Below are 72089 nucleotides of genomic sequence, written 5' to 3'. Positions count from 1 at the left end.
TTATAAATTAGTTTGTCTTTTTGTTGTTTAGTTGTAGAAACTTTTCAAATATTGGATATAAAACCTTTATATATATGATTTTCAAAATAATTTTCTTTGATGCTATTTTAGTTGGGGTTTTCTGAAAAACAGAATATATATCTATATCTATCTATCTATCTATATATATCTTTTGATACAATAAGTATAAATTACTATGCATATTCAAGTAATAGGTACATGGATTATGTAACAGCAATGTATTTTTAAAGATTGAAAAAATTAGTGAGATAAGACTTATTTTTTCTTCCTTCTTTCTCTGTTTTTAGTGAGATATGAAATGCTGAATTTACAAATATAAAACTAGTACAATTGATCTATATTCATAGGGTTATAATCAGATGCATGTCTTCTTTTCAATTACAGTTTACATTTAACACTATTTGGTATTAGTTTTATGTGTAGAACTAATAGTGGTTAGAACCATTAGATAGTCATACACTTTACAAAGTGTTCCCTCAATATTTCCAATAACCACCTGATACAATACATAACTATTACATATCCAGTTATTACTGACTATATTTCCCTATGCTGCACTTTATATCCCTGTGACATTTTTGTAATTATCAAGCTCTTCACTTTTTTCACCCAGTTCTACCACACCTCTCTGGCAACCATCAGTCTGTTCTCTATATCTCCAAGTCTATTTCTGCTTTGTTTGTTTATATTGTTCTTTAGAATCTATATATAAACAAAATCAAATAGCATTTGTCTTTCTTTGACTGACTTATTTTCCTAAACATAAGACTCCTTCTGTCTCTCCATGCTGACACAAATGGTATGATTTCATTTTTTATGACTATGTAATATTCCATTATATATATGTACTATCACATTTTTAAAAATCTACTCAGCTATTGATGGAAACTTGGGTTGCTTCAATAGTTTAATATCAACAATGCAGTAATTAACATAAGGGTGCATATATTCTTTTGAATTAGTGTTTGGGTTTTTTTCAGTTATATACCCAGAAATGAAAACACTGGGCCATGAGACAGTTCCATTTTTAATTTTTTGAGGAACCACCATACTGTTATCCATAGGGGTTGTACCAATTTGCATTCCCACCAGCAGTGCTTAAAGGTTCCCTTTTCTCCACATCCTCACCAACACTAGTTGTTTGTTCAGTGTACTTTATTTTCTAGTTAAGCTTACTTTATTTTCTAGTTGAAGTGGACAATTAGTTTTCCTTCAGATTTAAAAAAGTACAAATGACAAAAATAAGAGTTATATATTTTTGTCAGATTTCTATTTGCATGAATTTACATTGACAGATTTGGGAATATATCTTATATTCTGTGGTGTGAAAGTAAATCAAGATTTAAGAAAATCAATATTATCCAGAGCCAAATTACTAAATATCATACCATATAAAATTGATTTCCAACTATGTGACACTGGATGATGTGGAATAATGCGTGTTTCTTGGTTCCAAGTTTTATCAAATATAAGGAGTAAAATATTAAGAAACTGCAAAAGTGTTTCACATAGCTTTAACCGCATCACAATTCTTTTGAAGGATAACTTAGAAAAGTGTAATGATCAAAGTTTTAGAAATAAGACTTATAGGAAAAGAAGATATACATAATTTGCAGTAATGACAGCAATGATTTCTTATTATAGTTATGTATTTATGCATAGCTTAGTTTCCCTGATTTTCTTCCTCCATCAATGTAAATTTTTATTCTTTGTTTTTATGCTTCATAAATCCAGTTTTCATTTACAAAGAGTGATTGGTTTGTTTCATACATTATATATATATATGCCAATTTATTTACTTCCCTGATTTTGTCATTATTTTTAATGATGCTACAAATTTTCCATATTTTAATTTAGCTATTTACCTGTGGTTCAATGATTTAAAATATAAACACAATGACAAATGGTGAAATAAGGAATTAGATCAAGTTATTTACAAATAAATTATTCTAAATGGTTCCATATTTCTTCCACATAAACTACAAAGAAAAATGTAATAGTTTAGAAGTCTCCACAGGAGCAGGAGGAAAAAAAAACACATGAATAAATTGAATAACAACAGCAGGATTTAAATGGGAGGAGAGCAGGGAAAAAGAAGTGGTTATTTTTGTTTTACTGTCTATAGATTTCCAGAGAACAGTTTCACCTTAAGCAGAAATAACCAAAAATGTCACTGATAAAAATTTATTTTCCCAAATGACTGATGGATTTGAAAACTGCTTTTATTTTTTTCCTGTTTACAAATTAGCTTAAATTGTAGGCTTGTTATCATCACAATTGAAGCCTGTCAGATAAGCAACTGAAAGGCTTTTTTTAGTTTCAGTTCACGGATTCTAATCTATGTGGAATCTGATACAAAGACAAATATAAAGTATGTTTAAAAAAATGTTTTCTAAAATATTAGTCTTTGGATTTTTTATAGTGTAGAGGATAAAGTGTATCTTCTATATTTTATTTAGAAAAATGACTCCTATTAATATTTTGTGGAAGTAATGGAATAACTAAATGTTCATTAAGCTATTTGAGAGCTCTACTGAACATATTGCCTAAGATTATTCTCAGTTTTTAATTTGATTTATCAGTGATAAAGAGAAGTTTACAGCAGCAAGACTTTATTTTTATCTTTGTTATCCATTTTTATCTCTGTTATACAAAGAGAATGCTGGAAACTAATCAGTAAAAATGCACTTGCATCATTCTATACCACTGTTTTTAAAAACGTAATGAAATTGGAGCCACTAAAATGAATGAATCCGAGGAGCCAACACAGAGATCAGAGCTATTATGTTGGTAAATATTAATATCAAAATGTATTTCAATATATAACTTGGTCACAGTCATTTTAATTATAAAAGACAATGTTCTTGTCATACAGATTTTATGTTCTAAAAATCAATATAATATTTCATCATAGATCAGAGTTAGGAAAAAAATTGAATTCAGATTTAAAATATGAGAACTCTACTATAACGAAACATTAATAGTAAGCACTGCCTTACCTTTCTTGGAGTTTTTGATTTATTTATCTTGTTCAAATTTACCTGAAAATAACTCAAAATCATAAAATATTGAGAACTGAAAATGTCATGCACCATACTTGGTTCTGTAGATATTAAGGTTATTATGTCAAACATGCTTAAAACCTTCACTGAGTTATAGTATAAAGATATAAAAGTGTCAGGTGCTATAAAATTGTGAACAGAGGCTCTTAGTTGAGATTATAGCATAGGGGGAAAAGGAGGAAATGGGATAGGCAAAAATGACAAAATAAAATCCTTTCTGAAGAAGTAACTACAATTCACAGACTGGAAGTTGAGACATAAGTTTGCTAACTGAAGTCATAGGGTTAAGAATACTACAGTTAAAAGAAGTGAGGGATAGTAAACAACAAAACACAAATAAAATTTTTTTAAAACCTTAATTTTCTAGTAGCGATGGCCAGAAGATGTTTTAAAGTTACTATATCAGAAAAGAAATGTTGATTAGACAAGGTGATGGAGATTTGGGGCATATGGACTGTGACTGAAGCCATGGAAATGGTGGAGATTTTTGTAGGTGAATATGGCAAGATATAAGCTCTAAGATTTCTGACCTTAAGCATCCTATAGAGAAGGTGGGACATTCACAAGAGACCCACAGCAGTGTCTACAGGATTTGGAAGAGGTCCAAGAAAATGCGATCCATTGAGGCCAAATAAAGAGGTGTCATCCACAACATTAAATATTTATGAGAGTTTGATTAATACAAAGACCAAACAATACCATTAGTCATTAACTCATAGGGAATCATACTTATCTTCCAAATGCATATAAAATACTGGCCAGAGATACATAAATATGATAAAAAATTTTAATTCTTAAGTACTGAGAATCTGGGTGATATTTGTTCTTCTTTTTAGCTTTCTGTATTTAAATTTTCTCTATCGATCATATGATAAATCTAAAATTAATGTTTTCCAGACTATTTAGTGATTCCAATTTGCTTTTTCCTGTGAAGCAAAGATATTTTGAAGGAGTGTACATTAGTATGTCTACTAAAATAAACCCCCCAAAAATGCTTAGGGTCTTTAGGCAGTTACCAAGGAATTGTTCATTTTAAGTAAGTTTTAAGCAAATAAATGAATATTAAAAAATGGAATCAGCATAGTTGAATATTTAGAAGTAGTTATTAAATGAGAACCAAAAAAGTAATATTCATTATTTTTAAAAAGAAATAAAATATTTAGATATTAAGAAAGTGATTAAGTAAAATTCAAGAGAGTAGAGAGAAGGGAGAAAATGGTTTTAGAACTGCATTCCTGAGATTTTAATGTGTCTCACAAATCCTGCTGGGTTTTGCTGTCTTCTACCTTAGGGGGAAGTGCAAGCTCTAATGTGTTTTGGAACAAAGATAAAGGAATCCCTTGGTACACTTGGATATTTTTTCCTTTGATAGACCATGCTGACTACAATGAGAAATGCTACTCAATGTGCTTAATGTTTTATCACATTAAAGTTTTAGTGGTAACTAGGAACATATAAGTAAAAATTTTAATAGTTTAGTACCAAAATAATTTTAGATACATAACAGTCATAAATCCAACATTATTCAAATTACCAATAAATAAGCATAGAAAAGAAAGGAATTATCAATCTTCAATCTTATTAAATTACAAAATAACACTGAGATATATGGATTGTAAAAGGAAACATATTATTATTTAGGTAGGTTAAAAGATGCAATCTAATTCCAATTAGGAATGTTTTTATAAACTTTTACCAAGATGGGTTGTTTTTCCAATTGCCATCCAATGTAAAAAGTTTAGATTTGTGTCACAATATACTACCTTTTAATTTTAATTCTGTCTTTGGAATGCTGGAATGAAATTTAGTATAAAGCAAATGAGTATGAACCATAATAAAAAGGTTTTGTTACTAAACACCAATGAGATCTTGAAAGTAAGTCTTTGTTACACTGCAATCTGACACTTAGATTGCAATCTTAATGGACAGTCATTCCGATGAATGGTTAAGAACATGTGCAATACCAATCAAAGAAATTATAGAACATCTCCAAAGTGAAATGAATCCTTTAGGTTTCTAATAGAAGTTTCTTTTATGTTACAAAAGTTTCTTTTTTGGTAGTAGAACACATATTAAACAGATTTTGAGCATTATTTTCACATATCCCTCAGATAATAAAATGTGCTATGATAGAAACCATTACCAATTCTCTGGATATTTATTGTGTTTTGTTAAAATATTGAGAAAAAAAAATGTTTACCAGACACTCTTGCTGTTGACATTCTAGAACAAGATTCACTGTGTTTGCTTCTTTATGGGTTGACCAGTAAAGAATGAGAATTTATGTTTTCCAGATGAGTCTTAAATAACATAGCAGCACAGAGTTTTCTATATGTGTCTCATTTCTACCAATCAAGATATTACAATTTTATTTTCTACATTTATAAATCCACTAGAGGCCCGGTGTACAAAAATTAGTGCACTCGGGGGCGGGGGGGGGGGGGCGGGGGTCAGGATTCCCTCAGCCCAGCCTGTGCCCTCTCACAGTCTGGGACCCCTCTGGGGATGACCACCTGCTGATTTAGGCCTGCTCCCCGGGGGATTGGGCCTAAGATGGCAATCAGACATCCCTCTCACAGCCCGGCAGCCCTCGGGGGATGTCCACTTGCCAGTGGGGAGTAGAGCTAAGCTGCAGTCAGACATCCTTAGCACTGCTGAGGAGGCAGGAGAGGCTCCCACCACCACGCTGTACTGGCAGCCATCATCCTGGCTTGTGGCTGAGCAGAGCTCCCCCATGTGGGAGCTCACTGACCACCAGAGAGCAGCTCTTGCATTGAGTGTCTGCCCCCTGGTGGTCAGTGTTTGTCATAGTGACCAGTCATTCCCAGTCTTTCTGCTGTTAGGGTCAGTTTGCATATTACCCTGTTACTATATAGGATAGAGGTCTGGTGCCCGGGGGGGTCGGGGGGAGTTGGTTTGCCTTGAAGGGTGTCCTGGATCAGGGTGGGGGCCCCTCTTGGGTGCCTGACCAGCCTGGATGAGGGGCTGATGGCTGTCTGCAGCTGGTCACACCCCCTTCAGGGTGGGGGTCCCCACTGGGGTGCCTGGCCACCCTGGATGAGGGGCTGATGGCTGTTTTCAGGCTGGCGGGTGACTGAAGCTCCCAGTCTCTCCTTTTTTTCTTTTTTTTTTATTCTGGGATTTATTTACCTTCTATAATTGAAACCCTGTTGCTGTCACTGGAACTCCCAGCTCTGAGGCCACGGCTGGCTGAAAGCAGGTATCTGGGGTTTGTTTAGCTTCTATGATTGAAACATTGTTGCTTTCAGCCTCAGAGCCGGACTGCGGCTTGCGTGGAACATTGGCTTTCTCCATCACTGGAGCAAGCAAGCCTCCTGCTCGCTTCAGCTCCGCGGCTGCCGGCCGCCATCTTTGTTGGCAGTTAATTTGCATATCGCCCTGATTAGCCAATGGGAAGCCTAACGGAGGTATGGTTAATTACCCTTTTTTTCTTTTATTAGATAGGATGATTTAGACCTTAGAAAGGCCTTCAATCAAAGTGACAGTTGACCTGGAAAAATCCTGGTAGTTTATCTGTATTTAGTTTGGAACCTATGACAGTTTAGTTAATTTAAAGGTACACATGTGTACTAGATGTTCCTTATGTGAAAAAATCAAACAGATGTGCTTGGAAACAAGAGGACCTATTAACAAGCTCTCTGGATTTATAGAGCTGCTATCACTGTCATGGAGGCCTAAGACTTCACATTGTTAGTGAGCTGGTTTTTATTAACTGTGGATTGGCAGAACATCAAAAGAAATATGCCTGATAAACTATTAGCAGATAACTTTCACTATATAAGGTCAGTGAAGGCACTGCAAGGCTGTCTCTTACTTGGAAACCACTAAACCAATTAGGAATATAAAACTTTATTATCAACATAAGACTGAATTAAGTATTCTTTTAGCTAAGACCCAGCCTTGAGTGGAGTTGTAGAAAGTCAATATTTAGTATAATATTCTTGCATAATTTCTTTTTTGAGTCATCACCGAAATAATCTATGAATTTCTATAATCTTAAAAAATAAATTCTCAAAGAATAGATTAATTTTCAATTTATCAGGAGTAATTTTGTAAATATTGAGAGTCTATGGAATCTGTTACAGTTGAGATAATAATCTCATTTTGACTAGAATAAACAGATAAAATTATAAACCGAGAACACGATTTTCTAGTTTTCACAATAATCTTTGAATGTAGGTACTGCTTCTCAAATCAGAGATATTTGGACAATGGGGAAAAAAAGGAGTCTTGATGAGCAAACTTTTCTCATCATGTTATTCAAATTTCATTGCTGTCTCATTTTCTGTTCTCTGTTTGTCATTATTACTTAGTTATGTTGATGTTTAATTAAACATAGTTCACTTGAACTCTTTTTCTTTATTTGGGTTTCATTAATATATACAAGTTTCCATTACAATTTGCAACCTTATAGGATCTGTTTTAGATTTTGCAAGTTGTGGATTAGAAACTTGAATTAAATCTGAACAAGTTGTTCACATGTAAATATGTGAAAAAGTTTTAAATGTACTATATTTTAACTTTGCCTTGTAAACTAGGGATAGTTGTATTATATAATTTCTAAGATTCTTTTAAAAAATATATTTTATTGATTTTTTACAGAGAGGAAGGGAGAGGGATAGAAAGTTAGAAACATTGATGAGAGAGAAACATTGATCAGCTGCCTCCTGCATACTCCCTACACAGGATGTGCCCGCAACCAAGGTACATGCCCTTGACCGGAATCAAACCTGGGACCCTTCAGTCCACAAGCTAACTGATGCTCTATCCACTGAGCCAAACCAGTTAGGGCTAATTTCTAAGATTCTTATAGTTTTAAAATTTCTGATTATATGTTTTAAGTCAGAGTTGTATATGAGCAGTAATAAAAATAGATTTGGACTATAAGAAAAATTAAATGTTGTTTACACATAAAATTTTATTATTAGAGAAACAAATGTTATTTCTTCATATATATGTCACATATAAAAAATAATTACCATATTTATTGTAGGACTCCTGAGAATAAATTCTTACTGATGTCTCCAACTATAGTCCATTACCACATAAATCATTGTAGTTGGATACATTGGTATGAACTCATTGTTTAACTTAATTTATATACAGATTGAGATATTTTTATGTGTATATAGTTATTCTCCAATGCAAGGAGTCAGTGCTATTTGATAAATGACTAATTCTAAGACTGGGGCAGAAAATATACAAGATGATCTGGGAGCATATTCTCATGCCAAAAAGTAAGGAAATGTTAGAAAAGACACACACACACACACACACACACACACACACACACACACACACACACTGTCATCCCAGGTATGGTGTAAGGTCACAGATAATAGGTCCCTTCGCCAAGCACTCTCGTCACTATGGGGATGAGATACAGTGTCTGCTGATATCTAATTAATGGGCTTTAGTTACTTGTTAGCCATATCTTCTTGTGGTACCTAGGGATCACCTCACTCTCTTGTAAATTTAAACCGGCCTCCCATAGTCTCTGCTTGTTCACTCTGCTCCCAAGTAAAACTTCTAAGTGGTCTTAGACCACTACCCATACCACTATATGTCTTCTACCCAGGCTGTGAGTATATGTGACTAAGAAACTACTTCCCTCTCATCTCAGGTATTGTGTTCAGACATCTCCATAACCCTAAGGTGGGAATCCCTTCCTCACCAACAAGGTAAAGAAGAGTTAATCAAAACACACACACACAAAAGTCTCCAAAACTTTAGAACCTAAACTATCTCATTACATCTGCCTTGCATTTTCAATTTCTCAACCTTCCTAGCTGTGCTTTTCTACTTATCCCCACCTTTTCCTGACTCTCACTTGGTTTCTAATTCTTTAAGCTGTTTGTGTGTGTGTGTGTGTGGTGTGGTTTTTATAAAGGCTAAAATCCTAAAGACTTTATGGAAACTGAGTAATATCTTTACCATCACATGTAATCACTCTGCAATATTCCTTAATATATTTTCTCTTCGAGGACATTCTTTCAATTAGTCATTTGAAGCCTTATGGTTTATGGCTTAGACACATTTGGTGAAAACATTTTTAGTCTGTTTTTATGAGTTACATAGTTCTTATTCTTTTTATGATTACATAGTGGAATCAAAAACTTCTTTTTAAGACATTATACCAGTTCTTACTGCAGGTTAATTTGTCATATTTAGATTTAGTCAAGTAAGAATTAACTTTTTAAAACCTGATTTTCTAATCCACTCATGCAAATTAACTGAAGATTTCTGACAACGCAAGTTGTTTCATGATTTAAATTCATATATATGAAGAAAATAATTCAGTAAAGTTCTTTTGATAAAATTTTGTGAAATTTTATCTAAAAATATGTATGCTCTTTAGAAAATAGCAAAGGTTGATAGACTGGAGTAAAATCTATGATTACAGATACTTATATTGCATACAAATGATATTTGGCAGTGGCTTTTTAAAAATAATCAGTCTACTTATGCATATTCCATGTACTAATGGCCCATGCATTTATTTATATTGAATGACATAATTTCTGTGCACTTCTGTGTTAATGACTGGAGTTAACTTTTTCTATGAAGTAATTGAATTAAAATGGTTCCCACCCAACAATGATAAAGCTCAGACTAAGTTCAGCTCTCCATAGGTAAATATAGTTGAAGCATATGTACATGTGTGTACCTACACATGTGTGCACACACACATGTGCACATACAATCTGTCATTTTAAATTCAGTATCACTAATATCAACTAAAATTTTAGTCATTATCATACTCTTCTACATTTTCCTACAATCCCAGTGCTTCCAACCCTTTGCTAATCAAGATAATTTAGGTTATTCTATGCTAATAAGCACTTCCTAAACTTCTATGTAAACATACAAACAACGGCTTGCTTATCACTCACTCAAAATATGAAGCAAGATGGGAAAGCTTTCATAGACAGCTGTTGTCTAAACGATGGTCCAGTATTCACCTTTTTTAAAGTCTCACACCAGGCTGATAACACTGTATACTCTTGAGTTCACCAACCTACCTTGAAATGATGCAGAAAATCAGTTTTTAAAACCAGAGGTTAAGGGAAATTATTCTTTTGAATCATCCACATATCTCTCTCCTTATTATAATTAATATTTTAGGAAAGTAGTATTCCAAATTTCAAGTGTTTCACTGTTTGCCAGGACTAGATAAGCAGTTTAGGACAACATTGACTGGGGTCTAGCCTAGGGACAGCAGGGAACTCCAAGGGTTATTTTGTCGTTGAGTATACCTCCAAACACTATAGCTCAGTATTGTGTATATACTACAAATAAGTTAATTTCTTTGTGAAAGAATGGAAAACAATGAAACATATCTAAATAAAAATATATTTATCAATACCTGTCTTAGAAAACCAATTCTTTAGGTCTTTTACCATTCTGGTAATTGAACAAAACAATAGCTTCCAAATAATTTCTTTGTATCCAAATTTGACATAAAAATAGGAAAATAACATATCTAATAAATTATTCAAGCTTACCTGTATTTCATGTGTCTAATACAAAATCTGGGTGCCCTATTTTCCTTTCCAATCCTAAACAATCCATTATTTAGGTCATGCTACTAAAGAAAGACAGAAAAAATATATTTTAAAAAAATTTTAAATGTTCTTATTTTTTTTATGACAGAATATAGAAATATGCAGCAAAGTGAAATGGAATTTTTGGACTGGAACCCAGATTCTTTGTCCACTGGAATCAAAGAATAAATCTATGGACAGAAAGTGGTATAGCAAAAGTGGAGATTTATTGAAGTGAGGAGGCTAAAAGGCTAATTCCAGTGTAACCCTGATATTTGGGGGGGAACTAGCAATCTGAATACATGCCAGCAAGCCCAGTGTACATTCCTGATAACCTATAATTAAGTCACTACCTCTTTCCTAGAAACTGGTCTTGCAGAACCTGTTACAGAGGCCATAAAACTGTGAACAGTGCACTGCCCCAGAGGGAGGGTTATTAATGCTGGCGCCAGGCCAGACTATCAGATACGGCCTGGAGACCCCCAACACCTGGGGGCCTTCTTGCAAGGGCTGTGAAAAGGACCAGAAGCATAATCCGTATTTGTGGGACAAAGACCCCAGAAAGATATAAAATAGAAGCCCCCTGCATGCTACTTTACTCAGATTTGGAAAGTTATTCCCTGAGTACGCCTGCGTAAATAAAAAGTGTCACTCCTTTTCTCTAAAGCGTTGCGTGGTTTTTCTGTGGTCTTCTGCAACAGAAGAACAAGTACAGACTCCCACATGGGGAGACATTAAGATTCCTACAGAATGGATTCCCATGTAGGGAGGGGGAAAGGGTCCCACAGAAGTCTTTTTCCTTATGGCTTATAAAGGCTGTAGATCCTGGTGCATGGATATCCCCACTGATTAGTCACTGTTCCCTTAGACTGGTTACTATAGTAACTGCTGGGCTCAAAAGGTCAAAACTCACATGGGACATGTGAGGTTCTTCCCCCACCCCAGCCCAAACCTCATTGTTCTTTTCTTTCTAGCTTTCTTCCTTCTTTATTTTGTAAATATAGACCTTTTTGGCTACTTCCAGTTCCCCTGTCTTATGTAAATACAACTGTTGCTGCTCCCTGCACCTGGCTCCCTTGTGTTATGGAGATGTACCTGTTGCTGCTTCCTTGTGTTATGGAGATATAACTGCACCTGGCTTCCTTGTGTTATGGAGATGTACCTACTCCCAATCTGTAGCCCTGTGTTTTTCCATGGATCCCAATTCTAAAAATTCCCTAAGCCTGCCTATAATTCCCCTAAAATTCCTGTTTCAAAAGTAATACTTTGGAGTCAAATCAAGCCCACATTTTACTGTCACAAAAAAACAAACAAACAAAAGCCTGCCATCTGCATGAATAAGTGTTACAAAATATTTTAATTATCCCACTTCAGGCATGCTCTGAATTCATATACAATTCAATTTCACATAAATTTGTTACCTGGAAAAAAACATGTCTAAAGAAAAAGAATTGCTATCTCATGGAACTCAATATATTTGAGGATAAATCTGAGAAGGGATTATTACAATGTGGTTATTTATAGTGAAAAAAAAATCACAGATGAAAAAATTTTCATAGTAGTATTATTTAACTCCTTTTCAATACAAAATTCTGAGTGATTTACAAATCAGTAAGAATTCTATCACTAATGATTATTTTCACACAGGAAAATTCCTTCTTGAATAAAAAATTCCTTTTTGACTTCTACATATAGCTATAAGGGAAAGTATCTATCATCATAGACTATATATAAAATATTTATTTTCTCAAAGGTATACCAGGAAGCTTATATGACAAATAAAGAGAATAGATAATAGAAATACCTATGAAATAAACATTTTTCTTAGGATCCTTTTATCATTTTATGTTTTTAGGAAACAAAATCTATCAAGCAAGTGACTGTATTGTCTACAGTAATCTAAATATCTAATTTTACCCTCTAACACGTTATGAGATGAAGGAATGAAACTAAAATTAGTATCTTTGACTCTTAAGCCTATCCTCTTTCTGTCCACCAAAACTCCTATTAGTAAAATGAATTTAAATTGAATTATTAGAAAAAAAATTTAATATATGAAAGGCATGAATGTGCTTATATACATAAAATTTGTTTTCAAGATTCATGAATTTAAATTAAGATCATCAGGGGTGCTCTCTTTTTCTGCTGATTTGAGCCTTCTCCAATACAGATACATGCACATTACACACACACACACACACACACACACACACACACACAGAGTTTGTTACTGCATGGGTACATATATCATTGCTCATCTAGAAAATCAATAATCTAAACTGTTCCTTTGAATAGAGTACTTGGCATTAATAGGAATATGGCACAATGCAACTTGAGTTACTTATTTTATTTTTTAATTATATATTTTATAGAAATTTTTATTTCAAATAAATCAGTTATATTAAAAGATCTCCAAAGAGAATCCTTTGCAATAATAAAACTAGTTAAAGCATACTTGGGTAGTGCCATGCATATAATCAATTAGATCATAAATATCATATGAGCAAAGTTATATATACTTTAATGCATTTTAAGTGTATGTAAAATGATATGGCATGAAAAATTTAAGCATGTAGATTAGCTTAATTCCTATGCTTATATCTGTTTTTATCAAACTGAAAGTATCTGGTGTATTTACTAATGCATAGAATGAATTAAAATGTATGCTATAAAAATATTCAGCCATGTCTAATTAAAAATTGAGAATATTTACTGAGCCTCTGTGTCAGGAAGGAAATAGATAGGGGGAAAAATTATCTCTCTTCAAAATTGATGTTTAGAGAAGCAGAGCAACTTGCTGGCCTCACCACTAGTAAATGTTAAAATTACAATCAAAAAGCTCAATTAGTTCAAAGTTTAATATATCAATGTTACATTATCTATATAGTTTTAAAATTATTGCATTTAAAATATGAATATTAAGTATCATTTGAGAAAAATAAATGATAAATTTAAGACACTATATGTCCATCCTAAATAATAAAAGAGAAACATGGTAATTGGCATACGACCGCTACCCTTCCCATTGGCTAATCAGGGCGATATGAAAATTAACTGCCAACCAAGATGGCAGCCAGCAGACAGGCAGCTTGAAACTAACATGAGGCTTGCTTGCTTCAGTGACGGAGGACTCCAATGTTCCCCGCCTGCCGCTGCAGGCCTCTGAGCTGCAACTCTAAGCAACTATGTAACAAATATAGAAGCTAAACAGAAGCCTGCTTTAGTCCACCAGGTTTCAGCCAGCAGGATCGCAACATTGTAAGCAAAGGCCAGAAACCTACTTTCTAGCAGCAGAGGCCTAAGAGCTGGAGCCAAGCCTCAAAGCTAAAGCTGGCCCAGAATAAAAAAAGAAAAAAAGGAGCGGTTGGGAGCTTCCATCACACCCAGCCTGAAAACAGCCCTCAGCCCTCACCCAGACTGGCCAGGCACCCCAGTGGGGACCCCCACCCTGAAGGGTGTGTGACCAGCTGCAAACAGCCATCATCCCCTCACCCAGGCTGGCCAGGCACCCCAGTGGGGACCCCCACCCTGATCCAGGACACCCTTCAGGGCAAACCAGCCGGCACCCACCTGTGCACCAGGCCTCTATCCTATATAGTAAAAGGGTAATATGCCTCCCAGCACTGGGATGAGCGGAGCCGCGAGGCTTCCCGGCACCGGGATCAGTGTGACAGGGGGCAGCGCCCAAACCCCCTGATCGCCCTGCGGCTCTGTGTGTGACAGGGGGTGGGGCCACAACCTCCCTATCCGCCCTGCTCTGTTCGTGACAGGGTGCGGTGCCCCAACCCCCTGATCGGCCCTGCTCTGTGTGTGACAGGGTGCGGTGCCCCAACCCCCCCACCCCCCTCCCACGGGCCCTGCTCTGTGTGTGACGGGGTTGAGCCATAACCTCCCCATTGGCCCTGCCCTGAGTGTGAGAGTGGCAGCACCCCAACCCCCTGATTGGCCCTGCTCTGTGGGTGATAGAGGGCGGCGCCCCAACCTCCTAATGGGCCCTGCTCTGTGCGTGACAGGGGGCAGCGCCCCAACCCCCTGATGGGCCCTGCTCTGTGCGTGACAGGATACAGAGCCCCAACCCCCCTGATGGGCCCTGTCCTGTGAGTGACAGGGGGCAGTGCCCCAACCCCCTGATTGGCCCTGCTCTGTGCATGACAGGGGGTGGCGCCGCAACCTCCCCATCGACCCTGCCTTGAGTGTGACAGGGGACGGTGCCCCAACCCCCCAATTGGCCCTACCCTGAGCGTGAATGAGGGTGGCATTACAACCTCCCGATCGCCCTGCTCTGTGCATGACAGGGGGCGGCGCCCCAACTCCCCAATCGGCCCTGCTCTGAGCCTGACCAGGGGCTGCACCTAGGGATTGGGCCTGCCCTCTGCCACCCGGGAGCAGGCCTAAGCCCGCAATTCGTTATCTCCGGAGGGTTCCCAGACTGTGAGAGGGCACAGGCCGGGCTGAGGGACCTCCCGCCCACCCCCCCCCCCCAGTGCACAAATTTTTGTGCACCGGGCCTCTAGTATATTAATAAAAATGTATAATCATATTATGTATACACATGCCAATATGAAGTTCCATCATTTTTATTTGTAAAGCAAGGTATTAGCTTAATTTGCTTGGTATTTAATGTATCTAAGTACAGTTTTAGATTAAAAAGTTTCTAAATAACTTAAAGTAACAGTCTTCATACCTAAAAATTAAAAAATAGAAATATGAATATTTTCTATTCATATGCTATTTAATAGAAAATAAATATGTATGTATTAAAAATTCAAGCCAATAATAATATATTCAGATTATTTAATGTTAAACTATTGACTATTTTAATTAACTTGGCAGTTTTTTAATCATTGAAAGAATATTTTTAAAATTATAATTCCAAAAGGTCTCCTGACCTACTTCCCAATTCTGTTCCATAAAGGCAACCACTTATATTGTTTTTATAGATGTCTTCTAGTATCTAAACTAAATAGCATGTATAGTCTCTTATTACTAGATAGCTCAATTTTAGAAATTACCAATTTATTTTCTATTAATTAGATGGGCATTTAGTCATATTAAACTTCTAATGTCTTACTTCCATTAAAAGAATCTTGAGAATTTAAATATATGTAATTAAAAATGTGTGTTCTAAACTGAGATTACATTTTAACATGCTTCTTCATCTATCTTGAAAATATTTTTAGAGTTATAGCTATTTTATATAAGTTATAGTAAATATAAGATGCAATACAACTATTTCATAAGATTTTCAAAGACTTCTGAGACCTGCTTTTCTACTAATCATTTAGTTTAATTACAAAATTCCTCTTTAAAGCAACTAGCCTGATAGAATTTCTTTAAAAACTTTTTGCAAGAGAAAAGCTTCAGGCAAAGTGATTTTACTGACATAAACTCTGACAGGGCATTGACTCATACATAGACTTAAAATCTTCTCTCAGAGTCATTGTAACCTGCACAGTGAGATTGCTAATCCTTTCATCATTCCTGTGTGTTCTTAAACTGTAATTTAAATCTATTTTTGTGAATCCTAGAAATTTTATTTTAACCTTGCATAATTCATTGCTGACAAAAATACCATTTAGCATACTTAATATGACCCTGGCAAGAAGAAAGATTTGAAGTTTTCATGGCACTCAATTTGAATATTAGGTCAAGATGCTTTCCACTAAAGCAGTATTTAAATATTTGATTCAACATTTGATTAATGTCTTTCATTATGCTCAAGCACTGACTTTAATAGAGTGACTTAATTTAAATAAAAGTGACTACTCAAAATGAGTAGTGTTTAAAAATGCAGGTGATAATGAAAATGAACACTGAAATTTGTAGGATATTATAAAAGCAATGTTCAGAGGGAAATCTATAGCTTTGAATGCTTATATTAGAAATAAAGAAAATGATAGTCATTTTTCTAAGCTTAAACATTAAGAAGCTACTCAGAAACCCTTAAGAAGCCTTCTTGGAATACCCGAACACATCTCGCATTATATTTCATTAAGCAGGAAATAGTCTCATAACCAAGCCTACCTGCAAGAAGGCTAAGAAATAAAACTTCTAGCTCAACACTTGTCTACTGTAAATACAACTGAGATCCCTGTGAAAGGAGAAGGGTAGAATAAATACTGGTTTGCGATTTGCAGTCTCTGCCATATAGCTAATGCAGAGATCACACCTAAGCGTCCCCCTAGGAGTATCCCATGAAGTGATCCTCCCCACATACATCTACATTTTCCTAGAAAAAAATACTAAAAAAACCTGAAATTTATAGCATTCTTTGAGGAATGATTTAAGGCAATCCACAGCAGAATAGGATAATACTGTCTACTTTGCCTTGGTTAAAATTAATTTATTTAATCCACAAATATACAGAACACACATCATGTTAGCATTGTAATTAACTAGGTATCCTATATAATAAGGGGTCATATGCAAATAGACTGAACGGCAGAACAATCGAAAAACTAATCAAAGCGTAATCTATACTAATAAAAGGGTAATACACTAATTAGACCGGGTCGACTAGACATCTTCCGGATGTCCAACTTCCTTCCAGACAAAGCCACAGTGGCCGGGGCCCAGACAGAGATGGTTAGGGGTGAGCAGGCCAGCAGGGGAGCAAGCAGTTAGGGAGCGATCAGGCAGGCAGGGGAGGGCAGTTGGGGGCGATCAGGCAGGTAGGCAGAGGCAGTTAGGGACAATCAGGCAGGCAGGCAGAGGCAGTTAGGGGCAATCAGGCAGGCAAGCAGGCGAGCGGTTAGGAGCCAGTGGTCCTGGATTGTGAGAAAGGTGTCTGACTGCTGGTTTAGGCCTGATCCTTTAGGCCCGATCCCATGGGATTGGGCCTAAACCAGCAGTCGGACATCCCCCAAGGGGGCCAGATTGGAGAGGGTGCAGACTAGGCTGAGGGACACCCCACTCCCTGTGCATAAATTTTGTGCACTGGGCCTCTAGTATGCTAATGATATGCTAAGGCTGCTCATCTGCTCACTATGACATGCACTGACCATCAGGGGGCAGACAGTCAACCAGTCAACTATGTGCACTGACCACCAGGGTCAGATGCTTCTACCATTAGGTTAGGTTGCTGCTGGGGTCCGGCCAATTGGGTCTGAGTGAGATGGGCCGGACATACCCTGGAGCCCTTCCCAAGTCCCTCCCTGGCTCAATCTTGCACTGGTGGGGTCCCTCAGCCTGGCCTGTGTGCTCTTGCAATCTAGGACCCCTCAGGGGATATCAGAGAGCTGGTTTCAGCCTGATGCCACAGGCCACTCCCCTCCCTTGGGAGGGAATCAGATGCAGGGCACATGGCTGGTGAGTGCTGCTGTGGAAGCGTAAGCCCCTCCCAAACAGGACTAATTGGGCATGAGTCCATGGCAGGCACACTGGGGCCAGGATGAGCGGTATTGGCAGGTAGGAGTTGCAGGTGGCATTGGACTGTGGGTTTCAGCCCAATTCTTGCAGGTCACCCAGAGGGACCCCACCTATGCATGAATTTGTGCACTGGGCCTCTAGTCTATAATAATAAAAGCATAATATGCAAATAGACCTAATGGGAAAACAGCAAAACGACCATCTGGACAACCTTCCGGATGACTTTCCAGATGAAACCGGGGCTGTGAGGGCCAGCCAAGGCAGCTGGTGCTGCGAAGGCCTACTCTTGCATGAATTTAATGCTTTGGGCCTCTAGTTAATAATAGAAAGAAAGCAAAAGGGAGGCTAGACATTATAAGCATGGTCATCTGGGCAACTTCACCAGGGAGCTGCAACTTCATACTCCCCAGGGAACCACAAATCCATTCTCTTGAAAATCACTGGGGGAAGAGGTCCAACAACGGGGAGATGGACACATGTTCGGTGAAGTTGCAGTGACATAGGGAAGGTATTTGTCAGTCTAGCCTGGAAACAAAGATAACTGGCTAGAGGTGATGGAGGCCCTGCAAATCTACAAAAAGTTGGGGACACACTATTCCAAGATAAAGGCATTATCACTCACTTGTTCCTTTCTTATTCCTCTGGCTTTGTTCCTGCTTCCTGGTTCTTACCGATGTTTCCTCCATAGCCACATGGCAATGAACTATAGCTGGGAACACAAGCTAAGCTAGCCTGATGCTGGACTGGACTATATAAATTTTAAATGGAAACTCTGGGCAACAGCTTTAATTCTAGCCTTATTGAAAGGCTACACAGCTAGACCGCAGCTAGATTTCTTAAAAAAATATCTCTATCTCTCTCTTTATCTCTATAGCTATATATATTTATATCTCCTCTATAATAAAATCCTAATATGCAAATCAACTGAACAGTGGAACAACCAGTTGCTATAACATGCACTGACCACCGGGGGCAGATGCTCAATGTAGGAGTTGCCCCCTGGTTGTCAGTGTGCTCTGACAGGGGAGCACCGCTCAGCCAGAAGCCAGGCTCACAGCTGGTGAGTGCAGCAGGTGGCAGGAGCCTCTCTTGCCTCTGCTGCAGGCAGGCGGTAAGGAGCATGGGGTCCTAGATGGCGAGAGCCTCTGACTGTGAGAGGGATGTCTGACTTCCGGCTTAGGCCTGATCCTGCCAGGGTTCTGGACATCCCCCGAGGGGTCCTGGACTGTGAGAGGGCGCAGCCCGGGCTGAGGGACCCCTCTTGAGTGCACAAATATTATGCACCGGGCCTCTAGTGTTTGCATATATATATTCAATTTTAAAGACAGAAAGGGAACCATCTGTAATACTTTCAACAAAAAAGATAATTTTTTAAAAAAAGCAATTGTTTGGTTTTATACAAGAGCTAGTCCCTGATGTCTATACAGACTCAGTCAAAAAATGCTTTCTTCTTTCTCAGAGGCTATAATAATGTTTGCAATGATCAGAAAAGATTTCATGTTGAGGGTAGAATGCCTATCCCATGTAATAAAAGAGAAACAGGCAAATTAACTGTCCCTCCGCTATGCTCAAGCCACACCCACAAGCCAATCAGTATGCAAATTAACCCAACTAAAATGGCGGTGGCCACCGAGCTGGAGTGAGCAGGAGGCTTGGGTTGCCCCCGGCAATGGAGGAAGTCAAGCTTCCTGCCTGCCCTCGCAGGCCATGGGCTCCATTCAAGGCTACAAAGTTTCAATTATAGAAGATAAATAAATCCCAGGAAAAAAAAAAAGAAAAAAAGGAGAGGCTGGGACCTTGGATGCTGGGGTCCAACCCCAGCAGGTCCAGGGGTCCCCAAAGGCGTGGACGGAGATGGCAAAGAAGGAATGACACGGAGATAGCGTTCAGTTGATCAGCAGCCTAGCCAGGATCTCTAGCCAGGATCTCCTGCCAAGTTCTGGTCTGGATCTCCAGCGAAGTTCTGGTTAGGATCTCCAGCCAGGTTCTGTGTCCATGTTCTCTTGCTAGGCTCTCCAGGTTCTCCAGCCAGGTTCTGTAGCCATGTTCCCTCGCTAGGTTCTCCAGCCAGGTTCTGTACTAGGTTCTCCAGCCAGGTTCAGTCACCAGGTTCTAGTCAGGTTCTCTTGCCAATTTCTGTAGTCAGGTTCAGTCCAGGATCTTTTGCCATGCTCTCTCCAGCGAAGTTCTTCTGTCTCTAGAGAACGTTCTGTGTAGGTTCTGTGCCTAGGTTCTGTCTCCTAAGTTCTGTGTCCTAAGTTCTGTCTCCTGAGTTCTGTCTCTTGCTGTCTTGTTGCATCTGTATTTATACCAGTTGATTTTAATCCTGTCAATTTCTATTACAAAGGTTAGGGCGTTTCTTATCTCCATTCCAGGGAGTAAAGATTATGTAGCTTAAGCATGATTGTTTGTAGTTAAGTTGATTACCTACCCGCCTGGCACTTAGTTAAGGAGTTTCATCCCCTCCCTAACTTCAGGGAAAAATCCCTACCTGGGGAAACAACCTTTCTCAGAGAGGTGACCTTGGTTAAAACACACAGTGCTAAGGGGAGCAAACATATTAAGAACAGTATGCTATATATGCCAGGTCCCTTGAAACAGCAAGGATGGACCGGCTCCCGGAAGCTGGGGGGTGTGGCCAGCCTGAGAACGGCCATCAGCCCCTCACAGAGGCTGGCCAGGCACCCCAACAGGACCCCCCTACCCTGAAGGGGCTGTCAGCCCCTCACCCAGGCTGGCCACACCCCATGGGGTTAGGGTTCCCACTGGGGGGCTTGGCCAGCCTGAAAACAGCCATCAGACCCTCACCCAGGCTGGCCAGGCACCCCAGTGGGGACCTGCACCATGAAGGGGGTATGGCCAGCCTATAAACAGCCCTGAGCCCCTCACCCTGGCTGCCACACACCCATGGGTGGAGGGTTCCTGCTGGGGGGTTTGGCCAGCCTGCAAACAGCCATCAGCCCCTCACCCAGGCTGGCCAGGTACCCCAGCAGGACCCCCACTTTGATCTGGTACACCTTTCAGGGAAAACCTGCCGGCCCCCACCCATGCAACAGGCCTCTATCCTATATAATAAAAGGGTGATATGCAAATTGACCCTAACAGCAAAATGACTGGTCACTATGAAACACACTGACCACCAGGGGGCAGATGCTCAATGCAGGAGCTGCCCCCTGGTGGTCAGTGCGCTCCCACAGGGGGAGCTTTGCTCAGCCACAAGCCAGGCTGACGGCTGCCAGTACAGCGGTGGTGGGGGGAGCCTCTCCTGCCTCCTCAGCAGTGCTAAGGATGTCCGACTTCAGCTTAGGTCTGCTCCCTGCTGGTAAGTACACATCCCCCTAAGGCTCCCGGGCTGCCAGACAGATGTCTGACTGCCAGATTAGGCCCGTTCTCCTGGGGAGCGGGCCTAAGCCAGCAGATGGACATCCCTCAAGGGGTCCCAGACTGCAAGAGGGCACAGGTCGGGTTGAGGGACCCTCCCGAGTGCACAAATTTTTGTGCACTGGGCCTCTAGTTGAATAATAAAAGTGTAATTAAGTATCAAAATCCCACCTCTTATTTTTCTTATATTTTATTGGCATAAGTATTAGACTTTTACCAAAACACTTTAATTTCAAGCATTAGAATCATAGCTTATTTTCCCTCCTTTGATAATGCCTATACAAACAACCACTTTACAAGTAATAATTTATTTTACTATAGTCCAAAACTTCTGTGTAGGAGATTGTTTATTTGTGATTAGGATAAATGACATAGATGCAATTATTAGTCATTTATAATGCTTTTGTACCTTTGTAGGCACTCTCAGATGGACAATTCTTTCCCAATGATATTTTACAAGTTTTGCCATTTTTATTGATGTTTTATGTTACTTAATTATAGGATAATTATAGAAAAAGTAGCTAATGAGTTGCATTTATCTTCATGTTGAACATGCCAAAACAGTGTCATTTCAGAAAGATAACAATTAGCTCAGTTTTTTTTAATAATTAGCTATGAAATATAAATATTAGCTCAAGGAGAAAAAGTTAGAGAACTTTAAAAGTCCAGTATTCACCAGTTAAAAACAGTAAAGAGAAAGCATTCACAGAAAGCAAATGTAGGGTGAAATCCTAATTTAATTTTCAGCTTCAGAATATTATTTTCTCACTAGGGGCCCGGTGCACGAAATTCGTGCACTGGGTGTGTGTGGGGGGGAGTGTCCCTCAGCCCAGCCTGCCCCCTCTCACATACTGGGAGCCCTCAGGCGTTGACCCCCATCACCCTCCAATCGCAGGATCGGCCCCTTGCCCAGGCCTGACGCCTCTGACAGAGGTGTCAGGCTTGGACAGGGGACCCCCATATCCCCCCAATCCCCGGCTCCGCCTCCCACCCAGGCCTGATGCCTCGGCCAGAGGAGTTGACCCTCATCACCCTCCGATCACCAATCACCGGATCGGCCCCTTGACCAGGCCTGAGGCCTCTGGCTGAGGCGTCCGGCCCGGGCAGCGGGGACCCGCAGCTGCAGCGGCCCCGCGATCGTGGGCTCCGCTTTAGGCCCAGGCAAGGCACCCCTAGCTCCTGGGACTGCCAGCTTCGACCGTGCCCAGCTCCCATCGCTGGCTCCACCCCTACTTCCTGCTATCACTGGCCAGGGCGGCAAAGGCGCCTGATTCTCCGATCATGGCTGGGGGGCAGGGCAAAGGCGGCCCCAGGGCCGCCTTTGCCCTGCCCCCCAGCTCTTAGCTCCCCCCTGGGTTTCCGATCACTGTCAGTGGCAGGGGGCTTCTTCCTGCTTTCCCTTTCGCCTCCCTGCATTGTGCCTACATATGCAAATTAACCGCCATCTTGTTGGCAGTTAACTGCCAATCTTAGTTGGCAGTTAACTGTCAATCATAGTTGGCAGTTAACTGCCAATCATAGTTGGCAGTTAACTGCCACTCATAGTTGGCAGTTAATTTGCATATAGCTCTGATTAGCCAATGAAAAGGGTATCGTCGTACGCCAATTACCATTTTTCTCTTTTATTAGATAGGATGACTTTTTCTTCTAAGGTATTTTTTTCTATATAACCAAAAAAAATACAAATAGTAAAATCTATTGACACAAGAAATAAGTCTAGAATTCTATAGCATTTACTTTTCTCTTTCATCATATTAAGTTGCTAATAATTTCTACATGAAAGATGGACTTATTTATATATATAAAAGCCAAGCACCTGGAATGACTGGTCATTATAAGTGGCCTGATCTGGGACCTGATTGGCCCACCAAACCTCCCTTGGCCTCCCCCCCGCCCACCGGCCAGCCCCCGATTGCCTCCCCCCACCCCAACTGGGGGCAGGGCCGGCTGGCCAACCACCTGCCGCCCCTTGGCCCTGCCTGCCAAGCCTCGATCAGCCCCCATTGGGGCGGGCTGGCCAGACCCCACCCATGCTTGAATTCGTGCACCAGGCCTCTAGTTTTAGATAAACTAGTAACATAATCTAACTTAATTCACTATTATTCTAAAATTTATAGTTTATCATTCTTTCCTTTCACCTTCCTCCTCTTTTAATTCCAACTTTCCCTATCTCCCTTCCTCCTTTTCCTCCTTTCTTTTTTGACTTGTTCTCAATAAAGTCACCTCAAACACTTAAAAAAAATGGAAAAAAAATCCCATTGGCTAAAAAGAAAGGAAAAAAGGTTAAATTGACTACTTTTACTTCTTCCTTCTGATTCATTCTCATGGAGTCTCTGGACATTATTTTTAAAGAGATATATGAGTGGCTTTAGATGCAGTGATACTTACCCTGTTTGGAATATGATTTAGACATATTAAGACTACTGCTTGAATTTTTGTTATAAAGGAATCCATAAATTTCAGTTTATTCACAAACCCCAGTATAAAAAGGCATTGTGTACCTTCCATCTACAACTCTATGTCTTTAAATTCATCTCAGTATTTTTATAATGTTCTTCATCCACTCTTGACCATGAGAGCAAAGTCAGCTTCTCCTGGACACTTTTTCAAGGATGCTTCATTAAATGCTTTAGTTTTTCCTTTAGTTTTTTTGTAAGACTCAGCAGAGTGTTAGTGGGGGGGCAAAGGGGGGAGCGGAGATGTTGTAGAGGGTTGACCAGAACTCAATTACTTTATCTGACTTATAGAGATAAGTATGAGTATGAATTGGAGTATTTGGCCAGGTTGCACAAAGGAATACAGATAATTGATTCATAATATATTTGAAACCAAAACATATTAATTGCTTATACCCTGATCAATAGTATTCTTAGCAATTTTGCATTATAAGAAAAAGTAACTACCAGCATATTCTAAAAAGAAAAATGTCTCAATACATAGTCAAATATCTATTTCATCTTTCTCATTCCAACTCATGTTATATATCTTGTAATCAGACTAAGAAATTCTCTACAAAGAATTAATCTGCATTGCTAATTAAAAACTCACAGTTTGAGTGACTATTTTGTGGTAGGTCCATAAAGATTAAACTAACAAATAATAAATAAAATAAAAATAAATAAGCTCATGTACCCCTACGAGGAGATTTAAATGTGAAGAAATTGCAATGAGGCACAGTTCATTAGCACTGTTAAGCAAATTGAGTGACAGTCAAAACAGAATAAAGAAATGGAGGCATAAAATGCAAAACAAATAAGCAAACAAAACAACCACGAGCTTTTGTTGCAATTAGAAAAATACTGCAACTGAAATCTGGAAGGCGTGCTTGCTGCCAGATAATGAAATACTGAATGCAATGTAAAGGAGTTTGGATTACAAAAGGTCTAAAGTTTTGGTAAGGGAGTGATATGACCAAATATTGTTTTTTGGAAGGCAAGCTGGCTGGCTTGTGGAAGTGAGTAGAAACTGAAATAATACAGATCTTCAAGATCAGGTGAGAGCCAATTAAAACCGATATAGTGCAGTAGCATAATTTTACAATAAAATGGTAAAATGCAGCACTGGGAAAAATGACAGGAGAGGAAAAGGGAGAGTTTATGAAGAAGAATATGGGGGGGGATAAATGGGGTTTATTTATACAAGCTGGAGAATCTAAGGAAATTCAGAGGTCAGCATGACTACCAGAATAGAAGAGAAATAAAAAGAGAATAAATAATTACAATTCAAAACTCCCAGTCAATAAATTATTTGGGGCCATAAATGTTTTTTAGAAAACAAATACTCCCAATTGTTTGCCATATGGGATAATTTTAGCCTGAAAATTCAATTAAAATGTGATGTTTTAGGGACCATAGTGTGCAACAGTTTCCAGAACCTTAAAATCTAACAACTAAATTGCTTTCCTGGATTTGGGCCTTCTTTCTGACCTTACCCATCAAGCACTACTGTAAAACTGGTTTTATTAACCCAAGGCTTTTAGTAAGCACTTTTACTTTTTAAAGGGTGACTGTCATAGATCCTTACTCCCTAAGTAATTGGGATATCACTATAGCCTTGATTTTATTCATGGAGATTTACATTCAATTTCTATTAACCTTAATAGGAAGCTATTACTTAACTGGCAGTAATGATTGGTAATTCAGAATAAATCAAGATAGAGTCACTTAATTTGATACTTTCTGTTACAAATGTCAATAATTTCCACTTAAAACTAAGTATGCATTATGTTATCGACTCAGGTAATTCTCTATACAGGCATCTGTATTCACTTTATAGGATATTTTAATATTAAAAAACATTGAATTATTTAAGGATATCTTTAAAAAAATCTATTTTAATACTCAGTTCTTATAATTATTTTAATAAGTGTTTATTTAATAACCTGAGAAATTATCTAAGGAAATTTTCTTCTTGATATCTGAATATGGACTCAAACATCAAAAATAAACATTATCAGCATGTGTCAAGTGTAAAATTAAATACAAAGCCTTGCTGTTAATATTAAGAATTTTAAATGTACTTATAAATTTGTATAATTTGGGCAACTGAATAATGTGAATTTAAATCTGTAAGATTGGGAAGCAGTAATAAATGAATTTGCACTCAATTTATAGGAGAAATATTAAATTATGTGAATTCATAAGAGTGTAAGTCCATATTCATCTATAATTAAGATAGCTATAAAAAATTAAACTAACACAAGAATCACTAAGATAATATCACCATTAAATTTTACCTGTATGTTTAAATTTGTACTATTTAGCCAACATTTATAATTATGTGTTTTTCATGTTTTGGGGCAGAATGAATTATTATAGATTAATTATGAGAAGTATAGAACCACCTTCCACTTGACACAAATTTCATATAGCAAAATTAGGATAAGCAAAAAACCTTTTTCCTAGAAAGTTATCAGACCTTTATATAATAAATACCAAAATATAACTATTTTACTGTAAGTACTGGTCAAATTTCCAAAATTTAAAGCTGTTTTAATGTTATAATAGAAATACATTAAATTGCTCAGGCTATTGTTTTGTTTACTAAGGTCAACTTTATGAAAAATCAATGAATGAACCTAATATTTAGTAGTGTTTATAGTAGAAGTAATCCTGACTCTGATAGTCTTTTCACTGTACATATCAGAATCCACGACTCAGGCAAGAGGTAGGAAAAAAAGATATAAAAATGATTGAAATAGAAAGGATTAAAACCTTCTGGGTAAATATTTTTCAAAAAGTATTGAGTGAATTGGAGATTTTGTGTAAGTGCGTATCTAATTCAGTAGGTCTGGGGAGGAGGATCTAAGACTATCTTTCTATAAACCTCCTAGGTAATGTCAGTATTGCTGGTCTAAGGATCATACTTCGAGTAGAAAATCCATTTCTCCTAATTTTCCAAATAAGTAAGTAAGTTCAGGGAACCTTTGGGTTCCCAAAGTCATAAAACTAATCACAGGGAGAACCTGAACTATATTGTTATTGTTATTCTTTAATGACTTGTGAGATATATATTTTTTTTATTTTTCTAAATATTAGTTATATTATTCGCCTTGTAACAGAAATTTATATTTTAGTTTAATTGATTTAATTCAGAACAAACTAAATCACTGTTAGTGATTTTTCTCCAACTAGTATAGAAAGAATAGTTAATGAGGCAAAGCACTGACAACCCTGGGGAGAAATGAGGGATTAAATCTAAACCCGTGTTGGGAGAAATAGTGGCCTACAATAAGACTATGATACCTTATTTGTGTCTGTGCCATGGCTGCTTTAATATGGAAATACTGAATTGTGTCTCAGTGTTGGTATGATGATTCAATTCAATTAGCACAAAAAAATCATTTGAAACTAATCTTTAAACCTTTGTACATATTTTCTCGTGTGAGTTTAGTCAACCATGCCAAATCATTGCAGAAGAGTCCCCTACTGGTATACAGATTTTCTTTAGCATGTATAATGAAGTTCATTGTGAACTGGAATAAGTTACTGCTAGGTCTAACAGGATGCTTTAAGCTAGAATGAGAAGGCATAGTTGGTTTGTATTGATGCAATCTCTGATTTGATTATGCTCCAATCTTGCCAATAGCTTTTCAAATGTGTTGTAAAATGAAGTTGGGTGTTTAACAATTGTCTTCTACTAATAACAGGTACAAATTCAGCCCATTTTAAAAGCCTGCATGCAAGTGTCAGTTTACAGAGTGATATTGATATTATCTCTAGTAATGCACTGCAAGGAGAAAACAAATAGTAAGATAAATGGAAATACAACTACCTTTTGAACGGACTAAGATTTTCTTGGGGAAAATTTCCACTCATGTTTCATGGTTCCGAAAGAAAAAAAAGTAACCTAGCAGGCAACAATAATTGATTGTCTGTAGTAGTTGAGACTGTTTGTCAAGTAGGTTCACCCAGACACTGACAAGTCTCTAAGTGATGATAATTACCCTGAGGGGGAGGACCTAGGTCATGGCATCTCCTAAATCATCCATTTTCTCATTGGGCATGAGAGACAGAGACACCAGCTGACAGTAAGTAAGAGTGAAAAAAAAAAAGTATTTTAAAGGCCACTTTTATTTCCCATTTTTGACTACTTTGGGTCCTGTAATTGGTTCAGTTCTCCCAATAATACCCAAGCTCTGGGCTTTTCTAATTCTTTTTCCTCATCCAAAATAAGAACGATCATTTGTCTCCCATCTATTCAAATTGATCTGTTAGAGTAACTGGTTTCAGTGCATTGGCGAATCACAATTGAACTTCTTTTTATCAATGACTCAGATAAAATTATGGAATACATAGTTTTGATAATGACACAAAGTACTGGATTTAGAGACTATGATTCATTACTATTATATATTCACTAGAGGCCCGAGGCATGAAATTTGTGCAAGAGTAGGCCTTCCTTTCCCCGGCTGCTGGCACTGGCTTCCCTCCAGCAGCCAGGACCCGGACTTCCCTTGCAGCCCAGGCTTTGTCCGGAAGGTTGTCCAGAAGGATGTCTGGTCTAATTAGCATATTATGCTTTTATTATTATATTTTCATTCAACATATTTATATTGTGTACTTAATATACTTAACACACTGTGCTTTGTAGGACAAACATAGAGCCACACACACACAGAGTCACACAAAACTATGCACACATATGCTGATAGTTGTTTTTCCCCCACACACATCACAATGGGAAAAATTGTAAAAACATGTTGGAGCTAGAGTAAAAAAACCATATAGATAACTTAGTGGTAGATAAGAAACTATCTAAAAGCACAATTTGGCTCCTAAAGCCAGTGGCCACATTTCTAAGCATCTAATAATTACATACTTGAACCTCTCTCTAGGGTTCAATGTGAAGTTAAAGCTCCCCTCAGGGGTTACTGAAACTTAAGCATAGTCAAATCTTAACGTTTCCTGCATGCCTCGAAGGAATACTAATTTACTGAACTCTATAATCTGACATCTCAGCTACAACTTTCTTTATATTTGTTTGTGTCACTAAGAGCAAAGTTTATTTGTGCCTATTACTGCTCCACTTATATACAGAACTATAAAATCATATTATTACATTTGTATTTGTTTACTTTTAAGTTATATCACAAGCTTTTCTCAAAAAGAATATATATACCTATATATCATATAATTGTATTTTCCAAACCCTTTCAATCCAGTAGTTAACTGAAAAGTCTCTCTGAAGATAGATTATCACTATTTTGATTAATATTTCTTGGCATAACAGCTTTTCATTTAGCTGCAAAATTGTATTCTAATTAAATTCTTTCCAAGAAGCTATGCAAATTATTAGCAGACTTAATGCTCCCAGCATGTGTCTTTTCTCACATTGCAAGATTTTAGGAGTTCAATGCACAATTAATTTACAGCTACAATATCTTTGTTTGTGATTCATAATACTATATTGTTTGGAGATATTTTCTTCCTTTAAAAGAAAATCTAAGGGATAAAGATATTTTATGGTTTTCAGTTTTTCCATGACTATGAATTAACTTCATTTGGGAGGCTAAATTGAACTTTTGGGAAACCTTACTTCTGCAGAATGTTTTCCGTGATGACTTTGTATCAAAGCGCATATTTCAAGTAGGCACAGACATTCCTTTCATTCTTCTCTTTGTCTCATGGTTGTGTGTATCAGTAATCAGCAAAAATTCCTATTTGCCTAATTCTACTTTATACCACATATTATTTATTTATTTATTTATTTTTTTGAATCCAGTTATGCTGTTCTTCTTGTTTGGTTTCCTCCAATTGCCTATTATTCAATTTTAGTTTATTTCTGGCTAGCCAGAAGTGAACTAGAATACAATTTAATTAATTTTTATGAACTCTTAAAAACTAAAAGTAATTGGGACAAATGCTCTTAATAAGCACTTGTTGAATGAACTCCAGTTTTGACATGAGACAGCATCTCCACATCAATTTTTCTAACAGATGGACCCACTGAAACGTATTGCCAATATGACAATGAAGTTAAAATGCATTGGTCAAATTTTTTAAATATTTTTTTATTGATTTCAGAGAGGAAGGGAGAGGGAGAGAGAGATAGAAACATCAATGATGAGAGGGAATCATTGATTGGCTGCCTCCTGCATGCCCCCTACTGGGGATTGAGCCCACAACCCAGGCATGTGCCCTTGACCAGAATCAAACCATGACCTCCTGGTTCATAGGTCAATGCTCAACCACTGAGCCACGCTGGCTGGGCCTGGTCAAAATTTTTAATGTCTCTGTGGCTCAACCTCTTTGCTGTAATATTAGGATAAAAGTAAAACTTGTTTTATATAACAAGCTCGATTATTACATGATATATATATATATTAGTATATGCGTGTGTGTGTGTGTGTGTGTGTGTGTATGGTTGGATCAGTATCTAGCAGATACCATCCCATATAATAAAAGGCTAATATGCAAATTTTCCCCTAGACTTGGAGTTCGACCGGAGTTCAACTGGGAGGTCGACCGCGGGGTGGGGCCGGATGGCCAACTGCCAGGGGCCCCTCCCGCTGGAAGGTCCCGCCCCCTATCGGCCCCCCAACCCCTATCGGGGATGGGGTTGGCCGGCCAGCTCCCTCTGGCTGGCCTAGCCCCCAATCAGCCCCGATCAGGGCAGGCCAATCAGTCCCCACCCATGCAAGTATTCATGCACCGGGCTTCTAGTTCATAATATTCACCTTAATAAACTAATAGAATTTTTTGTACATATGTCACCCTCAGTTTTTTGACAGATAGTTCAAAGATAGATGGGAGCAAGCATGTGGCATTGATTAAGTCAAGTTCAGGAACTGAGTGTAGAAAATGCAAAGATCAGAAATATTATTAACACTCTGACAAGTTGAATAGAAACATGGGGTTATAGGCAGGATCTCAATTTCAGTGATGTAGAGTTGATAATAAAATGAAAAAGGAGAGTGGAAATCATAAAGGTGATGGGAATCACTTTTTGACCAGCAACATAGAACGCAGTAGGGTGAGAATGAAAGAACCATTTTAAACAGCCCTCAAAACAAATATGCATTAACTTAAGGAATACCCACAATATCTTTCACCAAAAGATACCAGTTTTTTACAGACTGATCAAGTTTTTAGTATGATTCAGATGAAGGGAAGCAATATAGCACATTATAATTTCCCTTTTGTAATAACAGTTTGCTCTGTTTCTCACATTTTTCTATCTCATTTTAATCTTTATATATATTATTTACATTTTTATGAGTTTGTATTTCTTATATTTGGAGTGAAGTTTTCATATGATATTTACCAAATTCATAATTTCCCATCTCAGAATTTTTCAACTTATCCCATTATATTAAAGGAGAATAATAACAACTATGCATGTTAAATACTTATTATGTACCAGTAGATATTTTAAACTTGTACTCATCTCTTTAATTATCACTACACTCCAATCAAATACTAATGGTGGTGAGCACAAAGCTAACTTGGCTCTGGAGCTCGTACTCTGCATCAGTCTGCCAGTCTGTAGAAATGAAATGGGAGCACCTTGATGAACTGACAACTAATTAACAGAAAGCTGCTTTTATTCTTTGTTACTTCTCTTACATGAGTTCACTCTATTAAGGACATTTTATACAATCAGGGAAATGAACCAAAAGAGGCAAATATGTCTGGGTATTTTGCAATGTGAATTGCCCCCTGAGTCTCCATTCTCCCACTTCTAGTTCAAGGTAGCACACTTGCCCACACAAACACACTTCCCCTTGGGAAGGACATGGTTGAAAATGGACTTAAAGTCAATCTGTCCAGATAGACCACAGCTTAGGTAGATGACATCAGCTCTAGGGAGAGCAAGAAGAGCTTGCTGCATTTCAGTGTATTCTTCTAAGAGAATAAAATGTAACACACCTTGTATGGGAAGGAATACCAGTCTGTAACCAGGCCACACAGTTGTGATAATGTTCCCTTTCTTCCAATTCTTCAGTTACTTTACTCTTCAATGCGAATATATCAGAAGGGAGAATTATTTCCCAATGGTCACTTTCCTCCTGAGATTAAGTGAGAGAAGTAATGAAATAATAAATATTATATCAATTATGTTATCTTAAGAAGGAAAGCTCAATATATCAAAATAATGCTTTGTCTTTCTGAGATATGTTAGTCAATGGACTAAAATTTAAGCATAATCATATGCCAGGACTGACCAGCAGACCCCGAGTGACAGATGAATTACTCTGACACGTTTTTTGTGAAAGAGAGGGCTAAGGGACTGCTTGGCTTGAGAAACCAAACAGCCCCATTTGCCAGCCTCCTTAGGCTTTAACTGTAACAAGAGCTTGAACTAAAATTAACTTCTAGATACTATCAGCAGGGTAAGTATCCTTGAGAAGACACATGCGTCTGCAGTGTCCTTTAAGCAAGAGCGTCTAAAGACTAAACATAGAAATTCCAGTAAAGCACCCGAGTGCTCAGACTTGTTTGGAAAAGTCAAGGCAGGGGCAGTCGCCTTTGGCCAGCTCTCTCTGGAGGCCCCCAACCTTTCAGAGATTCCAACCAAGTCCTGTACTTCCACACAAACATAGAATGTGCCTTTTGTGACCAAAGAGGAGATAATAATTATATTTTATAATAAAATGCCCACATTAAACCTGACATTCACTTAACCCTTTGCATCTGAATATCAAGATAAAATAATGGCAAACACAATTTTAAGGTATTTTCTGTTGAAATGTGATACATTTAGACAATGGAATACTACTTGGCTGTAAAAAAAGAAGAGAATTATGCTAAGTTAAATTAGCCAGCCAGAGAAAGACAAGTACCATATAATTTCCCTTATGTTTGGAATCTAATGAAAAAGTAAACTAACAAACAAAATAGAAACAGACTTATAGCTATAGAAAACTGACTGACAGCTGTCAGAGGGGAGGAGCTATTGGGGGGCTGGGTGAAAAAGGTGAAGGGATTAAGCAAAAAACCCCCCACAAAACTCATAGACACAGATGACAGTATGGTGATTACCAGAGGGAAAAGGGGTTAGAGGGAGGTAGAAGAGAGTAAAGAGAGGATAAATGGTGATAGAAGGAGACTTGACTTTGAATAGTGAGCACACAGTATAATATACAGATGATGTATTATAGAATTGTACACTTGAAACCTATATAATTTTATTTACCAATCTCACCCCAATAAATTCAATAACAATTTAACAAATAAATAAGAATTAAATTATATTAAAATATTTAAATTCTAAAGTATATTATTTAAAGTATTGTCTTTATATTTGTAGTGGTGTCCATTTAATATTTTGATAGTTTAAGATTATTTGCTCCTGCCCACCCTGGCCAGTGAGCTCATTGGTAAGAGCATCAGCCCACATACTCAAGGGTCACAGGTTTGATTCCTGATCAAGGCCACACACCTGATTTACAAGGTCAATCCCTGGCTCCATCAGGGTACCTGTGGGAGGCAATTAATTGGTGTCTCTCTCTTTCTCACTCTCTCCTTCCCTCCCTTCTACTCTCTCTAAAAATTAATGGAAAAATATCCTTGGGTGAAGATTAAAAAAAAAGATTGTTTCCCACTTAAGTCTCTTGTTCACCTTTATTTTCTAAAATAAATTGAAACCAAAGGAGTATTGTTTCATAGGGACATGTGCAAGGAGATTAAACACTATGTAGGAGGAAAAAAAGTTTCACAATAAATTCGTCCCCTAATGTTTAATATTTATATTAAACAAATATATTTTCCTGGACCAATGCCAGTAACATCAAAAACAGAAAACCATGATAAAATCAAAAAAAAATATGAATATTATATAAATAACAAAAGGAGATTATGAATGAGAAATTGATTTCTACATCCTCAAATGCTGAAAAATATATTTTTTCTTATTTGTGATATTTTTAGTTTATAAAGCTGCCAAACTCTTCTATCAATAATGACAAAGGAATTTCCACAACTTATGGAGAATAATTTAGAGCTAAATGACATAATTATAGGCATCCAAGAAGTAGACCTCTATTGAACTCCAGGAAGTAGTATAGATAGTAAAATTAATCTTTGGTGAACTGGCAGCCAGAATGGAAATACTAAAGTGAGTTATTTTGTTGGTTTGTTTTGTTTTTGTCGATTGCTGAGCAGCTGTGTTCCTATGTAAATGAAATTGGTATAGAAGGATTTCAGAAAGCTGGGCAAATAAAAGTGTTCAGGGAATGAAATGATGAATCAAATATTTTCACATTTAAAACAAAAAACTTGCTCTTACGTTCTACCATTAAAGTCTACTCACACAGAATAAAAATTTTCACATTTTAAATATTGCTTTCTCATTAGGAAGCCATTGATATTTCCTATGACAAGGTTAGTTGACTAATTGAAGAAAATATGACAGTTACCATTAAGAAAACAAATGACATCTGTTATAAATTTTTATAGTAGCTTTAACTAAAGTCAATGTAGATGCATTCATATATTTTTATATGTCAGCAAAACACAATGCATCAATGTTACCCTCAAACAACAGAGAAAACTGAGCATCCTAAGTATAACAAAAGAGTAGGTAAAATGCAAAGAGCACACACCAACAAGCATTTACTAATCATATAAGAGCTGCCATAAAAAATCAATGAGAGAAAAAAAAAAACCCAAACACAATCAGTGAGGACAATAGCCACTGAAATTTTCACTGCAATCAGAAAGATGCAATTATCAACAGTCATTTAGAGCTGCACTTAATGCAGGGGAGTATAAATTGAGTGATTATTTTACATTGATGGCACCAGTATATTACAGTATAATTCCCATTACAAATAATCATCCAAGGTGTTTTCTCAAAATGTATCCATTAGTCCGATTTAATATAAACATTTATATTTTAGTGTATTCCATTATGACTGTCAAAATTTTGGATTATCCAGGTTGTGCTTTCTGGCTAAATATTTTTTATACATTTTTACTGGACTAACACCAAAATGCAAGACCAGTTACATTTATGTTCATAATGCGTAGAAAGTACCCTCAAAATATAATACTTTTCTTTCCTATTTGTTTAATCCTTACCCAAATATATATTTTTAAATGGATTTTGAGAGAGAGAGAGAGAGAGAGAGAGAGAGAGAGAGAGAGAGAGAGAAACATCAATGATGAGAGAGAATCATTGATCGGCTGCATCCTGCACACCCCCTATATGGGATCGAGCCTGCAACTTGGGCATGTGCTCTGACCGGGAATCAAACCGTGATATCCTGGTCATTGGGATGCTGTTTTGTAGAGACAAACATTAATCATTATTTTCATATGTTAGACATATGCATTTTCTGGAAAAGGAATAATGAAAAAATAACCTTGGACAGAATACAAACAATCCTTTAAAACATGCACCAAAGACTTTAACAGATACCTCATCAAAGAAGATATAGAGGTGGCAAATAAGCGTAAGCATATGAAAAGATATTCCCTTTATGTCACAGGAAAACGCAAGTTAACAATGAGATACCACTACATATCTAATGCAGTGGCCAACATCCAGAACACTGACAACAAAAAATCTTCAAAAGGTAGAGCAACAAGATTTCTCCTTCTGCCCAGCCAGTGTGGCTCAGTGGTTGAGAGTCAACCTATGAGCCAGGTGGTCAATGTTTGATTTCAGGTCAGGGCACATGCCAGGCTGTAGTTTCAGTTCCCACCAAGAGTGGCGGGGGGCATGCAGGAGGCAGCTGATCAATGATTCTCATCATTTATATTTCTATATCTCCCTCTCCCTTCTCTTAAATTAATAAAAATATATTAAAAAAAGAATTCTCCTTGGATTGCTGTTGCAAAATGGTACAGCCATTTTGGAAGACAATTTGGTGTTTAACAAAACTAAAAATATACTCTTACCATATCATGTAGCAATCATGCTTCTTGGTAATTACCCATTAGGGTGAAAACTTATGTCCACACAAAAACTTACATACATATACAGAAGTTTCATTAATAATTTCCAAAATTTGGAAGCAACCAAAGTGCAACAAAATGGTGAATGGATAAACTGTGGCACATCCAGACAATAGAATATAATGCAGTGTTAAAAAGGAACAAACTATCTAGACATACAAAGACATGGTGAAAACTTAAATGCATATTGTTAAGTAAAAGCAGCTAATATGGAAAACACTACATAACGTATGATTTTAACTATATGACACTCTGAAAAAAGCAAAACTATTGAGACAGTAAAACAATCAGTGGTTGCCAGGTATTAGGAAAGGGAGAGATGGATCAACAGGTCAGAGAGGATTTAAGAGGGGAGTGAAACTACACTGTAATATATATAACAATGGATACATAGCATTATATATTTGTTAAAAACTACAGAATGTACAAAACCAAGAGTGGCCCTGGCTGGGTGGCTCAGTTGGTTGGTGTGTTGGCCTGTACATCAAAAGGTTGTGGCTTTGAACCGCATTCGGGGTGTATACAGGAGGCACCTGATCGGTATTTTTCTCCTCTTTCTAAAAGCAATGAAATCATATCTTAGTGTGAGGATTAAATACAAAATACCAAGAGTGAACCCTAATGTAAATAGTGGACTTAGATATTTGTCTGGGTTCACTGATTCTAGCAAATGTACCACTGTGGTGTGGGATGCTGGTAGTGGTGAAGGCTGTACAAATGTGGGCCAGGGAGTATACAGAAAATTTCTGTAACTTCTGCTCATTACTGCTGTGAACCTAAAGCTACTCTTTAAAAGGATATCTATTTTTTTAAAAGAACATTTATGCTAAGCCATGTTGTGTAACAATAGAAACTGAACTATGGAACAACACTCTCAAAAGATGTGTTCTGTTCAGTTCAATGCCTTCCTGATTATAGGACAAAATGTTTTCATGCCATTTTTATTCAAAACTGACACATTTTTCTTTATCTTGTCAACTCTAGCAAGTATCTATAGTTAACATTTCCCTTTAGAATTGCACATTAGCCTAGTGCAGTGATGGCTAACCTATGACACGCGTGTCAGAGGTGACACGAGAACTCATTTTTTTGGTTGATTTTTCTTTAAGTGGCATTTAAATATATAACATAAATATCAAAAATATAAATCTTTGTTTTATTATGGTTGCAAATATCAAAAAATTTCTATATGTGACACGGCACAAGAGTTAAGGTTTTGCAAAATGCTGACACGCCGAGCTCAAAAGTTTCGCCATCACTGGCCTAGTGACTTAAAAATACTTCAATATAACTACTAAATTTATCATAATAATGAAATCTAAGAGATTATAGGATTACATTCTACTTTCATATATAGATAGAAATATCATTGACTTACAAAATAAAAACAAGAATAAAATTTAGCCAAATAAGAGAGCAGTAGATAAAGTATATAAAGAAGAATAGAGGGAAAACATGTCGTTTTGCAATTTGCTTCCAGCGGGACAGTCAAATCGTGTTGTGTTTCTTCTGAGTTGATACTGACATATCAATAGGATAGGATATATTACAAGTGAAGATTTCTTCAGATTAATGAGATAAACTCCCAGTTTATTCCAGTTCTTTAATCTGCTAGTAAATAGTTCTGTTAGATGAGGTTTATATCAATCCTAAAATCTTGGGCTTTAAATTCTATTAAGTAATCAATTGCTGTCTGATTTTTCTAAAGTCTGCTTCTTCCAGAGAGCACATGTATAAAGACGTTAAAGTTTCCAAAAGCAGGATTCTATGAAATTCAAAGCCACTAATTCACCTGTAACACATGTGAAAAATAATTATTTGAAATACAGCATAAAAGACTGTGTTAATAAAAAAAGTAAAAAAGACTGTATTAATAACAAGAAAACATATGAAACATAAATTCTTATTTAGGTGACATTTCTTTATGGAGTAATTGCTTCTAAATCTTACCAAACTTTCTACTTATTTTTCAACTGGGGTACATGGATCAATGCATTTCTTAATTGAATGAGATAGACATATAACTCATTATTAAGATAGGTGAGATTAGACATCTATCATTTTCCCTTCTTTTAAAAGGTACTATTCATAAAATAATAACACATTCTGAGGAAGAAGTAAACAAGCAAGAATAGGTTAGCAGCTGTAAGATTTGTGTCTACTCCTCATTGTCCCAGCTTAAAGTTTTCCAGCATAGAGCATCTCACATTAACTGTAGTAAACAATTTACATTTGTGACACGCAAATACTCTTTAATGAATTGAAAATGAATTACTATAATTAAGTGTAAAATGATATGCAAAATACAAGCACAAATTTATCAATAAATTTAATAGTCTCCCCCAAATGTTTCCAAATAAGTATAACCAAAACAAATCTAGGAAAATTGACAAAGAATCAATATAAACATTCATCTTGTTTATTGCAAGTGTGCTTGTAAGACAGTTAATAAAAAAGATTCACTGTCACGCCCTGGCCAGTGTGGTTCAGTTGGTTGGGCATCGTCACATGCACTGACAGGTTGCCATTGAATTACCAGTCATGCCTGGATTTTGGGCTCGATCTCTGGTAGGGGCGATCAATGTATTCTCACATTTATGTTTTTCTCTCTCTATTCCTCTCCCTTCCTCTCTCTCAAGAATCAATTTTAAAAATTAAAAAAAGATTCACTATCATGTTGAAACTTATTGTCATTCCACAATTATAAATCAATACAACTTATAAATTAAACAATTCTCTATTTAAAAGACCTATATGCATACTTTAAAAAATGCATGCATCAATATTAGAAGTCTTTGATGTGACAAATTATCTAGTGTATGTTGGATTGAGAACATGATTGTTAATGACACTATTAACAATTTTCATAGTAGAGAAACCAATCTTACTGATTTATGCTGCATGGAGATAGAAGAGTAATTTTAAAGAAATGTTTGGAAATTTTTAATATTTATTTTTAGTTTTTATTTGAAAGTAAGCAAGAGTGATGCTCTGTTTATTGTCCTGATTATTTATTAGCCTTCTTAGAAAATCTGGCCAGAGCAGTATTATAAAAGATAGGTAAAAAAATCATATTTCCAATTTATTAAGCATATTTATAAGTCCCAAAGAACTTATCCAATACATTAGAGCAGAAATGCATCTTAGTAATGATTTTTTTCTAATATATTTTATTGATTTTTTACAGAGAGGAAGGGAGAGGGATAGAGAGTTAGAAATATCGATGAGAGAGAAACATTGATCAGCTGCCTCCTGCACACCCCCCTACTGGGGATGCGCCCACAACCAAGGTACCTGCCTTTGACCGAAATCAAACCTGGGACCCTTCAGTCCGCAGGCCGATGCTCTATCCACTGAGCCAAACCAGTTAGGGCAGAAATGAATTATTTAAAGTGTTGTTGTTTTTTTTTTTCAGATCAGAAATATCTATTAAGCAGATAATTAATTATCAAGCACTAAGCGCCTGTGGAAGATTGTTTTTTCAAGATAGATGCCACGATATCTCCCTTTTGCAATGAAATTTGCCACTCCTCTCATCAATGGGTGGAGTAGTATATTTCTCCTACACTGAATATAGATTGGTCCTATGATTTGCTTTTACAAATGGGATGAGACAGAAATGGCTTCAGAGACTAGGTTTTAAGATGTCCCGCAATTTTTTTTTTTCCTCACCTTGTTAGGCAGCCTTATCCACCCCATAAAGAAAGCTAGGCTGCCATACCCAGGAGGCTACATGAAACCAAATGCCCTGAAGAATGCAAGGATGCAAAGCCACAAGAGGAGAGGTTTTGAAGGATAATGGACTATGAGTACTAAAAGGTCTCAGCAGTCTAGTCATTCTGGTGGAAGGGTCAGACATATAAGGCCATAACTGTTAGGATGAACTACCCTTAATCTCTCCTGCTTGGACATGTTTTCTGAAATATATATTGTTACTAACTTTTTCCTATAGCTGTGGCAGACAGCCAGACCTGCAGAAGCAAGATAATAGGAATTCCCCTCCACCTGACTGACCTGTGCACTCCCTTCCCTTGACTCCCTTGACTGACTCCTGCCCTCCCCTCCACTTGACCTACTTTCGTACCCACACCCTGACCCTATATTGCATACTTGTATCCTATATAGAAGAGAACCTAAGCAGTCCCTCTGGGCTGATACCAACACACTGGTCTTAGCCCGCTGTCAGAGAATGTAATAAAATTTCTTAAACTCTCACAACGTCCCTGGGCATGGCTCCTGAAGGCAAGGCCCTAACAATAATAATCCCTCAGTCTCAACGGGGAGCAGAGAAAATCCACCCTTATTTAGCTCTTCCTGAATTCCTGATTGCAGGACAAAATAAAATGACTGCTGTTTTAAGGCACTAAATTTTGGAATGGTTTACATTACTAAATTTTGGAGTGGTTTGCTATTCAGCAATAAGTAACTGAGGCCATTAGCATTCATGAGGTAAGCAATTAAAAGACAAATAGGAGATGGCATCTAATTATAGTGCAGAGTATAGAGGTGGTTATCGATAAATTCACACACAATTACCTTTAAGAATGCTATAAGGACCACATTGGTATAAATTCAAAATATCATTGGAACAGAAGTTAGGTGAGTGAGTAATAAAGATCAGCAGACATATTACAAAAGGGATGATAATGGAGACAAATTTTACACAGTCTTTCATTTACTCATTAAATATTTAATTGGGTATATCACCTGTGCATTGTGAGAAAATATAAAAGTGAGACATTTTGTTTTGTTCACAAAAGAAGTAATGTTCTAAAATCTGGACTGAATAACCCTGTGAAGAATTGGTTAAATATGAATTTGGAGAATTATTTAGGGTCTAGATCATAGACAAATTTGAAGCTATTAAAATACTTTAGACTTCTGTCTGTAAAATGGGAAAATACTTTAGAACATTAATCTTGGAAGAAAATGTAAAGAATGACAAAAATAGTAGTCTGGGCTTTTCTGAGAAGAATTGACAGTTTTAGGTGGTTGATTAGATTTACTAAGAGAAGAATATTGATGAAATCATAGAACATTCCATAAATTACAGATTCTGTATCATTTAAAAATGACTCATACAAAACCCACCTGCTAGATTTTAATAAATGCATAAAAATCAGTTTAATTTGAACTTTCATATTTTAATGACCCCTAAACTACTCATTTCCAACTCAAAATTGTACAAAATTTGTATTGATGATAAAATTATTGGGTGTCCTTTAACATGAAATTGTCTTTAATATGTTTTGGGGCAAAAAAAAACACACCTAGAAGTCGCCCAGCCAGAGGTGTTCAGTGGTTGAGCATGGTCCTATGAACCAGGAGGTAACGGTTTGATTCCCTGGTCAGGGCATATGCCCCAGTTGTGGGCTCATTCTTGGTGGGGGCATGTAGGAGACAGCCAATTGATGATTCTCTCATCATTGATGTTTCTATCTCTCTCTCTTTCCCTTCTCTGAAATCAATAAAAATATATTTAAAGCTACTTAGAAATTATTTTTAAGCACTTTTTATACTTCAAGATTTATTTTATTTGATGTAAATCATTCTCATATTTAAGATATATGAAATATAAAAAGAATCATTTATCTTTTCCTTATATAAAAAATAAGTTTCAAGTTAGATATAGAAGAATTATGACTCTAATTTTCCTTTTCACAAGTTAATATACTAAACAATGAATCATTCACAGAATTGCTGCATTCCTAATATCACACATTTACAGTGGTTTTTGACATATAATAAATGAAGTTTGCTTTAGGAAGAGTGGCATATTGAAATCACTGAAATTGTATTTTTACTCAATATGAGTTTAATTATGAAGAGACCTCTAGATTCTGGCTGGGGAAAAAAGAAACTATCCATCATTTTGCAAATTTTATCAGCTATGGTTTTATCAAACCAAACCATTTCCCTTTGTGTAATATAAAAGTTTAAATAAAGTTCTAACTTCTAACAAAACTCTAAAGTAGATATGATCATGGATTTAGAATATACTTGGCCCATCTCAGAACATTCATTATTATGAAAAATGTGGAACTACTCAGATGTTATCATTTCCATGGCAAACTATTTTACTGACTAATAGACAATACTGATAAGGAATTATTTTATTCTATATTTTTCTCTTATAATCCCTTTTTATTATTTATATTTAAACAATTTATTTAATTTCTCTTTTAATATTTACATGCACATAATCACATTCCACTGAACTTACTTCTTTTTACCCCCACCTTTATTTACTATTAGAGGCTCAGCGCACAAAATTTGTGCACTCAGGGAAGTCCCTCAGCCAGGCCTGTACCCTCTCGCAGTCTGAGAGCCCTCAGGGGATGTCTGACTGATGGTTTAGGCCCACTCCCCATGGGCCCAAGATATCAATCAAACATCCTTAGTGCTGCTGTGGAGTCAGAAGAGGCTCTGCCACCTCTGCTGTGCTCCCTAGCCATGAGCATGGTTTCTGGCTAAGCAGAGCCCCCTCTGTGGGAGTGCACTGACCACCAGGGGGAACCTCCTGCATTGAGCGTCTGCCCCCTGCTGGTCAGTGTACGACACAGTGACTGGTCGTTCTGCCATTCAATATGTTTGCATATTAGCGTTTTATGATATAGGACTAGAGGCCCTATGCGCGAAATTCGTGCAAGGGTAGAACTTCCTTCCCCTGGCTGCTGGCTACGCAGCCCTGGCTTCGCAGCCCTGCCCGCTGCCCACAGGCACCTTGGCCCAGCACTGCACACATCTGCTGCCACACACCCCCGGTTCCCTGGTTCTCTGCAGAGTCCTCAATCGATCATCCCACAGAGGGTGGCCTGGGTTTCCCTCTATGGGGCGATCATGGAGTCCCCTGATTGACTGCCCCGCTGGCTGTTGGCCTGGACCTCCCTCTGTGGGGTAACTGTGGGACAATGGTGGGCCCCCCCTGACCAATCACATAACACCCGCCTTGGCTGGCCTGGCGCCAATGCATGCCATAGCGTGGTCATCTGGAAGGTCATTCTACTGTTCGGCCATTCAGTTGATTTGCATATTATGCTTTTATTATTATAGATAATTGGAATATGACACATTGTGTAAATTTAAGGTGTGCAGGTGTTGATTTGATATAGTTATACATTGCAAAATGAATACCACCATAGCTTTAGGTAACACCCTTATCTTGTCACATAATTACCATTTCTTTTTTGTGGTGAGAACATTTGGGATCAACTCTCTTAGCAACTTTCAATTATGTAATACAGTATTATTAACTATAATCACCATGCTGTACATTGCATCCCTAAAATTTATTCTAATTAGAAATTTGTACCCTTTGACCAACATTTCTTCTTTTTCCCCATCTCTGGTCCCTGATAATTACTACTCTACTCTCTGCTTTTATGATGTTCATTTTCAGATTTTATGTATAAGAGATATTACACAGCATTTATCTTTCTCTGACTTCTTACATTTAACATAATGATTTAAAGATCCATGCATGTTGTTGCAAATGGCAAGATTTCCTTCTTTGCCATTGTTTTTATATCACAACTTCTTTATCAGATCTTACTTATTAAGCATAGATAGGGTATAGTTCTCATAACCACTTAAATGTGACTCTTTGACTGCTGAATTATTCATGTTTTTCCTAACTAAATAAACTATTCAAAATGTAAAACTATTATGAAGAATGGAACACCAACTAAAGTGTTTTGATAATATGTTTACAAATAATTGGCATTCAATGTGTACCAAAACAGTAAGTTAACACTCATAGGATAACAGCAAAGAGAAATATAAAAACATGCTTAATAATTCAGATTTAGATAAAGGGTAAGCTTTATTTTATATAACTTCTGGTGAAATATAATGAATTAGAAACATATTTTTAATTTCCCCTCCTGTATTTGCAATAAATTAGACAGGAGCAGTAACTAGTGTTAACCCAACATTCAATACAGACAAGAGGTAGAAAGTATTATTAAAGATATCAGCAAGCTTTTGGAAGACTAAAAATATCTAGAAAAGCAACTGAAGGTGAGAAAACTTAGTATCAAGTCTTTGCAAGAGGAAAAACAAATCCTTGAAACAGGCAACATGCTGATAAGGCTTAGGAATTAAAGGCATCAGTATCATTGAAAGTAAGGGATCAGGGAGTCATAAGAAATTGACTGAAAGGTTTAAGGGCAATTAGGCCCCTACATTTTCTCTCTCATCCCATGCTGTGAGCCAACAATCTTCCTTTCTCACCACCACCATTCCCCAATCTTTCTAATAAGAAATGAGAATTTGCTAAACTATAAATCATTCAGGAATATTATTTTAGACCCAGGAATATCAAGAATAACAGAGGATAGGGAACTGTGTTTCAGAGGAAACAAGAGGTATTAAATAAAAGCCAACTTTCTAAATGAATGGTGACCAGGCAGCTCCTTCTGCTGCACATCTCCCAGAGCACTGGAATATTTACCAAACTCCCACCTCACCTTCTCCCTCTCTGACTCTTCCACTCAAAAGAAAGTAAAAACTGCCTTACCACAGAGGAAAGCGATGTTTTCTTTGAAGAGTCTGAGAAGAAAGACATTATCTTTATATTCTGACATCTGTCTGAATTTCAACAAAGTTAGTGGATTCCCCTCAGCATGCTCCACAGAAAAACTTACCACTTTATGAGTTCCACCAATGTAACAGTGTTTCGTTTTTTAAATATGATTGAATCGTTAATAAATCACCAGCCATTTAAAAATATTTAATATGAAAGATAAACATCTGCATAAGAGTGGGAGAGGATGGTAGAAAAGAGAATGAAAAACATACAGGAAGGAACAACAATAGGGAAATATAAAAAACATATTTAAAAATTATAAATGGCACTGTCAGATAGATTAAGTTGACATTGATCATGAAACCAGAATAGGATTATGTAATGAAGAACACGAGAAAATAATAATATCTGAGGTATTAAGTATATGACAGAGATAGAAGATGTTTAGACCTAAATTCTAAGTGATTTATAAAATATGAAATAAAAAGATAAAGGAATTAAGAATGAAAAAATACAGACGCTATCGTAATCCTGTATTCAACTAATAAAAATTCTAGGAATTGAGAACAGAGAGAAACCAAACGGGATAATTAAAACAAATAAGAAAATTTCCCAGAATTATGAGTATCCTGCCAATGAATTTTTTAAAATATACATATAGATAAATTATATTATTATGAACTTTCACAGCAATAAAACAAATTCCAGAAAGAGGAGATAATTTAAAAATGTCAGTGACTGGGAGTTGTAATAGCATTCTCAGAAGCAAAGGTTGAAAGAAGGCAGTAAATATAATGGCTGGCTTCAAAAGTCTGCAGGAAAATCAGGTCCAAACTTTTTAAACTGATATTAAATTAGGTACAAGGTTGTTTTTTTTGTTGTTGTTATTGTTGGCTTTTGTTTGTTTTTTAAAGGTATGTTCAGCTAATCTATATCTCAAAAACTTTGTTACATGTACAGTTTTTCTCTTAATAAACTGGAATCTGTGCTTAGCTCAACATTAAAAAAAAAATCAAGAAAGAAGGGCTGTTACTGGCATCCAGAGATCAGCTACTAACCTAGAAACAAGGGATCTCAAGCAGCGTGACTATGTGAACTCAGACGAGCACTGCTTCTTCTCACGGAAAGCAGAGAGAGAACTACATAACCAAACACCTGGAGAAGAGAGATCATGGTGAAACAAAGAACCAACCCACATATGAAAGAAAAAACAGGCATCATCAGAAAAGGAAGTAAACGAAATGGAGGCAATGGAGGCAAGCAACCTATCAGAGAAAGAATTCAGAGAAATGGCCATAAGGTGGATGAAAAGAATGGAAGACAAATTCAACAATATGTGTAGGAACCAAGAGGAACTGAAGAAAAACCAAGAAGAAATGAAAAATGACATCACTGCTATAAAGAACTCAATAGAAAGCATCAACAGTAGACTAGAAGAAGCAGAGGACCACATCAGCGAGCTAGAAGACAAGGTAGGAAAACATACCCAAACAGAACAGCTTCTAGAAAAAAAAATTAAAAAGCAGGAGGAGAGCCTAAGAGAACTCTGGGACAACACTAAACGAAACAACATCCGAATAATAGGGGTGCCAGAAGGAGAGGAAACTGAGCAAGGAATAGAAAACCTGCTTGAAAAAATAGTAACAGAAAGCTTCCCTGATATAGGGAAGAAAAAACTCACACAAATCCAAGAAGCTCACAGAGTCCCAAACAAAATGAACCCAAAAAGACCGATGCCAAGGCACATACTAATTAACTTGGCAAACACCAACGACAAAGCAAGAATCTTAAAAGCAGCCAGAGAGAGACAGAAAGTTACCTACAAAGGATCCCCCATCAGACTAGCGACCAATTTCTCATCAGAAACACATCAGGCAAGAAGGGAATGGAATGAAATATACAAAGTCATGCAAAGGAAGGGTCTGAATCCAAGAATACTATACCCAGCGAGGCTATCAATCAAAATTGAGGGTCAAATCAGGAGCTTCACAGACAAAAACGGTCTACGGGAGTTTATTACAACCAAACCAGCAATGCAAGAAATGCTAAAGGGTCTGTTGTAAATAGAAAAAATAGGAAACAAAGAAGGAACGCAGCGGTAAAGAACAAAAATGGCGACTAACAAGTTTCTATCAATAATAACTTTAAATGTAAATGGATTAAATTCCCCAGTCAAAAGGCATAGGGTAAATGAGTGGATAAGAAAACATGACCCATATATCTGCTGTCTACAGGAAACCCACCTCAGAAAAAAAGATGCACACAGACTGATGGTGAAGGGATGGAAAAAGGTTTTTCAGGCCAATGGAAGTGAAAAAAAAGCTGGGGTAGCAATACTTATATCTGACAAATTAGATCTCAAAGTGAAGGACATAAAAAGAGATAAAGAAGGCCACTTCATAATACTAAAGGGAGCAGTCCAACAAGAAGAAATAACTGGTAAATATATATGCACCCAATGTAGGAGCACCCATATACGTAAGAAATCTTCTGGAGGAGATCAAGGGAGAGTTTGACAGCAATACAATCTTAGTAGGGGACCTTAACACCCCATTATCACCACTGGACAAATCCTCTAAACAGAAACTCAGCAAAGAAACATCAATCCTAAATGACTCACTAGATCAGATGGAATTAATTGACATCTTCAGAACATTTCACCCCAAAGCCACAGAATATACATTCTCCTCAAGTGCACATTTGTCATCTTCAAAGATAGACCATATACTGGGTCACAGACAAAGTCTCTTCAAATTCAAGAAAATTGAAATCATATCAAGCATCTTCTCAGACCACAAAGGCATAAAACTGGAATTCAACTACAATAAAAACAATCCAGAAAAATCAAACACATGGAGACTAAATAGCATGCTATTAAACAATGACTGGGTTACCAGTGAGATCAAAGAAGAAATAAAAAACATCATGGCAACAAACGACAATGAAAACACAACAATCCAAAACCTATGGGACACAGCAAAAGCAGTCTTGAGAGGGAAGTTCATAGCTCTACAAGCCTACTGCAAGAAACAAGACAATGAGAATAAATGACCTAACTCTACAACTCAAAGAGTTAGAAAGAGAGCAACAAAAAAAGCCCACTGTAAGCAGAAGGAAGGAAATAACAAAGATCAGAGCGGAGATAAATGACATAGAGACCAAAAAAACAATACAAAAGATCAACAAAACCAAGAGCTGGTTCTTTGAAAGGATAAACAAGATGGATACACCTCTAGCCAGGCTCACCAAGAAACAAAGAGAGAGGACCCAAATAAACAAAATCAGAAATGAAAGAGGAGAAATAACAACAGACCCCAAAGAAATACAAAGGATTGTTAGAAAATACTATGAACAACTCTACTCCAACACACTAGACAACCTAGAGGAAATGGACATATTCCTAGAAAAATAAAACCTTCCAAACTTAATCAGAAAGAATCTAAAAATCTCAATAGGCCAATAACTATGGAGGAAATCGAAGCAGCAATCAAAAAGCTTCCAGCAAACAAAACCCCGGGGCCAGATGGCTTCACAGGGGAGTTTTACCAAACATTCAAGGAAGACCTAAAACCTATCCTCCTCAGACTATGTCAAAAGATCCAAAAGGAAGGAACACTTCCCAGCTCATTCTATGAAGCCAACATCACCCTAATCCCAAAAACAGATAAAGACAATACAATGAAAGAGAAGTATAGGCCAATATCTCTCATGAACATAGATGCCAAAATCCTCAACAAAATCCTAGCAAATCGGATCCAGCAGTACATCAAAAAGATCATACACCATGACCAACTAGGGTTTATCCCAGGGATGCAAGGATGGTACAATATCCACAAATCAATAAATGTAATACATCACATAAACAAATTGAGAGAAAAAAACCACATAGTCATATCAATTGATGCGGAAAAAGCATTTGACAAAATCCAACACCCTTTCTTGATAAAAACTCTCAGCAAGATAGGAATTGAGGGATCATACCTCAACATAATAAAAGCCATATATGACAAACCCACACCCAACATCATAATCAATGGGCAAAAACTAAAACCATTCCCCCTAAAAACAGGAACAAGACAGGGATGCCCCCTCTCACCACTCCTGTTCAACATAGTACTGGAAGTACTAGCTGTTGCAATCAGACAAGAAGAAGAAATAAAAGGCATCCAGATTGGAAAAGAAGAAGTAAAACTGTCCTTATTTGCAGATGACATGATACTGTACATATAGAACCCTAACTTCATCAAAAAATTATTAGACTTAATAAATGAATTCGGCAATGTAGCAGGATACAAAATTAATGCTAAGAAATCCATGGCATTTCTTTACACCAATAGTGAACTTACAGAAAATGAAACTACAGAAGCAATACCATTTACCATTGCACCAAAGAAATTAAAATACCTAGGAATAAACTTAACTAAGGAGGTAAAAGACTTATATGCCAAAAACTACAGGACACCGAAAAAAGAGATAGAGGAAGACAAAAACAGATGGAAGAACATACCGTGTTCATGGATTGGTAGAATCAACATCATCAAAATGTCCATACTACGCAAAGCAATCTATAGATTCAATGCAATCCCCATTAAATTACCAACGTCATATTTCACAAATCTAGAAGGAACGTTCCAAAAATTCATCTGGAATAAAAAAAGACCCCGAATAGCTGCAGCAATCCTGAGAAAGAACAAAGTAGGTGGGATCTCAATACCAGTTATCAAACTGTATTATAAAGCCACTGTTCTTAAAACAGCTTGGTACTGGAACAAGAACAGACATATAGATCAATGGAATAGAATAGAGACCCCAGAAATCGACCCAAACCACTATGCCCAATTAATATTCGACAAAGGAGGCAAGAGCATACAGTGGAGTCAAGACAGTCTCTTCAATAAATGGTGTTGGGAAAATTGGACAGATACATGCAAAAAGATGAAATTAGACCACCCACTCACACCATACACAAAAATAAACTCAAAATGGATAAAAGACTTAAACGTAAGACAGGAAACCATAAAAATACTAGAGGAATCCACAGGCAGCGAAATTGCAAACATATGCCAAAGGAATTTCTTCTCTGATAATGCTCCTAGGGCAATGGAAACTAAAGAGAAAATAAACAAATGGGACTACATCAAAATAAAAAGCTTTTGCACAGCAAAGGAAACCATCAGCAAAACAACAAGAAGACCCACTACATGGGAGAACATATTTGCCAATGATACCACCGATAAGGGTTTAATTTCCAACATTTACAGGGATCTCCTGAAACTTAACAAAAGGAAGACAAAAATCCAATAAAAAAAATGGGCAACGAACCTAGATAGACACTTTTCGAAAGAGGACATACAGAAGGCCGAAAGACATATGAAAACCTGCTCAAAGTCACTAATTATACAAGAGATGCAAATCAAAACGACAATGCGTTATCATCTCACACCTGTCAGAATGGCTATCATCAACAAATCAACAAACAACAAGTGTTGGAGAGGATGTGGAGAAAAAGGAAACCTTCTGCACTGCTGGTGGGAATGCAGACTGGTGCAGCCACTGTGGAAAACAGTATGGAGCTATTTCAAAAAACTAAAAATGGAACTCCCATTTGACCCAGTGATCCCACTACTAGGAATATATCCCAAGAAACCAGAAACGCCAATCAGAAAGGATATATGCACCCCTATGTTCATAGCAGCACAATTCACCATAGCTAAGATTTGGAAACAGCCTAAGTGCCCATCAGCAGATGAGTGAATTAGAAAACTGTGGTACATATACACAATGGAATACTATGCTGCGGTAAAAAAAAAAAGGAACTCTTGCCTTTTGCAACAGCATGGATGGAACTGGAGAGCATTATGCTAAGTGAAATAAGCCAGTCAGAGAAAGATAAATACCACATGATCTCACTCATTTGTGGATTATAGAGAACAACATAGACTGATGAAAAGGGACAGATCCAAAGACTGAGAAACAGTGATCAGGCTATCAATCCCCAGAAGGAAAGTAGGGGAGGGCGGGGGTAAGGGGAAGAGATCAACCGAAGGACTTGTATACACGCATATAAGCGAAACCAATGGACATGGACAACAGGGGGATGGGAGCATGAGTGTGCGGGGCGGGGGGGGGGGAGGTTGGGGGTTAATGGGGGGGATGAGACACATTTTTAATACCTTAACTAATAAAAAAATAATAAAATAAAAAAAATCAAGAAAGAAAAGCCATGTGATCAGGATACAGAGAACCAAATAAGAGTGATAAAGCAAATTCCCTGGTTATCTGGTCAGATCACAGGACAAAGTATTTCAGGAGAGATATCATGGGGGTTGGAGTGAAGAGGAGTTTGGTAACAATTTTTAACTCTAGAAAACAAAATTAACAGATTAAAGGAACTATACATGCACTTGAATTGCCACCGAAGAATATTTTCATAATCACCATTATAAAAATGCTGCAATTGTGCACTACAACCTAAGAAACTGGGAAGGTATGAATAGAGGTTATGACCAAGAGGAAAGTGTAATTAGAAGAGCGGACTGCTGTTGTTCTTACACTCGTAAGCTTTATTTTTATTGGGGTGTTTACTGATTAGAAATAAATTTTTAATCATGGAATAATCAGGTAATTTGAACTACCCTCTTGAATAAAACTGCAAATCTGAAAAATATTTTTAATAGACATATATTTTTAAAATATTTTTTATTGATTTTTAGAGAGAGAGGAAGGTATAGAGAGAAAGAGGAACATTGATGTGAGAGCAGAACATTGATCCATCTATCAGCTGCCTCCCTCATGACCCTCACTAAGGATATGCCCTGACCAGGAATCGAACCAGCAACCTTTTGGTACATGGGACGATGCCCAAGCAACTGAGCCACAACAGTTTTAGGTTCACAGCAAAATTAAGTGAAAAGCATAGAGAGTTCCTATATATCCCTTTCCAGGCCAGGGAGGAGCCTACAACCTAGGTACATGCCCTTGACCAGAATTGAACCCAGGACCCTTCAGTCTGCAGGCCAGCGCTCTATCCACTGAGCCAAACTGGCTAGGGCTCCGCAGTATTTTTTAAAACCCCTGAGGCATTGAACAATAGACATTTAGTTCAGGGTCTACCAGGTGGGAAATAGGGCTGGGTACAGACTCCAAGAATCTGAAATACACTTGCCATTACAAGAACTATACCCAAATAGCAAATTATATGTATACAATTCCCCATCTGCTATTGTTTTCTTTTTGTCTGAAAAAAAAATTCCATTAAACATTTTAAGGCAATTTTGTTGGCAATAGATTATCTGAACTCTTTTAATATTTGAAAATGGCTTTATTTTACTTTTGAAAAACATTTTCACTAAGAATAGGATCATGGTTTGATTTTTTTTTTTCTTTAGCCCTTATACATTTTATTTTCATTGTTTCTGGCATGCACGGTTTCTGATGAAAAACCTAAGGGATGATCCTCCCGGGGACTGTACCAATGCTCTATATATTTTGAAGCCTTTTTCCTCTAGTAAGAAAGCAAACTATTCCCAGCCTGTGAACACTCTGGGAGTTTTTCTGCCTATCTTTTCCAGGGCCACCATATGTTTTTGTGACTCCTGGAGAACTATACTATAGTATTTGACTCTAATTATACAAGTGGATGACATTTGACTCCCTTCTTTCTTTGAAACTCATTTCAAACTCTTTCTTTTTCTTTATGTTTTATTCTCTGTATATATTTCTCCCTCCACTCTCCCTTCTTCCTGACCAAGTGTTTCCCTGACAAGCCTCGTTATCTCTCACTTGGCATATAACTCATCACTCCTGTCTAGGCAAAGGAAGAATGACAAAGCTATCTTTGTAATGGGCACCCTTTGTTATGCCTGTTCAGTCACAATTAATAGTATTTTTCTGTAGATAGGCTGTATGTACAGGAGAAAAGCTCTAAGGCAGTGCTTCATAACCACCGTGTCTCAAGGTATTGGCACATTTAGGATCAATGAAAGAGGGAATTGTACCATCTAGTCACCTGCTAAGAACTGTGCATAACCCTTAACCCATGTTACCTTCCGATGCACTTGTTAAGCCTCATATGAAAATTGTTAAATAGTAGAAGAGAGCAAATTGGAAAATCATGTAATTTAAAAATATTACAAAGTTTAGGAAATACATTGTCGTTGTATACATTACCGCATCATGTATGTGATATGCCATAAAAGAAAAAGGGAAAAACTCACTTTACGGGGGAGAAATTAAAAATACTACTCAAAATGGCAAGAGTAATATATTATCTGGGTCTTTCTCATTAAGCTTGGTACAACAGGAAATCAGTTGTTTGGGGGAAGAATTGGTCTTTACTCATGGAGCAAAATTGACTATAGGAAGACTAAGGCTGGACATTCCTTGCTCTTCAGAGCAAAAATTGTTGAATATTGCAAAACTGAAAAAAAAATAACTTACAACATTGTAGAAATTTATATAGATATTTCTTGTTTATATTCCCTCTTAGCACATATGGTTAACTTTTGTATTGGAAATTTTTAACAGTCATTAGAACATTCACTCAGTAATAACATTTTAATTTCTTACTTTTCTTTGTAAGAAAGGAAAAAATAACGCATAAAATGTCATTGTCCTGAACAGAACCAGAATCTATGATTGAATTTATTTAAGAATGTTTTCTGTAAAGTATAAACTCAATTTTATAGGAATACATATTTCAACATCCAGTAGGCTGTACAAAACTTTAGACTTTACTTTTTTCTATTTGAATGCTCAAATTCTGTCTACATATATATTTAGAATTTTTAAGCACAAAAATTAATTTTTAACGTTCTTTTTTCAGATCAATCATTAAAGGCATATGATTTTTGATTCTTATAAGAAAAATACAGTAAAAATTATATAGCATTACTATCTTTCAATACTTTCTGGGTCTTCCTTCACCTTTCATGACTTATTTGATTGATTTTGATTTCCTGAGTAACTTCAGTAGACGCAGTCAGGATTATATGTACCATCACTTCACTATAAATTAAACCTGGATCCTGCTAAATGCTCATTATTTTTGTCTAATATTGTGCAAGTTACTCAGCTTGCACAGAAGGTCAGAAAGCATTAAACCAAATCTGGATTTTGCACAAACAGGGTGAAATGCGGAATGACATAACATCTAGCAAAGTCAGCTGTGATTCAAGATAACTGATGTGCAAGGGCCAAGTTATCAGCTTGCTGAAATTGAACTAGGCTAAATCAATTTGCTTTCTCTGAGGCAACCAAACCAGCAAGGAGACTATAATTCAGCATCCCAAACATGGACATAAATGGACTCTACATAGAACTCTCACTTCAGACCAAATAACTATTGGCAACAGTGAAGCATCCATATCTCACTCTAGTAAGTAAATAAATGTTTGGAATCTCTGAATCATGTTGGGAGGGGGAGGGCATCGTATTTCCTATAATATTGAACTTTCTACTTTTTTTTTCTTTTTAATAGTCATATTTTTCCTTTTCAATTTCTGTAAGTATAATCAGGTAGTTTAAACTGAGTTTTTATAGTGTAAATATTTGAGTGGCAAAGTAATGAGTGGAATTGAGGGGAAATTTAACCCATATGTAGAATGAGAAGCATTTGCCTTAATATTCTATTAATGACTCTCATTTGTATTAACTCAATAATTTATATTAGAGCATTATTTACTAGAAATTACAAATAGTAAATACACCAATAGAAGTTTATAACTACAGGCTAACAATAAGAGTATTATATTTGTGTTATTACACAGAACTCCTCAGCATTGTGGTAGTCAAAGTACTGGAAATTTATTTATGATTGTTAGTTAGCTAGTTATGAAAATTTGAATGTTAAATGAGCAGGCCAAATAAAAGCATTGCCTATATAAGCTTATTAAAAACAGCATTATGTAGATTCATATTAAAACAAAACAATGAGAGAAAATATAGTAATTTGCCTTCAACCCAAAATAGAATAGTTGTAAATTATTGGCAGTTTATAAAATATGAATTTATCTAAATTCAAGCTGAGTGAGAAATTTTGTTACTACTAATACAGACTTTATTTTAGAAGGAAGTTTATATAAACTTTACTTGAATATACACCTTATTATTTATATAAAGAGTACAATCCCTCCTTGCAGGAAGACAATGCAGGTACCTCTCCCTGACAAGGCAAAATGAGTTATCCTCATGATATGTCCTACTTCTCTTGACTTCCATGCCAGTAACTAGGGTATGGTCACAGCAAAACCCAGCATGGCACATGTTAATTGTTATAAGGAAAGAAAAGAACTAGGCAACAAAGGAGCTGAAAGATTAACCTGCAGGAGTCAAGACAGTGCCCTTGATATTGGATTTTGAAGGTACTTGGTCAAGAGGACCAGAACAAAAAATTAAGAGTTTAATTTGGGACACTCTTTAGGAATACAAATTTTCATACCCTGGCAAGGATCCTAGGGGATGATGAAAACTCAATGCTAGGTTGGCTCTGGCAAAATTGAAATGCCTAAAATTTTAGGTGCAGGTAGGAATTAAAATAATCAAGGAAGTAGGTATGGTGAGGTAAAACTCCCAGCATAAGATCTGTTTCATAAGAAGACCCAGAGCACTCACCACTACCACACTATTAGAGATGTGCTAAAGAGAGGGTTTACTAGCATCATTAGGAAATGTAGCAGTGGCTTTCCACTGAAGATGAGGGCTGCTGATAACAGACGATAATTTACTGCTTTACCTGCTAATACCAATGGAGATGAAGAGATCTAAACCAATGAATGTCTGGTGGCAGTCCTTAAGTTACAACAGCCAGGGAGTCATTATTATCATAATGACAAGAAAGGTTGGTGTGCAAGACAAGGAGGTTTAACCTACAGGGAGTTGGGAGATAATTAATAAAACCTGGAATTCTTAGGGGCAAAGGAAAAAAAGAAAAGGGAGAAAACAAAAATTGGGGGGGAAAGCTCTTGCTTGATGAGCATAAAGCTGAAGGTGTTGTCTCAATAAAAATTCACAATTCCTTGAACATTTCCCAGAGCTGAAACACTGTTCTGTCCTATTGACTGAAGATAATCACTGAGTTCCCACAACAAACTGTACAATATCACATCAATGATTCCCCTTTTCTTTCTGATAGCTGACTGTATGCTGGTGAAAAGGCATTACTCAGACATGTTGAGGTGGAGGCTATGACCGCATGAAAGACCACTTATCAAGAATGACCTAGCTAACATCACCTATGAGTGTCTAACTGTAACGCATCTACAACAGATACCAATACTGAGACCGTGTATAACATTATTACTTATGAAGAGCAACTGGGCACTTGGCAGAAAATTGATTGACTACATTAGGCTCTTTATGTCCTGAAAGTACCAATTATTTTTTTTCTCAAAAGAATGAACACTTATTATTGGTGTAGGTTTGTTTTTCTAACTCACAAACTTCAACCAGCACCACAATGGAGGTACCTGATTCACCCTTATGGAATACCACTCAACATAGTCTCTAAACAAGGATCAACTTGATCTTGAAATAAATGAGGAAGTGGGCCCATAAGCAAAGGAGCCACTGGTCATGTAATATACTACACTGAACACAAACAGCTAGCTTGATAGAGCCTTTGGATGGCCTCCTTAGATACAACTAAAGCATCAAGCACTGTTCTGTTAAATCAACATTCTGTTAAAATGGTGGATATACTTCTGGTTTCAGTATATAAACTAATTCAAGAGACATCAATATGATTCTGTGTTCCAAGTAGATACAAATTTATGGGTGTAGGATTCAAAGATTCAATGCAAGAATGACTCCATTTGGGATGTTTGTGTTCTCCATTCATGCAACTTCAGGTCCTGCAGTATTAGATATTCTAGATTTCTAAAAAAGGCATACTCTTGGATTAAAAAACTGTGGTACATCTACACCAGGGGTCCTCAAACTATGGCCTGCAGGCCACATGCAAATACAAATATTGTATTTGTTACCATTTTGTTTTTTTACTTCAAAATAAGATATGTGCAGTGTGCATAGGAATTTGTTCATAGATTTTTTTTAAACTATAGTCCAGCCCTCCAACGGTCTGAGGGACAGTGAACTGACCCCCTGTTTAAAAAGTTTGAGGACCCCTGATCTACACAATGGAATACTATGCTGCTGTAAAAAGGAAGGAACTCTTACCATTTACAACAGCATGGATGGAGCTGGAGAGCATTATGCTAAGGGAAATAAGTCAGTCAGAGAAAGATAAATATCACATGATCTCACTCATTTGTGGATTATAATGAACAACATACACTGATGAACAAAAACAGCTCCAGAGACAGAGAAACATTGATCAGATGCTCAAACCTCAGAGGGGAGGTAGCAAAGGGTGGGGATAGGGGGAGAGATCAACCAAAGCACTTGTATGCATGCATATAAGCATAACCAATGGACGCAGACACTAGGGGGTGAGGGCATGAACAGGAGTGGGGTGGGGGTGGGGGCAATGGGAGGATAAGGATACATATGTAATACCTTAATCAATGAAGAAAAAAAGGACATACTCTTGACAATGCAATCTCCAATGATTCCATTGACTTTAAGATATGGTTGATGCTTGAGCTCTTTGAAATCCACGAACACGTTGATAAGGAACAATTCATTCTAAACTTGTAGTCAGAGAAGTCTTCAAGATATTATATTAATTTAAGCTAGGGTTTGCATATTATTTATTACTGGTAAGGTCACATATGAATGACTACTGGCTGAAATCTGGTAAAAGGAGAGAAGAGGGTTAACTCTTCTCACTCCTCAGAAGTTAAGGTTGCTAACTTCTGCAGGAAGTGTGTGTGTGCATTAGATGGGGCAGGGGAAGAAATTTCATGGCTTTCAAGCATGTTGTCTGCTCTTGGCAACCCTGGGTATCTTGTTTATTGAGACTCTAAAGACTTCAATTTTATGTGTGCATATATTAATTTAGGTTTTCCATATTAATATCAATGTAAGGGAAACAATTTTAGAAAAATGCTGAGAAATATGCACAAGTCAATATTTTCCTTTAAATCTTATATTTAAAAACAAATGTTTTTGTTTCTATTGTAAGGTGCTAATAAGGAAGCACAGCAAAAATAAAGACATGAGCTATTTTCCCCTAATTTTTCAGTTCTGTGGACTCAGCCTTCATTATTTTTATATTCACATAGAAATTAAAGCTCTTTTTAGCACTCAGTAGTACCTAGAGCAGTGATGGCGAACCTATGACACGTGTGTCAGAGGTGACATGCGAACTCATTTTTTTGGTTGATTTTTCTTTGTTAAATGGCATTTAAATATATAAAATAAAGATCAAAAATATAAGTCTTTGTTTTACTATGGTTGCAAATATCAAAAAATTTCTATATGTGACACGGCACCAGAGTTAAATTAGGGTTTTTCAAAATGCTGACATGCCGAGCTCAAAAGGTTCGCCATCACTGACCTAGAGTGAGATTGGTCCTTGCAACCAGAGTTTCATAAAGTGTTCAGCCTTCCATGACTTTATCTATTGTTATTTAGAGGAGTCAGCTTTAGTGACAAAATTAGTGTATTAACTACTAGCCAAGTTTCAATTAACTCAAGAAAAATAACAGTGAGATAAGGCTTGAATTCTTTAAAATGTTCTGCTCAGCCCATCATGGTAGTAGCAAAAAAAAGCAGTAAAAGTTTATTTACTTTAACGTTAATTATCTGAAAACAAGTCAAATCTGAGGTGGAAGACAAGAAATAATGCAGACGGTGCAGAATAATTTTACTAATTGTTTTGGCTTCCAATAATGTAGTACAGTTGTTTCAATTCCCACCTAAACAGAATGACCTATGGGCTTTGTTATCTTGAGAGAAACATAATTATCTGCTGCATTTGCAGCTTTGTGGATTATGAAGATGGATTGGAACTTGTGTGGAGTTAGGAAACAGTACTTAATGATTTAACACTTTTTCAAGATTTAGAAAAATAACTCAATGGCAATTCTATAACCTTAGAACTCGAAAAGAAAAATTTTCACACCAAGGTTAATCCAAAAGAACCAATTAAATTTAACCAGAGCATTCAAGGCCTCTTGTAAATTATTCTATCTTTAGACTAATAGTGAATAATAGGAAAGGAAAACAACATTCATATTTCTACATCCCAAAGTTTATTTTATGCATATTAATTGCATATTATTATAAGCAAATGATGTGTTCATTCTTGTGGTTCACATGTAAGTTTCTAATCCAGCTTCTGAAAGTAAATCCAACAGGATTCAATTTAATCATATTACACAGCTTTTAAATATTACTTTTATTATCTATTAAAGGTGTTTTTTCCCATCTTTATGCCTTTATTTGACATTTTCTTCCTATATTCCTTGTTCAGAGTATTAGATAATGATGAATAAAAGTGGCAATAATAGACATCTTTATTTTTTTTTTCTTGATTTTAAAAGAAATGCTACTAATGTTTCTCTATTAACTATATGCTGAACTGGATATAAATTCCTTATAAAATCTATTACCAGGTTAGGAATTTTCCTTCATCTATTCCTAGATTAACATTTCCCCCCAAATCACAAATGTCTTTTTACTTTTATAAAAAAAATTATCAGCAAACAATATTATAAAATCTTGCATCTTACTGTGGCAAATATTGGTTAAACATTTTCTAATGACAGATTCTCCTTATGTTTTAAAATAAATGTATTTTGACTGAAAAAAGAGATAGATGAAGACATAAACGGATGGAAGAACATACCGTGTTCATGGATTGGTAGAATCAACATCATCAAAATGTCCATATTACCCAAAGCAATCTATAGATTCAATGCACTCCCTATTAAAATACCAATGGCATATTTCACAGACCTAGAACAAACTTCCCAAAAACTCATCTGGAATAAAAATGGACCCGAATAGCTGCAGCAATCCTGAGAAAGAACAAAGTAGGTGGGATCTCAATACCAGGTATCAAGCTATATTACAAAGCCACTGTTCTCAAAACTGCCTGGTACTGGCAAAAGAACAGACATATAGATAAATGGAATAGAAAAGAGAACCCAGAAATAGACCCAAACCATTATGCTCAATTAATATTCAACAAAGGAGGCATGAACATACAATTGAATCAAGACAGTCCCTTCAATAATGGTGTTGAGAAAATTGGACAGATAAATACAAAAAAAAAGAAACTTGACCACCAACTTACACCATACATAAAAATAAACTCAAAATGGATAAAGGACTTAAACATAAGATGGGAAACCATAAAAATACTAGAGGAATCCACAGGCAGCAAAATCTCAGACATATGCCGAAGCAATTTCTTCACTGATACCGCTCCTAGGGCAATGGAAACTAAAGAGAAAATAAACAAATGGGACTACATTAAAATAAAAAGCTTTTGCATAGCAAAAGAAACCATCAACAAAACAAGAAAGCCCACTGCATGGGAGAACATATTTGCCAGTGTTATCATCAATAAGGGTTTAATCTCCAACACTGACAGGAAACTCATACAGCTTAAAATAGGAAGTTAAACAACCCAATTAAAAAATGGGCAACAGACCTAAATATATATTTTTCGAAAGAAGACAGAAGAAAGGCCAAGACACATATGAAAACATGCTCAAAGTCACTCATCATCCGAGAGATACAAATCAAAATGACAACGCAGTACCATCTCACACCTGTCAGAATGGCTATCATCAACAAATCAACAAACGACAAGTGTTGGCAAAGATGCGGAGAAAAAGGAATCTTCGTGCACTGCTGGTGGGAATGCAGACTGGTGCAGCCACTGTGGAGAACAGTATGGAGTTTCCTCAAAAGACTAAAAATGGAACTCCCATTTGACCCAATGATCCTACTTCTAGAAATATATCCCAAGAAATCAGAAATACCAATCAGAAAGGATATATGAACCCTTATGTTCATAGCAGCACAATTCACCATAGCCTAAGTGCCCATCAGCAGATAAGTGTATTAGAAAACTGTGGTACATCTACACAATGGAATACTACACTGTGGTAAAAAAGAAGGAATTCTTACCATTTGCAACAGCATGGATGGAACTGGAGAGCATTATGCTAAGTGAAATAAGCAAGTCAGAGAAACGATAAATATCACATGATCTCACTCATTTATGGAATATAGAGAACAACATAAACTGATGAACAAAAACATATCTAGAGACAGAGGAGCATTGATCAGACCATCAAACCTCAGAGGGAAGGTAGGGGAGGGTGGGGGTAAGGAGGAGAGATCAACCAAAGGACTTGTATGCATGCATATAAGCCTAACCAATGGACACAGACAACAGGGGGGTGAGGGCATTGGTGAGGGAATGGGGGGGGAGAATGGGAGGGAGAATGAGGGGATAAGGACACATATGTAATACCTTAATCAATAAAGAAATTAAAAAAATATATGTACTTTGACGCCAATATAATATCTCTTATATAGAGCAGGTGTGGCTTTTTGAAATTTCTATCTGCTTTGTTTGGTATGAATATGTTTATCTACACTTATGAGTAAGTTTGTCTCATTCAAACTGTCATTGTACAGTTCTCACAAAGCCATTGTCTCAATACCTTTAATAGTTAAATAATTCTGCTTTTTCTTTCTTTTTGAGATAGTTTTTGGAAGTTGTGTTTCCTAGTAATTTTCCACATCTATATATTTTTTCTTTCTTTTTTTGTTTTGTTTTATTGCTTAAAGTATTACGAAGAGTATTATATATGTCTCCTTTTTTTTCTCCCCTTGACCCTCCCCTAGCATCCCATGCCCCCCAGTGTCTTGTTTCCATTGGTTATGCTCGTATGCATGCATACAAGTCCTTCGGTTGATCTCTTAACCCCCCCTCACCCCCCAACCCTCCCCAGCCTTCCTGCTGTAGTTTGACTGTCTGTTCGATGTTGCTCTGCCTCTGTATCTATTTTTGCTCATCAGTTTATAATGGTCTTAATTATCCATAAATGAGTGAGATCATGTGGTATTTTTCTTTCATTTACTGGCTTATTTATTTATTTATTTATTTATTTATTTATTTTATTGCTTAAAGTATTACAAAGGGTATTACATATGTGTCCATTTTATCCCCCTGCCCTAGACAGTCCCCTAGCCTCCCCTATCCCCCAGTGTCTTATGTCCATTGGTTATGCTTATATGCATGCATACAAGTCCTTTAGTTGATCTCTTACCCCCCTACCTCCTGCCCCCCAACCCTCCCCGGCCTTCCCGCTGCAGTTTGACAATCTGTTTGAGGCAGCTCTGCTTCTGTATCTACTATTGTTCAAAAGTTTATAATGGTCTCTATTGTCCATGAATGAGTGAGATCATGTGGTATTTTTCCTTCATTGACTGGCTTATTTCACTTAGCATAATGCTCTCCAGTTCCATCCATGCCGTTGCAAATGGTAAGAGTTCCTTCCTTTTTAGAGCAGCATAGTATTCCATCGTGTAGATGTACCAGTTTTCTAATCCATTCATCTACTGATGGGCACTTAGGCTGTTTCCACATCTTAGCTATGGTGAATTGTGCTGCTATGAACATAGGGGTGCATATATCCTTTCTGATTGGTGTTCCACATGCAGCCATTTGTGTCACTCTCTAATTCGTGTTGTAGCATATGTTTTTATTCCCATAAGGTTAATCTATATCTCTATTTCATCTCACTAAAATTAGTTTCTTTCATTACACTTTTCAAGTTTAGAGTTGTTGAGTCTCTTTCTTATGTTTCTGGTTTCTATGAAATTACCTTTTTAAAAATTTTGTAATTTTACTTCTGTTGTTTTTTTGTTTTTAACTTCTGAGCTAGATATGGAATATTAATTTTAAACTTTAAAATTTTCTTATGTAAATATTAATACTTTAATATTATTGAGTCTATACAAATTAAGATGGTTAATTTTTCAATAAAATTAATAATTCAAGTATTACGTATATCAAATTCACTGCATTACACATGAATTAGTAGTTTTAAAATTGTTCCACTTTCTTGGTTTTTCAAATTTGCATTGCAATTTCTTCTTTTACTCTTGACATATTTAAAAATGTATTTCCAACTTTTAATTTGTTTCCTGAATTGATAGTCTATATGCTTCTTCTCATGCTCAGAATGTATCATCTACTTAGGACTATTTATGCCTCTTTGAAAATTCTTAGCCTAGTAATGAGACTCCTATTCATTTCATCCAATTTGCACATGGTCTAAGGTTTGGTTGCCTTATTAATATCAACATTGTTGCCACCATTCATCACTAGACTCCTCTAGTGCCTGCATTTTTCATACTGATTTCTCTTTTCTTTTCCATTCACTTGTTTTTTATGAGGGATCAGTGGATGTGTTTTGCATATTTTTTCTTACTCTTTGGGGGTCCAGAATGCATTAAATTTTTATTTTACCCAGTATGTAGTAATTTTGAAATGATACCATTCATAGCACATAGTTTGCCTCCCTATACTTTTATTTCATACACAGATATTTTCATGATTAAAATTACACAATTTGAGCCCTAGCCAGGTAGATCAGTTGGTTAGAACATTGTATTGACAAACACCAAGATTATGGACTCTATCTCCTGTCAGGGCTCAAATAAAAATAAGTCAATGAATCCATCAGTAAATAGAACAACAAATTGATCTCTCTCTCTCTCTCTCTCTCTCTCTCTCTCTCTCTCTTAAATCAGTAAATTTAAAAAAAATCAGACATCTGTCAGAGGGAGGAGGGTTGGAGACTGGATGAAAGAAGGTGAAAGGATTAGCCAAAAAACATATATACATAATACATAGACACAGGCAACAGTGTGGTGACAGCCAGAGGGAAAGGGAGTTGGGGGCTAGGCAAAGGGGGGAAAATGGGGACTGAAAGAGATTTTACTGGGGGCAGTGGGTGCATGATACAGTGTGCAGATGATATTTTGTTGAGATGTACACTTGAAATCTATATAATTTTGTGAACCAATGTTACTTCAATAAATTTCAATAAAAAATGAAAAATTTAAAATGTATATTTCAAAAATTCATCAATAGATTATACATAATTTGAAAAAATGATACTAGATAAAGAGATAAGTATTGGAATATATGGAATATTGAAGATAAAAGTAGTAAACACACTGGTTGTTTAAATAAAAAATACCCAAAAGAGAACCATTTATTTGATTATTTGATCATGAATACACTACATATGTTCATATTCTGTAATTTAATTTGTTTCTAGATGAAGGCCAAGGCAAAAAATAACATTTATTATATGCAAATTATTAAAATTTGTGATTACTTCACTATCTCATTGAAGTCTCTTCCCCACTTCATTAGTCCTCAGTCTGAGTCACCATCAATGTCTTATTTCTTCATTCCTACTTGCAGACTCGCATGCTCTTTGGTATAAAATATATAACCCTATTGTCTGTCTCACACAACATTTCACAATTTCTCTGGTAAATTTTAAGTTGACCATTGTTCAGTTATCATTTTATTCATATGAAATTCATTACAAAGGTTTATGAAAATTAGTAAACTCATGTCCACAATTTTAATTCCATAGATTACCTCAACCACACTGATTTTTTCATTTCTAACTTATTGACAAATTAGACAAAATTATATTAACTTCCTTGACTATGGTCTCCTTTTCTCCAAATTTCTGTTCTCTTCTGCCCCCATCCCCCCATTTCTTATCTGTTCCGCATTATCAAATGTCCCTACTTAATAAGAGTGGCCTTCCTACCTATAAACACATTTGACTTCTTTCCTAACTTAACATGAGTCTTTCTTATTTACTTGTCCTTCTTTATCTTCACTTTAAATTTCTCCTTCTTCATTGATTCCTTTTCCTGGGTCTACAAATGTATTTCTCAATCTTAGGGATCCTTGTGATAAATTCATCTTTCATCCTTAATATAGTGAGATAAAGAAAAAAAGAATTATGAGCAGGAGGTGTAACTTTCAAAGCATTCTCATTAAAAGAAGAGAAGAGAAAAACATATTCAGAGGTAGAAATACTATCTGTTAACAAACTAAATAGAGGTCATCTTACCAATTTCTTATCAAGAGACATAAATAAAAAGAAAATCTAACCAATAAAGAAGTTAAAGATTAAAAAAAAGAAAATCTAGTTTTAAAAATTCTTAATTATGGTGCTAAGAAAAATGTTCATATATATATATATATATATATATATATATATATATATATACATACATATATATATGAACTATTTTAATTACCTATTTAATTTATTTATCACTCAGCATTTCAGAATGAATTTTTCTACCATTCACCTTCTTTTAAAGTATTTTTACTAGAGTTGTATCAGAGTATACTATTAAGTATAAAATATCAGAATGTAATTTCTTTTGGCACTCTATTTATGTTTATTATTGACTTCGAAGGACATTCAGGATGTAGAAGAGTTATTTTCCCAGGGGTACACATGAAAAATAATCCTGTCAGCAAGTCTCATAGACAAGTGATGCAGAGGCAGTTTTAGCAAAGACATAGTATCCTTTTAACCAGAAATGATTTGTGTTTTCTTGAGGCAATGTCTATTTGCAGCAGTGTTAACATTGACATCAGTAGCTAGAAAATGACGGCAAAAGACAAATGGTCTTCAGTGTAAAAATCAGCAAGAGAGAGCCCTGGCCACTAGGAAAATGTCAGAATGAACATGACTGACTACAGATCACAAAAGGGGCATGAAGAGTCCAAAGTTTTGCCACCAAAATATGGTTTTTAGGATATTGATCTTAAGCAGGTTATTAAGAAACAAAAGACTCAGAAAGAACTTTCAACCTGAAGGAATTCATACAGAAAAACCTGCTTAAAGTATGGGAGCATAATCTTAGTGTCATCATGTAAACTAAATGAGGCATACCAAGAAAAATCTAGCAAAGCCTGCTGTTGAACTTTCCTCTGTGCCTCATTGTTTCTGGGTGGCCCAAAGAGAATTTGTTTACACATGTTGGTTCTTTCTCATCTACCTATGAATTGCCTATCTTCCCTTTGAAATCCCAGACCCCTGCCCCCAAATTTCTCTTTAGTGTAGAATGGCATATACACTCAACTGCTTAACACACCTTTATGTCTCAGATTCATATGGCATCCCCACATTTAAATCCATAATACATTTTGGACATTTTCTCCTGTTAATATGTCTCATGTTCATTTGATTATTAGCCCAGCCAGAAGTTTATTTTTGTGTGTGTGGTGTTTTTTTTTTTTTTTTTGGTATGTTTTCTTTTGACCCCCACACCCACAAACTGAAACCTTTGCTTACATAAAGGCCATAACCTTACAGCAAATCCAGTAGCATTCTAAGAGTAGCATCAACACTATTATCCAGGTGAGGCAAGGAGAGGGACTTTGTTGATACTCCCTAAGGCAAAGAAAATAGTCCCTTAGACCCTCTCTCCACCACAGTGGAGGACAAGGACTATGTGCCTTTGTGTGGAGAGTATAGTGAAGATGATGTAAATGGATTAGTGAAGGAAGATGAAGGGGATGGTGAAAAGCAGACACAGAAAAACAAAGGAGGGGGGGAAAGAAATGATCAGAGCATTCCTCCAAGAAGAGAAAACACTTACCACTCCTTAGAACAGCGGTTCTCAACCTGTGGGTCGCGACCCCTTTGGGGGTCGAAGGACCCTTTCACAGGGGTTGCCTAAGGCCATCGGAAAACACATATATAATTACATATTGTTTTTGTGATTAATCACTATGCTTTAATTATGTTCAATTTGTAACAATGAAAATACATCCTGCATATCATATATTTACATTACGATTCATAACAGTAGCAAAATTACAGTTATGAAGTAGCAATGAAAATAATTTTATGGTTGGGGGTCACCACAACATGAGGAACTGTATTAAAGGGTCGTGGTATTAGGAAGGTTGAGAACCACTGCCTTAGAAGAAGAGGAAGAGGAAGAGGAAGGTATGGCTGCAGGTCAGGAAGAAGGCACCGGGTCAGAAGATGCAAGGGAAAGGAGGATGAATTGTGGGTCAGCTTCCTCAACAATGTGGGAACAAAATTAAAATTTCCCCCGCATCTACAAGTTATAAAAAGAGAGGAGATTGAAGAGATGAGTTCAAGTAAATTGTTGGTCAAAGCAGAAGAGCTAGAGAACCCTAAACACACACACACAAACCAACAGAAAAAGTAATAATCACAAAGGTGTTTGATTTTGCTGGTGAAGTCAGAGTGACTAAGGAAGTGGTTGCTACATTTAAAGAGGCCAAATTCTTCTTCAAGCAAAATGGAAAGAAAAACTGCAGGCTAAGGTCCCTTTAGCCCTGCCATCACTCCCTGCTAGGTCAGGATGAAGATCAAGTGGCCACCTTCCACCTTTGAAATTCCTCGGTATGTTCCATGCTTCTGTCTCTGGAACTGGAATCCAGTGAAAAAAAGTAAACTGATGAGTAAAATAGATCCAGAGATATGCATACTCTTAATAGGGGCTGCGCTGGTTTGCATGGATCACCTATTACAGACTGGAAATAGGAAGAGTAAGCACCAGGCTAACTGAACTGATGCATCCAACTTTACAAGACATCTGGATGTGGGGCCACTCATTGTGTAGGAGCTGTTCTATCACTGTGCATGGTCTCTCAGAGTGGCCATTTTTCATTCAATTTTATCTGGAGCCCTCAGACATCAGGGCAAGATCTGTCGCTGTGTACACAAAGACACAATCCAAGATCTTCGGAGAAGTTGTCTTGAAGTTTCTTGCCTTTGACGACCTGGTCTTAATTCTGCTTTGGGAAGTCAGGCAGTACTGACCACGTCTGATGTTCTTGGGCAGTTCAACACAAAATACCTATTCGTACCTGATAAAATAAAGTGTCAGATATTTACTTTCTCGGAAGCCCCTGAGTAAATCATATTAAACCTAGCAGGCTCCGTAAGGAAGGGCGCTCTAATGATTTCAGAACTAGCACTTTGTGAGGCCAACGACATGACACTACCAATAATGACAGTGGTCGCTCCTTTGGCCTGATGGAAAGGACACAGATCTCCCAGGATCCCTGGCTTTCAACACCCCTTACCCTACTTCGCCTGTAAGCCTCCCCTTTTCTAGCTGGGGGTATGCATTTTTATAATCCTAACTATCTCTTTGAGAAAGCTTACTTAAGTACATGCCTCTGTCTAAATGTTCCCTTATTATAAGGGTATAAGAACTGGTCTATGTTTCAAAATGGATAAAAGACTTAAATATCTTAGAAGAATCCATAGGCAGCAAAATATCAGACGTATGTTGTAGCAATATCTTTACCGATACAGCTCCTAGGACAATGGAAACTAAAGAGAAAATAAACAATGGGACCACATCAAAATAAAAAGCTTCTACACAGCAAAAGAAACCATCAACAAAACAATAAGAAAGCCCACTGCATGGGAGAACATATTTGCCAATGTTATCTCCTCTAAGGGTTTAATCTCCAAAATTTATAGGGAACTCATACAACTTAACAAAAGGAAGATAAACAATCCAATCAAAAAATGGGCAAAGGACCTAAATAGACACTTTTCAAAAGAAGATATACAGAAGGCCAAGAGACATATGAAAACATGCTCAAACTCACTAATGATTTGAGAGATGCAAATCAAAACAACAAAGGTACCATCTCACACCTGTCAGAATGGCCAACATCAACAAATCAACAATAGACAAGTGTTGGTGAGACTGTGGAGAAAAAGGAACCCTAGTGCAGCCACTGTGGAAAACAGTATGGTGTTTCCTCAAAAAAATTAAAAATGGAACTCCCAGTAATCTCACTCCTAGGAATATATCCCTAGAAATCAGAAACACCAATCAGAAAGAAAATATGCACCCTTATGTTCATAGCAGCACAATTTACAATAGCTAAATTTGGAAGTAGCTTAAGTGCCCATCAGCAGATGAGTGGATTAGAAAACTGTGGTACATCTGCATAATGGAATACTAAGTTGCTCTAAAAAAGAAGGAATTCTTACCATTTGCAACAGCATGGATGGAACTAGAGAGCATTATGCTAAATGAAACAAGCCAGTCAGAGAAAGATAAATATCACATGATCTCACCCATTTGTGGAATATAATGAACAACATAAACTGATGAACAAAAACAGATCCAGAGACAGAGAAGCATCTATCAGACCATCAAACATCAGAGGGAAGGCAGGGGAGGGGGCGAGAGGCAGGAGGGTTTGTAAGAGATCAACCAAAGAACTTGTGTACATGCATATAAGCATAACCAATGGACACAGTATGTTTGAGGGCATGTGCCAGGGGGTGGGAGCTAGTAGGGAGAGGTCACTGGGGAAAACAGAGACATATATAAAACTTTCAACAATAAAAAATTAAAAACAAACAAACATGGCAACATATATTATAATTTGAAAAAATGTTTACCTTTGAACTGATAAATAAAAGAATTTATAAACTGTTAAAAAAAAGATCAAGTGGCAAGAGCAGCCTTTTGGGAAAAATGGTAGCCAAAAAGAAGAAGATGAGCACCCCAGAGAAGTATAAATTGGTCTGGGAGAGTTTCAAGGAGGAGTAGGGTATTGGTGAAGAACTAGCCATCCACAACTGAGGGAAGGAAGGGTACACTGAACAGAAAGCTTTTCTAGAATGAGCATATCACAGGCAGTTTGAAATTGAGCAAGATCACAAGCTGAGCAAAATGAAACCATGAGGTTATGGGGGGAAATCAATAGCAGCTAAATCCTGTTTACAACATGAGCTTCTAGTACGCCTGTGAAATGCCTGCAATGTTTCTCCTCAACTCTTTCCCAGCAAGGCCTTTTTTCTACATTGAATTTCTGTCTTTGTATCTTCATCTCCCATGGTTTCATTCACTTTACTTTTAAAAGTTTGTCCTTAAAAAATGAAAGTAAAAACACAAAAGTTGGTCCCAAAAAGTAAGAATTTAGGTGTGTGTATGGTGTGTGTGTGTGTGTGTGTGTGTGTGTGTGTGTGTGTTATCTTGTGTCCCATTCTCCCACTGAAGCCTCATGATGCAAATGATACTTCATTAGGAAAAGAAAGGGCTTAGAGTGTATTTGTTCAGATTCTCTCAGTAGTAAAGCTGGAAGGGGACACAATGCCCATGGTTAGTATGGCAAGTTCATATATGATACGGACTGACTGCGGGAAGCACAGCAGGTCCTCGGGTTACATCAGAGATCCGTTCCTAAGGAGCGACATAACCCCATTTTCGCCGTAAGTCGGGACCCAGCTACATAAGCACCTACGTCACTCACACAGAGCACATGCACAGCAGTAATGAAGTGAAACAGTAAAAAAAATTTAAAAGAAAGATAAAAATTCCTAACTTTTACTTGTGGTAAATAAATAATAAAAAACATATCTTTATGTACATACAGCAAAATGATGGAACTTTATTTTTTATAAATAAAATAGTGACCCGGTGCACAAAATTCATACACATTAAAAGGAAATTAATTAGAGGAAATATTTTAATATTGCTATTTTCCCTTTCTCTATAATAGAAGTTTCAGAGATGAAAGAAAATTAGTAAAATGTATATGAATATCTTCCTCCTGTCAGAGTCTGGGGCACACCATGCCATAGTAACTAGAGTCAAGTTCCCGCCCACCCACGTGCGCCTTGAAATTGCCCAAGACCCCACTCCCATTAGGCTAGATCCAGACTTGGCTGGCCCCACCCCCTCAAGCCCCGCATGGCGAGGGGCGCGGCCTCAGCAACTACTTGAGTGGTAACCAGAAATGTTGGTTAGCACTCAAGTAGTTGCCGAGGTGGGGGATGCAGCCTATGGTCCCCTGTCAAGCCCCCCTGGGTGGAGGATGTGCCCTGAGTTCCCCTGTCAAGCCCCGCTGGGCAGGGGGCATGGCCTGAGGTCCCCCAGCCTGGTGCCGGGACGGGGGTCATGGCCTGAGGTCCCCCAGTCTGGCACTGGGGCAGGGGACGTGGCCTGAGGTCCCCTGTCAAGCCTCAGGTCCCTGCTGATTGCTCCTTAAGGCTCATTATGGGAACTCGGCCTCCGCTGTGGGCGCAGCCATCCGTGTTATGGAATCCCTGCTTCTGCTGTGGGTGCAGCCACCTTGACAGTCAATTTGCATATCCCCTCTTTATTAGATAACATGGGAGATGGCAATGTAACCACGAAATGATGTATGTCAAGTCCGATGTAACCTGAGGCCTGCCTGTAGTTAAGAAAGTTGACAAAGACAATATTGGAACAGCCATCAATCTGGTTAGCAGAGCTAAAGATGTTGGTTAGTACTCAAGCAGTTGCAGTCATCTACCATTTCCTATAAAATGGGTAAGTATTCTCTAATAAACTGTTCTCTATTTCTGGTGTTTAGAACATACTTTTTGCACCAAAGTAAATAAGTAAATGAGTGAGTGAATGAATGAATAACAAATGGAATGACTGAACAAATGAAAGAAAGAAATTATTAAAACTTTCAGCATTCATAGAATGATAGTAAACAAAATAAGTAAAATATGGAAGGATATGGGAAATATGCACTTAAGTATTAAAGAATTAAAGATAAATTATCATTTCCACTTCTGGTAAATATATTTTTGGTTATCTTAGGATGTCATTTGAACTCTCAAATCTTCATTTCCTTCATTTGCTTATCATATCTGAGGCATTATCCTCTGTACACATTAGCTATGAGAATCACACTAATTTTTGAAACAGCCAAAAAGGTCTCAAAAGGTTATAATTTTTTCTGAATCACTTCTTATTAACATTTCATATAATGCAACTAAAATGCAAAGTGGGTAATGATTATAGTAAGATTCAATAATATAGCAACATTTCTGACACCATTTAGATTTTAAAGTAAATGTCCCAGTGAATCAATGTTAATTTATAAATACTTTTTTGCATTTCATATACTTATATGAGGTCACAGTAAGCCCAATAAATAGCTAATTTTTACTGCTGATAAATAGGTTTAGAATTATATTCTAGAAACAATAAAAAATCTCTATTTTAGTTTAATATCAGGTATATTTGATCTAGATTGTATATTCTAAGCTCTTAAAAACCTTTTAGCAGTATAGGAAAAAATATTGCAAAAAATAAATAGGGGTTTAAGGAAGATTTTAGAGATATATTTGGTTTGATTCAGTAAGACTCTTTTACATTATGAGAAGAGTGAAAAAGACTGGCTTAAATTCAAGACAGTAATTATTCAACAAACATTTATTGAACTTATAGTGTGAACAAAACTCTTAAAATTCATACAAAAGGGAGATAAACAAACAATAGAATTTCATAGAGATTAACTAGCTGCTGAAATAAATTGAAAAATAATTTTCAGAAAGGTTGAAATTTGAGCTGTTTCTGAAAGAATGAATAAGAATTTGTCAGATAAGAGAAGAGAACATTTTTTATAGAGGGTGCAGTGCTATGCAAAATTTCAGATGTATGAAGTTCAGTGCAATCTCAGGGGAAGAGGAATTGTTCTGTGAGAGGACAACTTTACAGTCAAAGTGAACAAAGCAAATGAGTTCAGAAAATTCTATGTCTTTAAATATACAAATTGTGATTACTTTATCTATAATGCCATGATTTCGACACACTGACTTTTTTTTAAAATATATTTTATTGATTTTTTACAGAGAGGGAAGGAGAGAGATAGAGAGTTAGAAACATCGATGAGAAAGAAACATCGATCAGCTGCCTCCTGCACATCTCCTACTGGGGATGTGCCTGCAACCCAGGTACATGCCCTTGACTGGAATCGAACCTGGGACCTTTCAGTCTGCAGGCCGACGCTCTA

General features: G+C 36.8%; 1 pseudogene; it reads left to right on the top strand.

The window, feature by feature from the left end:
* Positions 1-25613: 25613 nt before the first annotated feature.
* LOC132233851 (craniofacial development protein 1-like) lies at positions 25614-69001 on the top strand (annotated as a pseudogene).
* The last annotated feature ends 3088 nt before the right edge of the window (positions 69002-72089 follow it).

The sequence above is a fragment of the Myotis daubentonii genome, chromosome 4 (genome assembly GCF_963259705.1).
Source record: "Myotis daubentonii chromosome 4, mMyoDau2.1, whole genome shotgun sequence".
Classification (NCBI taxonomy): domain Eukaryota; kingdom Metazoa; phylum Chordata; class Mammalia; order Chiroptera; family Vespertilionidae; genus Myotis; species Myotis daubentonii.
The sequence above is the reverse complement of the archived record's forward strand: the minus strand, read 5'-3'. Positions and strand labels throughout refer to the sequence as shown.